This window comes from Oncorhynchus masou, chromosome 30 (assembly GCF_036934945.1).
Source record: "Oncorhynchus masou masou isolate Uvic2021 chromosome 30, UVic_Omas_1.1, whole genome shotgun sequence".
Lineage (NCBI taxonomy): Eukaryota > Metazoa > Chordata > Actinopteri > Salmoniformes > Salmonidae > Oncorhynchus > Oncorhynchus masou.
Genome location: NC_088241.1, coordinates 18,207,888 through 18,279,976, shown reverse-complemented (window position 1 = coordinate 18,279,976; position 72,089 = coordinate 18,207,888). Strand labels below are relative to the sequence as shown.

The 72,089-nt window shown below is 43.3% G+C and overlaps 3 protein-coding genes across 6 annotated transcripts; 2 read left to right on the top strand and 1 right to left on the bottom strand.

Moving 5' to 3' along the window:
- Nucleotides 1-13,676: 13,676 nt before the first annotated feature.
- LOC135522222 (uncharacterized) lies at nt 13,677-25,741 on the top strand. Of its 4 annotated transcripts, none has more exons than XM_064948288.1 (14): nt 13,677-13,809; nt 13,972-14,045; nt 14,273-14,549; nt 15,055-15,206; nt 15,380-15,433; nt 15,526-15,808; nt 15,915-16,084; nt 16,227-16,250; nt 16,555-16,620; nt 16,789-17,071; nt 18,357-18,508; nt 18,629-18,727; nt 24,911-25,193; nt 25,350-25,741. In XM_064948288.1, the coding sequence occupies exons 2-14, from the start codon at nt 13,976-13,978 to the stop codon at nt 25,489-25,491; spliced, it is 2,055 nt and encodes a 684-aa protein (XP_064804360.1). In that variant the 5' UTR covers nt 13,677-13,809; nt 13,972-13,975; the 3' UTR covers nt 25,492-25,741. The 4 variants fall into 4 exon arrangements, with proteins under 4 accessions (XP_064804360.1, XP_064804357.1, XP_064804358.1 ...); XM_064948285.1 differs by having other exon boundaries at nt 13,704-13,809; nt 13,976-14,045; XM_064948286.1 differs by having other exon boundaries at nt 13,706-13,809; nt 13,976-14,045; nt 15,383-15,433.
- Nucleotides 21,475-24,894, top strand: LOC135522223 (protein SPT2 homolog). Its single transcript, XM_064948289.1, has 2 exons — nt 21,475-21,908; nt 21,963-24,894. Exon 1 carries the CDS (start codon nt 21,495-21,497, stop codon nt 21,885-21,887), a length of 393 nt encoding a protein of 130 aa, XP_064804361.1. The 5' UTR covers nt 21,475-21,494; the 3' UTR covers nt 21,888-21,908; nt 21,963-24,894.
- Nucleotides 25,742-25,844: 103 nt separating the features above from the next.
- Nucleotides 25,845-39,718, bottom strand: LOC135522221 (protein C-mannosyl-transferase DPY19L1-like). Its single transcript, XM_064948284.1, has 22 exons — nt 39,160-39,718; nt 38,826-38,850; nt 38,590-38,677; nt 38,263-38,400; nt 38,046-38,166; nt 36,697-36,790; nt 36,497-36,554; nt 35,932-36,023; nt 34,133-34,232; nt 33,520-33,597; nt 32,196-32,282; nt 32,019-32,078; nt 31,694-31,774; nt 31,405-31,506; nt 30,962-31,033; nt 29,985-30,058; nt 29,809-29,833; nt 29,334-29,453; nt 28,404-28,578; nt 28,061-28,160; nt 27,843-27,968; nt 25,845-27,553 (listed from the first exon to the last, which is right to left on the bottom strand). Exons 1-22 carry the CDS (start codon nt 39,401-39,403, stop codon nt 27,382-27,384), a joined length of 2,232 nt encoding a protein of 743 aa, XP_064804356.1. The 5' UTR covers nt 39,404-39,718; the 3' UTR covers nt 25,845-27,381.
- Nucleotides 39,719-72,089: the final 32,371 nt, after the last annotated feature.

Genomic DNA, 72,089 nt, shown 5'->3' with positions numbered 1-72,089 from the left:
AAGATAAAGATGCTGTTGATTTTTTAAAGCTGACTAAAAAATAATGTATTGACTTTTATATAACAAAATGCGATGTTGTCCTGTCCGGATTGACCCTTCTCTGGGTCCGGACGCGGACTGCGGTCCGCCAGTTGAGTTTGACTGACCTAGGGCATCAGGCTTGTTGGAAGATTGCATGCAAAATAAGCATAGGACAACCACGCTCTCACCAACCTCTAAGAAACATATGGTTCTCAGAATGTTATGTGCTACCTTGGAATATAGATATGTACAGTGGCGACCCATCATTCAGGGCAGATGGGGATTTCCTGTTTTGCATCTTATTTGGCATTAATACCTGTCACATATCAGCCTGCGAACAATGTAAATATATATATATATCATTGACTTAATAAAGCTACATACAAACATGGTCTCTTTTTTGTTTTCTTGAGTAAGGAAGCTCCAAAATGCAGGTGTTTCTGCCTAGCTCAGTGCTTTCTGTGGTGGTGGGGCAAGCCAGCAGAAAGTACGGAGCATTGGCCGTGATTGATTAGGTGTTCTGTCACTCATGGGGACACTACATCACCGACAAGTCTAAGGGTAGAGCTAGACAATTCAAGACCCTTGGGTGCTGCCATAGAGTTACATTGGAAATGCCCATCCATGAAGGCTAAAGGTCATTGGCCACAGATAAAATTACATCAAATCACATTATATCTACAGTAGCTTTGATTGGACTGATCATGTCAACATCATACTTTCAAAATCTTAGCTAGCAGTCATCATCATGAATCAAGTCGACAATCTACTTGCAAATCCTTTTTAATCCTTGTCATATGAAGATAAATAATTAAGAGAAATTATAGATAAAGTGTATATTTGCTCATTAGCCATTGAACATAAACATTACACAAAAAGTTGGAAATCGCAAATTCAACAAGGAGTGATTTGTAAGCTATCAGTGGATAACTGCAAGCATTGAAAAGCAATCATTAGCCTGCTATTCAGTGGAGTAGCTGTGTGGTCCCAAGGGTCTCTTTTCCTAGTTTAAAATGATAAACATTCAACATTGCCTTGCTGTCAATGAAGCATGATTTTGTAACAATCCTCTTCCTGTAAATGACTGGACCAAAGCGCAGTGTGGTACGTTTCATGATATTTTATTAAATCAGAACACTTGAACAAAAATAACAAAGAGGAAAACGAACAGTTCTGTAAGGAAACTAAACTATACAGAAAACAACTACCCACAAAAACCCTGTGGGAAAAAGCTACCTAAGTATGGTTCCCAATCAGAGACAACAATAGACAGCTATCCCTGATTGAGAACCATACCCGGCCAAAACAAAGAAATACAAGAACATAGAAAAAGGAACATAGAATGCCCACCCAAATCAAAATAGAGACTTAAAAAGCTCTAAGGTCAGGGCGTGACAGATTTGTGCCGCGCTCAAAGCAACTATTGACTCGGAACTGAAAAATCGGACTTTAGTGAGTTCAAGACAACAGGGAACTCGGGAAAAATTAGCTACGACTGGGAAAATGTGTTTTGAACTTCCAACTCAGAATTGTAAATTTGGAACTCGGGCCTCTTTCTAGTGCTACATCTTGAAGATCACTGATGTCATCATGATTGAATTGTTTTCTTCTTCGAGTTCCCAGTTGTCTTGAAAGCAGCATAAGTCCAGAGAATGCCAGACTTTGATGACAAAGTTTGATGACAAAATTTACCTATGAAGGATCGCAGCACCACCTTCCTGTTCAAGTGAGCAGATCACAACAAGGTGAGTCCCAAAATGTCTTGTATGCTGCTGCATAAATTATGTAATATGCCAGGGAGATATAAATACTGTAGCTAAGAAAGTAATACTAAGTGTATGTTGTGTAGTAAGCTATTAGTAGCCCATGTGCCACACCCTAATCATTTGGTCTATTTTCACCTCTTAATTTTGCCTAATGTTCTGACTTGATGGTGCACATGTAGCCTATAACCTGCTTTTGAGAAACATAATCATTGAATATTGGTAGAGCTTTGTCTGCTTATATATACCCCCTTTATGTATCCTACAGTTCTGACTTGGTGTACAGGGAGAACACTGTAGGCCCATTTTCTGAATTGGTTGCTGTACATTTCAAACATGCTGAACAAATAGTTATATTGACTACATCAGTCCTAGTTTGCTCATTAATGTCTTAATCGAAATTACAGATTGCTAGACTAGGCTCCGCTGATAGCCAGGTGTAGCAGTGGTAAGGTGTTGGGACTGCTGGTAGGACTCTGCTGTATAGTGCAATTAATGTATTGTTTAGTGTTGTGTTATGTAGTGGCTTAGTTGGCATGCATACCACTTTTTTTATGCCCCACAAAGATTTACATGCTAAAATCGCCACTGGACACAGTACGTAGAAACAGGAGACATCTAGAAAACAAATAGACGAAGGTCAAGATTGAGGTACCCTGTTGGGAAGTATCGTGCCATTAGGGCTGTCATGAATATTGGACACCAGTGCTTAATTTGATCCAGATCTTGCTGGAACAGGATCCGGCACCTCTCAGTTTTGTACTATCTTGTTCCGGAACCCATTTGCCATGAGCAGGTAGCCTACCTCTTGTGGCATGACAATATTTTTTTTTTTGCTCTGTAAAAATCATAATAAAGGCAATCAGATTTAATTCAATGTTGACTCCTCTGTAATTGTTACGCCCCCTAAAAACCGTAATATGAAAATGTGCCTGATATTCTTAACATGTATTCATGCTGGGCCGGCACGGGTTTATGGTTTGTGCTACATTGTAGCCTATATAGACCGACGCCTGGCCATTGCTGTGGTGAGAGAGAAGCACTCCTGTATCTCTCACAGAAATAAAATGAGATTTACCTTCTATGATCTCTCTCTGTCTCTGTTCTGTTATAGACACGAGCCTGCAACTCTCATCTCTCCAGCATTGCACTTCATCATTTATTTCCGTATAGAATCATAGCCGCGGGAAGTGTGCTGGAGGTGCTGTAACACCCTGCTGTCTGTTCAGAAAGAAATTCAATAATTCCGAATACTACACCAGGAAAAAGCCTATCATTTAGCCATAGAGGATCAACAGCATTTCTTTTTTAAATAGCCTAGCTGTGGATTGTGTGTAGCCCAATCACAAGGCATGCCTAGTCGGGAACGAGCGGCAAATCTGTTACCTGAACAACATGCATCCAAAACAGGCCTTTAGCAAAATTTCAAATACAATCGTGGGGAAACACAGGTTGGAAAGCAAATTGATCCTGCTGAAAAGAAAATACTAATCTGTCTGTATGTTACCAAGTTGTGCTGGAAGTGGTGTTGGAGGGCCAGTAGGAGGCACTCCTTCTTCTGGTCTAAAAAATATCCCAATGCCCCAGGGCAGTGACTGGGGACACTGCCCTGTGTAGGGTGCCGTCTTTCAGATGGGACGTTAAACGGATGTCCTGACTCTCTGAGGTCATTAAATATCCCATGGCACTTATTGTAAGAGTAGGGGTGTTAACCCTGGTGTCCTGGATACATTCCCAATCTGGCCATCAAACCATCATGGTCAACTAATAATCCCCAGTTTACAATTGGCTTATTCATTCTCTCCTGTAACTATTCCCCAGGTCGTTGCTGCAAATGAGAACGTGTTCTCAGTCAACTTACCTGGTAAAATAACAGATAAATAAAAGTTATCGACTTCTAAGAAGGCCTATTGAGCGAACGGAATTGTTTTACAAAGTAAAGCAAGCGTGAGATTAACATGACAAGAGCTCATCAGCCATCGTAGGTGAGTGAGTCAGTGAAACTGGCAAACTTTTTTAGGACTATAATTTCCTCCTCAAATTGTACAATATGTGTTTCTCTGCACACCTAGGCCTAGGCTATTGATGGATTCAAGACAATGTAGTCTCAGTTTGTCAGTGTCAAAGTATCCTGTCATTTTGATCATTTGTGAGGTATTAAAAAAAGATTCTGCTTAAGACTCCATCTAAAATGATGTAGTTATGAGATCCGTTAATTAAAGGCAAACATTTTCCCGGACTCTAAGCTACAAAGCATGTTCTCCATGTTCTGCAAGCGCCTGCACACCACTGCTCTATGCCAGTAAGCAAAAGCAATGATAATGCATTCAATGCTTTATTTTTAATTTTTTAATTCATGCATTCTGGTACCTCATAGCCCCCCTCTGGCAGAGTTTACGGTCGTTATCTCCTCCTCTTGGTGACACTTCCACCTTCTCAATGGCCTGGAATTGTAGAGAATACACACTTTGACAGCACTGGACAAAGTGACAAGCAACAAGGTCATTTTCATTATTGGCTCTTATAGAACTTGTCTGTTCACTTATTCTCTGTTTCAAGCATCTGGATGTCTTGCCCACGTACATTTTGTCACAAACACTGCGTAGGATGTAAATCTCATTTTTCGTGTGGCATATGATCATGTTTTTAACATTGTATCTTCATCTAGACCCAGGGTGTAAGTACTCAAATGTTGTTGGGGGCACAATTGCCACAGTTGTAGTTTCCATATGTCAGGCGAGTAAAGAGGGTTTGTTTAGGACCAGTGTTAAGGATGGTTCAGACTAGTCTACTGTGAAGATTAGAGCTCCGTTTGCAGATTAATAAGGGGGGGGGGGGCTGGAATTCCTGCCTGAGCGCAGGGTCTGAAGTGAGTATATGCTAGTGTTTCATCACTATGTTTTCAATCATGAAGGCTTTGGAGAGGAAGGTCTGTCAGTCTGTCTGTCTGTCTCTTTGTCTGTCTGTGATTTTCTTTGTTCTTCTTTGTTGTCACTCTGTCTGTATTTGCTTCTCCTTGTGCTCCTCAGCATCCCTACTTCCTGTGGCTATGACCCTATCTCCCCCAGTAAAACTAAGCCCCTGCTAATAGGGCTATAGGCTACTCATGGTGATGGCTGATGCACTCCTCATGGCAATAGCCTATCTCAAGATAAGCCACTTCAAATAGGGATTTGTTGAGAAAAACACATTTCTATTGGTTCTACAAACAAATTTGGTCTTCTCTTTTCAGCAGTGGGCATTTGCTTTCCAAACTGTATGTTTTTCCCACGATTACATTTTGAGATCTGCAAAATGCAAACTGACAGCTGCAGCCAACCATAGAAATATAATACATAGATGTAAGTTCTCATTCAAGTCAGGACTGGCATATCTCTTTTAGTGTACCCATTAGTTTAACAGTCAAATTGCCAGGGTAAGAGGTTACACAACTCTTCTATGGATTATAGGTGCAGTACTAGTCAAAAGTTTGGACCCAACTACTCATTCAAGAGTTTTTCTTTATTTTTACAATTTTCTACATAGTCAAATATTAGTGAAGACATCAAAACCACGAAATAACATATGGAATCATGTAGTAACCAATTTTTTTTAAACAAATCAAGATACATTTTATATTCTTCAAAGTAGCCACCCTTTGCCTTGCTTTGCACACTCTTGGCATTCTCTCAACCAGCATCACCTGGAATGCTTTTCCAATAGTCTTGAAGGAGTTCCCACATATGCTGAGCACTTGTTGGCTGCTTTTCCTTCACTCTGCAGTCGAACTCATCCCAAACCATATCAATTGGGTTGAGGTTGGGAATTTGTGGAAGCCAGGTCATCTGATGCAGCACTCCATCACTCTCCTTCTTGGTCAAATTCCACAGCCTGGAGGTGTGTTGGGTCATTGTCCTGTTTAAAAACAAATGATAGTCCCACTAAGTGCAAACCAGATGGGATGGCATATCGCTGCAGAATGCTGTGGTAGCCATGTTGGTTAATTGTGCCTTGAATTCTAAATAAATCACAGATAGTGTCACCAGCAAAGCACCCCCAAACCATCACACCTCCTTCTCCATACTTCACAGTGGGAACCACACATACGGAGTCTCACAAAGACATAGCAAAAATCTCAAATTTGGACTCATTAGACCATGGACAGATTTCCACTGGTCTAATGTCCATTGCTTGTGTTTCTTGGTATAAAAAAGTTAGTAGTAGTTTCTTTGCAGCAATTCAACCACGAAGGCCTGATTCACACAGTCTCCTTTGAACAGTTGATGTTGAGATGTGTCTGTTACTTGAAGTCTGTGAAGCATGTATTCGGGCTGTAATTTCTGAGGCTGGTAACTCTAATGAACTTATCCTCTGCAGCAGAGGTAACTCTGGGTCTTCCTTTCCTGTGGCAGTCCTCATGAGAGCCAGTTTCATCATAGCTCTTGATGGATTTTGTGACTGCAGTTGAAAACTTTCAAAGTTCTTGAATTTTTCCAGATTGGCTGACCTTCATGCCTTAAAACCTCATAAGGATCTGACCCTTTCTTTTTAAATTTCTGTCTAAAATGACACACCCAAATGTAGCTCAGGACCTGAAGCAAGGATATGCATATTGTTGATACGTTTGTAGAAGTGTGAAATTAATGTAGGAAAATATCACATTTTAGATCTGGTAAAAGATAATACAAAACAAAAAAACATGCATTTTCAAAAAAATAAATAGTTCCATCATCTTTGAAATGCATGAGAAAGGCAATAAAATATAATACTGCAGTTGAGGCGCAATATAGATTTTGTCCACTAGATGGGGGTGTGTGTGCAAAGTTTCAGAGTGATCCAGTGGAGCATTGCAATACTGCACAGTATTTTGCATCAAGTCTGCCCTAATGTGCCGAATTGGTCAATTGATACATTTTCAAGTACATAACTATAGAGAGCATACAAAAATGATATGGTAATACAAAATTTAAGTTTAAACACTCTCGGGAATGTCATACATGATGGATCATTAGCGTATACACTAACTTTCACACATCTAGATGGCCGGGGGGGGGTGGGTGTGGAGACAGCAGGGGTTCAAACTGTAGAACCCAGTTCCTACATTTGAATATAAAATGGATTTTATCAAATAAAACTGTGCTACATTTTATCTCTGGGACCATCAGGATGACAAATCAGAGCAAGATTACTGAATGTAAATACAATATTTACCCTCAGAGGTGAATGTTTCAAACCAGTTGCCGTGATAATTTTTGTTGTTGTTGTTGTGCACTCTCCTCAAACAATAGCATGGTATTTTTTCACTGTAATAGCTACTGTAAATTGGACAGTGCAGTTAGATTAACAAGAATGTAAGATTTCTGCCCACATAAGACCTGTCTATGTCCTGGAAAGTTTGACGTTACTTACAACGTCATGCTAATCACATTAGCGCACGTTAGCTCAACTGAAAGGACACCGATCCCGTAGAGGTTTTAAAGTAATTCTGGACTGTCGTTTCTCTTTGCTTCTTTGAGCTGTTCTTACCATAATATGGACTTGGTCTTTTACCAAATAGGGCTGTCATCTGTATACCACCCTTACCTTGTCACAACACAGAAGAAGGAAAGACATTTATTGAAATGCATTCCAGGTGACTGAGGCCGATTGAGAGAATGCCAAGTGTGCAAAGCTGTCATCAAGGCAAAGGGTGGCTACTTTGAAGAATATAAAATATATTTTGATTTGTTTAACACTTTTTTGGTTACTACATGTTATTTCATAGTTTTGATGTCTTCACTGTTATTCTACAATGTAGAAAATAGTAAAACTAAAGAAAAACCCTGGAATGAGTAGGTGTGTCCAAACTTTTGACTGGTACTGCATGTGGCCAGAACATAACAACAAGCTGTAGTCTGTACTTAGTGAACATGCTGCCCAAACTGCGGCCTTCCCAGCTGTAGGCATATGGTAATTGCAAAAATAAAGGAAACACTTGAGTTAACAAGGGATACAAAGTATATGTTATGGTGTGGGGTGCATTTTCCTGGCATGGTTTAGGTCAGCGAGAAAGATGTGTAATTGAGTAATTGAGTAATGCATCGAGTAATTGTCTCTGGCCCCCTCCCAGTTAGGGGGAGTGATGAGCTCTACAGCAGAGTCTCACAACTCAATCGCTGGTTGAAAACTGTTTTCTGCCCCTCCCAAAAGATAGAATTTGTAGATAATTGGCCCTCTTTCTGGGACTCACCCACAAACAGGACCAAGCCTGGCCTGCGGAGGAGTGACGGACTCCATCCTAGCTGGAGGGGTGCTCTCATCTTATCTACCAATATAGACAGGGCTCTAACTTCTCTAGCTCCACAATGAAATAGGGTGCAGGCCAGGTAGCAGGCTGTTAGCCAGCCTGCCAGCTTAGTGGAGTCTGCCACTAGCACAGTCAGTGTAGTCAGCTCAGCTATCCCCATTGAGACCGTGTCTGTGCCTCGACCTAGGTTGGGCAAAACTAAACATGGCGGTGTTTGCCTTAGCAATCTCACTAGGATAAAGACCTCCATTCCTGCCATTATTGAAAGAGATCGTGATACCTCACATCTCAAAAGAGGGCTACTTAATGTTAGATCCCTTACTTCAAAGGCAGTTTTAGTCAATGAACTAATCACGGATCATAATCTTGATGTGATTGGCCTGACTGAAACATGGCTTAAGCCAGATGAATTTACTGTGTTAAATGAGGCCTCACCTCCTGGTTACACTAGTGACCATATCCCCCGTGCATCCCGCAAAGGCGGAGGTGTTGCTAACATTTATGAATTTCAATTTACAAAACAAAAAAATGATGTTTTCGTCTTTTGAGCTTCTAGTCATGAAATCTATGCAGCCTACTCAATCACTTTTTATAGCTGCTGTTTACAGGCCTCCTGGGCCATATACAGCTTTCCTCACTGAGTTCCCTGAATTCCTATCGGACCTTGTAGTCATAGCAGATAATATTCAAATTTTTGGTGATTTTAAAATTCACATGGAAAAGTCCACAGACCCACTCCAAAAGGCTTTCGGAGCCATCATCGACTCAGTGGCTTTAGTCCAACATGTCTCTGGACCTACTCACTGTCACAGTCATACTCTGGACCCAGTTTTGTCCCATAGAATAAATGTTGTGGATCTTAATGTTTTTCCTCATAATCCTGGACTACCGGACCACCATTTTATTACGTTTGCAATCGCAACAAATAATCTGCTCAGACTCCAACCAAGGAGCATCAAAAGTCGTGCTATAAATTCTCAGACAACCCAAAGATTCCTTGATGCCCTTCCAGACTCCCTCTGCCTACCCAAGGATGTCAGATGACAAAAATCAGTTAACCACCTAACCTTGCGCAATACCCTAGATGCAGTTGCACCCCTAAAAACTAAAAACATTTGTCATAAGAAACTAGCTCCCTGGTATACAGAAAATACCCGAGCTCTGAAGCAAGCTTCCAGAAAATTGGAACGGAAATGGCACCACACCAAACTGGAAAACATCCGTGCAGTATCGAAGAGCCCTCACTGCGGCTCGATCATCCTATTTTTCCAACTTAATTGAGGAAAATAAGTACAATCCGAAATGTATTTTTGAAACTTAGGTTAGGCTACTGCAATGCTCTACTTTCCGGCTACCCGGATAAAGCACTAAATAAACTTCAGTGAGTGCTAAGTACGGCTGCTAGATTCCTGACGAGAACCAAAAATTTGATCATATTACTCCGGTGCTACCCTCCCTACACTGGCTTCCTGTTAAGGCAAGGGCTGATTTCAAGGTTTTACTGCTAACCTCAGATGAAACCAAAATTGAACTTTTTGGCAACAATGCAAAATGTTATGTTTGGCGTAAAAGCAACACAGCTCATCACCCTGAACACACCATACCCACTGTCAAACATGGTGGTGGCAGCATCATGGTTTGGGCCTGCTTTTCTTCAGCAGGGACAGGGAAGATGGTTAAAATTGATGGGAAGATGGATGGAGCCAAATACAGGACCATTCTGGAAGAAAACCTGATGGAGTCTGCAAAAGACCTTGTGAATGGGACGGAGATTTGTCTTCCAACAAGACAATGATCCAAAACATAAAGCAAAATCTACAATGGAATGGTTCAAAAATAAACATATCCAGGTGTTAGAATGGCCAAGTCAAAGTCCAGACCTGAATCCAATCGAGAATCTGTGGAAAGAACTGAAAACTGCTGTTCACAAATGCTCTCCATCCAACCTCACTGAGCTTGAGCTGTTTTGCAAGGAGGAATGGGAAAAAATTTCAGTCTCTCGATGTGCAAAACTGATAGAGACATACCCCAAGCGACTTACAGCTGTAATCACAGCAAAAGGTGGCGCTACAAAGTATTAACTTCAGGGGGCTGAATAATTTTGCACGCCCAATTTTTCAGTTTTTGATTTGTTAAAAAAGTTTGAAATATCCAATAAATGTCGTTCCACTTCATGATTGTGTCCCACTTGTTGTTGATTCTTCACAAAAGAAATACAGTATTATATCTTTATGTTTGAAGCCTGAAATGTGGCAAAAGGTCGCAAAGTTCAAGGGGGCCGAATACTTTCGCAAGGCACTGTATATACAGTAGTTACAAAGGTGACCAAGGAAGTGTTCACACAGGTGAGAGACATGCTTAAGCATTTGACAGGGGCAGGGCCAACCTGTATTGGATGAACAAGAAGGGGGACAGACGCTGCGCCATCACTGGCATGGTGACGATCTGTGTGATCTGAGAGGAACACTTCACGGCAGACCACCCCTTCCTCTTCTTCATCAGACAATAAGACTAACTACATCTTCCTCCTCGGCAGGTTTTCCTCTCCTCAGTGGAATAGGGATGGTATTGTAGTAACAACTGAATACGCCAAATGAAAAATTATATTTAGTTTGGACTGTATCATTGTGAATGATGATGGTTCCCCCTTACACTCTGTTAAGATTTGAATTGAATAATGCAATTGACACAACCTTCCTTATCTGTTAAAGGATCCAAACAATGGTCAAAACATCTACAATCCTATTAGAAAATGTTATGGTGTGATTATTTATTTTACAATATTTCCATGTTGGTAGAAATATATCATAATTATAATCATCATAATATAATTTGTTTTAAAGCAAACACATTTAGAATATAAATCATCATAAATAAGAAATTGTTCAATCAAGAAACACTTACACAAATGTAACGGGAATCAACTGGACAACAATACAAAAATCATGACTTTAATAGTACGTATTTTGAAATACATAGAAATCATTGTACATCTCCTTATGTTGTAATCAATGCGTTATGTTGTCAGAGGCCCAGAGGGACTTGGCTCAGTCTGATGGACCAGGCTGTAACTGTTACAGGCACATTGGTTAAAGTTACAGAGGTTGTAGTTACAGGGGATGTAGTTGCAGTTACAGATACGGGCCCTGTGGTTACAGATATGGGCCCTGTGGTTACAGATACAGGTGCTTTGGTTACAGTTTCAGGGGACGTTGTTACAGGTAAAGGGGCTATAATTACAGTTAAAGGCGCTGTGATTAGTTAGAGGCTGTAGATAAAGGTACAGAGGCTGTAGATAAAGGCACAGAAAAGGCACAGAGGCTGTAGATAAAGGCACAGAGGCTGTAGATAAAGGCACAGAGGCTGTAGATAAAGGCACAGAGGCTGTGGATAAAGGCACAGAGGCTGTGGATAAAGGCACAGAGGCTGTGGATAAAGGCACAGAGGCTGTGGATAAAGGCACATAGGCTGTGGATAAAGGCACAGAGGCTGCAGGTGTTGTAGTTAGTTACAGGGATTGTAGTTACTGGTACAGGGGATGAAGTTACTGGTACAGGGGATGAAGTTACTGGTACAGGGGATGAAGTTACTGGTACATGGGAGTAGTTACCGGTACAGGGGATGTAGTTACTGGTACAGGGGATGTAGTTACTGGTACAGGGGATGTAGTTACTGGTACAGGGGATGAAGTTACTGGTACAGGGGATGTAGTTACTGGTACAGGGGATGTCGTTACATTATAGTTCATTCGCCAGCGAACTGGGGAGGAGATCTGTAGGAGGAGAACAGATCTACTGAACAGTAGCTATAAATAACTATTGTTCTGATCTTGTTGTTGGTAATGCATTGGAAACACATTCAGGAACCATGTTGTCTGGTTCTCCTTAGTTCTCGTTTGTCCTGGTTCTGATAGTGGAATGGAGGCAATGAGATATTACAGTACAGTAGCTCCGACTTTTCTGATAGCTACTTTATTGAGGAAAAATATACTTACTGTATGAATTATAATCTACATAATAATTACCATATACTGTTGCTGTAGGATGATTGTCCCACTGTAGCAAACTGTCTCAAATTAAGATCCTATAAATGTAAGACACAATCCGATCATATACTGTATTTCTTCAAACAATGACAGCTGAAATGAACACATCAAATGCATTGTTGGAAACACAAACATTACTCAGGTAATAGACACAGGTATCTTACCATTCAGAGTTTGATTGTTGCAGCCACTGGTGTTACAGCAGAGCTGGTTAGAGGCAGTGCAAATTAAGCCCTTGTCTTTTGACACTGGCTTCAGTGCGCAGAGGAGTTCCGCAGTTGGAGGTAGTGATGGATGTTGCATTGAGAGTACCTGTAGTGGACCAAACAGGTTAAACATTATCAGACAACACATACACAGGCCTGAGATATCTTCTACATATTTATTTTACTCAAAGCAAGACTGTTGTCAATGACTAATTAACAAGGCAACAATAGTTAAAACATGATGAGCATATGTAATACATATTTATATTAGACCGCATTTGGTCCACTGGACTGAGCAGAAGGATGTCTGTGTTCTCCTCAATGTCCAGCTCAGTTGAGTAGTTCTTCAGTGGGATGGTGTGGGCGGTGAACATGCCAAGCAGAGCACTAATCTTGGTCATCTACACACACGCATGCGTGCATGCGCACACACACACACACACACACACACACACACACACACACACACACACACACACACACACACACACACACACACACACACACACACACACACACACACACACACACACACACACACACACACACACACACACACACACACACACACACACACATTTGTTTTACCCTCCTTGTTGGACTGAATAATGTATTCCCATTCAAAATCCTATTTTCCCTAACCCCTAAACCTAAGTATGACCCTAACTCCTAAGCCTACCCCTAAACCTAACCCCTAACCCTAATTGTAACCCTAAACCTAAGCCTAAAATAGCATTTTTCCTTGTGGGGACCCGAGAAATGTCCCCACTTGTCCAACTTTTCCTCGTTTTACTATCCTTGTGATATCTGGTCACCACAAGGATTGTAAAACCAAAAACACACCTACACAGTTATTAAATCATATACTTGATTTTTGGTTTTGTTTTACTTCCACCAATATTTGAGATGAAATTAAGTTCCTCTTTTGAACCATATGATGGTGCTGTTGTATTGCAAACATTTCTTCCTCTTGTGATATGAAGTGGGTGAAGGACACTGCATACCGTGATTATAAAATGCTGCTATATTTATTCAGTGGTGTTCAGTGGCCTGCCTTTTTGCAAAATATACAATTAGTTTTATCTCACCATGTAGGACTGATTTAGAGGTGGTTTTGGACTGTACATGATGACTGGGCAATGGCCAGGTTGATGTCACCAGGTTGTTCCACTGAGCCTTTACAGCAATCAAGGCCGTCTTAGTGTGTCTGTGAAGCTTCATCATGTCTTATGAACATACTCATAAGCAGACTGTACAAGGAAATCAAAAAGTGCAGTTCACACAAAAAGTACAAGATGACTAAATGTGACATATCTGTGTCAGGGCTCTGTATATGTAATGCTCCATGGCACAGTCTTGTTCGCCACTTTTGAAAAGTAAACAGTTCTTTGTACATCGCAATCATAGTGACTCCGAGGTCAGTGGACCCTTCCTATGTTCAATCCATTTCTGCCCGTCCCTGAGGACCCAGAGTCCCCTCTAATGCAGAGCAAACGCATTACTTCCACGGTAAGTTCCCAAATGTACATGCTAACTTCATTTTGAGTAGCCTACTGCAAACTGTGTCAGTCACATGTTTTATCTGATCTGTGACATTTCAAAGAACTGTCTGGTGAACAGAATGAATCTGTTGATGTTCATCTGTGAACCTTTCCTATTTGTTTCTGTCAGCAAGATGAAAGACGTAATTATACTCTCCCTGCTGGGGATTCTGGGAATGGGAAGGTGCTCTGAAGATGAATTAGGTTGGTCAACGCTTTTACCTTGTTGGGTCCCATGGGAATCTATTTTCTATTGTTCTATATGGAAAGTTAACGCATGAAAATAGTGTCATTATTTCAAATGTGGATATTTAAAAACAGTATTTAAAAACGATTTTATAACATGTATGGAGATTATCAGATGGTAACATGATTTATGGTTAATCTCTGTTCTAAATAGCTATCCTCACTATTCTCCTTCTGGCCCACAGTGAATGTTGCTCTGAGGGGCAAAGCAGCCCAATCCTCCACATCCTATGGAGGCACTGCAAAAAGAGCCATTGATGGAATATGGAACCCAACTTACGAATATCACTCCTGCAGCCACACTTTGGGAGAGACCAGCCCCTGGTGGAGGGTGGACCTGCTGGAGACATACCAAGTCACCTCCGTCACCATCACCAACAGAGATACTTTTGCAGAGAGGATCAACGGGGCTGAGATCCGCATTGGAAATTCCCTGGAGAACAATGGCAACAGTAACCCCAGGTATGGCACTGTCCTTCATCCAACATTTGAGCTTTAGAGGAAAATAATGTTGTATGCCCAGGCTGATAGCCCAGGTGTCTGCTATGTCACAATTCTGTTATTCCTCACATCCGATCTCTTCACCTGCTTCTCAATAGTATTGAGGAGAAGGTTCAAGGTGCCTCCACTAGGACTTTCTTATCCAGTGGGTTTTGACAGTTGCGTAAAGTAGATTTAATAAAAATGCCTTTGACAATTTTTACTCTACTAGATTCCTATTTTATGTTTACTTTTCACTCCCATACATTTCCCTGGCAGCCAAAAGTACTCAGGCAGGACAACAAAATGGTCCAATTCACACACTTGTAAAGATAATTTTACTTCTATCTTTTTTACTGCAGTATATTTACTTTTACTCAAGGATAACTGTTCTGTAATTATTCCACAACTGGGTTTTAAAAAGGAGGCGAGGATAGAGGATACGAGGAATCCACCTCCTCCTAATACGTCTAACTGTTCCATCCAGGTGTGCGTTGATATCTTCCATCCCCGCAGGGGGCTCCACCACATTTCAATGCCACGGGATGCAGGGGCAATACGTCAATGTGTTCCTCAGAGGATACATGCAATATCTGACCCTGTGTGAAGTGGAGGTGAATGCTCATCCTGCTCCTATTGGTACGCATCAAAACCTGGAAGAAAATAACCTAACAGAGTGATCATACACATATAGAGATACATATTTTGATGGTGATCCATTTGTGTGGTCATTTTCCTTTTTGATTAGCTATAAATGGTTGATAAGACCTGTACGTTATAACTCTCATGTATGTTTCATTGTGTCTTATAAGAAGAAATGGGACCAACTCAAGCTTCAGAACTCAACTTAATTGTTCCTGTTACAGGTAAACCCAGATCTATACCACATAAGTATGTTATATAAATTAATGGATCTTTGTACTGCATTGGTAAGTGTAAACCTTCTATTTCCCTAAAGACAATGTTGCCTTAAAGAAGACGACTCGCCAATCCTCCCAGTACTCCTACATGGGGGGCTCTAACAATGCCGTGGATGGAAGACGCCTCTCCATGTACAAAGACAAATCATGCAGCCGCACCAAGTCCCAAGTCAACCCATGGTGGAGGGTGGACTTGCAGCGAGCTTACAATGTCACCTCCATCACAGTCACAAACATTGAAGACGTTGATCCAGAGATGATCGATGGTGCTGAAATCCACATTGGAAACTCGCTGCAGAATAATGGCAACAGCAATCCATTGTGAGGAGCCTCATGAGCAAATATAACACAGAGCGCATTTGGTGTTTAAGATTTGAGATCAAAAGCCTGTTTATACCATGTGTTTTTGTTCAATTTCCTTCTTTAGGTGCGCTGTGATCTCCTCATATCCCGCGTGGGAGGTCATGACCTTTCAGTGCAGTGGGATCGAGGGTCGCTATGTGAACGTTTTCTTGCCGGGCTGCAATAAACACCTGTCACTGTGTGAGGTGGAGGTGAATGTGGGCAGCCGTCCTGGTGAGGAGCAGACATTATATGGTCTTGTCATCAATTAACGGAAGGGGCAATATGTGATCACTTCATCTAAGTTTATAAGCTTGTTAGGGTGAGAAAATCATGACATTTGGTCAAACTTGACCTATTCCTCTAAATTACAACAATTCTCTTGGTCATTTTACAGATATGAATGAACATCTTTCCTCTGGTATGTACAGGGCTTTAGTTACTATATATCTGTGTTATTGTTGGACATCAAATCAAATCAAAATTTATCGGTCACATACACATGGTTAGCAGACGTTATTGCGAGTGTAGCGAAATGCTTGTGCTTCTAGTTCCGACCATGCAGTAATATCTAACAAGTAATCTAACAATTTCACAACAACTACCTTTTACACTTGCCTACATGGTAGCTATTAGATGACTTGAAGCCATGGCTAACTGTCTCTTAACAGTGTGGGTTCAAAGCCTGTGACTCAAACCTTTATGTACTGTCATGTTTCCTGTAGACAGGAAGGTGCAAGATATGAAGAGAGGGCAAGCCATTCTATGCCCAGACCATAAGACTCGATATGGTAACACAATATACATTTTTAATTTTTTTTGTTGTATTATAGAGAATGCAACACTGTTTGAGAAATGTTTTCATTGAGATCGCTGATTAGTACAGCTATGTACTGCATCTTGAACTGACAATGAACCATTTGTAAACCCATGATTTTAATCTTGTTTGTTCTGTGAAGAGAATGCAGCCACTGGTGGGATAGCCAGTCAGTCGTCACAGTGGGACATGTTTGGAGATGCCAACAATGCCATTGACCTGAGCTGGACCAACCGGTATCTGGAGGGGTCCTGCAGCCACACGAAAGCCGAGGTCGACCCCTGGTGGCGGGTGGACCTGAGCAAGACCCACAATGTCACCTACGTCACCATTACCAACAGAGGGGACTGCTGCTCAGACAGGATCAGTGGAGCAGAGATCCACGTTGGGGACTCACTGTTCAACAACGGCAATAGCAACCCACTGTGAGTTATCTTCGTAACACAACTTCTGGCTGGCTATACAACCCACTATGTGTCATCCCGGTAACACAACTCTCCCTTAAACAACCCAGCCATCTCCATAACTCATCAACTATGAGGATTTAATCAGACTTAAAGGGGCAGTTTACATACACTTAGGTTGGAGTCATTAAAACTTTTTTTTTAACCAATCCAAAAATTTCTTGTTAACAAACTATAGTTTTGGCAAGTCGTTTAGGACATCTACTTTGTGCATGACACAAGATATTTTTCCAACAATTGTTTACAGACAGATTATTTCACTTATAATTCACTGTATCACAATCCCAGTGGATCAGAAGTTTACATACACTAAATTGACTGTGCCTTTAAACAGCTTGGAAAATTCCAGAAAATGGTTTCATGGCTTTAGAAGCTTCTGATAGGCTAATTGACATAATTTGAGTCAATTGGAGGTGTACCTGTGGATTTATTTCAAGGCCTATCTTCAAACTCAGTGCCTCTTTGCTTGAAACCATGGGAAAATCAAAAGAAATCAGTGCGAGCAAGGAGGCCTACAAACCTGACTCAGTTACACCAGCTCTGTCAGGAGGAATGGGCCAAAATTCACCCAACTTATTGTGGGAAGCTTGTGGAAGGCTACCTGAAACATTTGACCCAAGTTAAACAATTTAAAGGCAATGCTACCAAATACTAATTGAGTGTATGCAAACTTCTGACCCACTGGGAATGTGATGAAAGAAATAAAAGCTGAAACAAATCCTTCTCTCTAGTATTATTTTGACATTTCACATTCTCAAATAAATTGGTGATCCTAACTGACCTAAGACAGGGAATTTTTACTAGGATTAAATGTCAGGAATTATGAAAAACTGAGTTTAAATGTATTTGACTAAGGTGTATGTAAACTTCTGACTTCAACTGTAGCTATGGATACAATGACTGACCAGCTATGATATCAAAATTATAGTTGGAACCATGTTTTGAGGCTATATAGTTTGTTTAAATTTACTATGCTTAAGAACATTGGATAAAACAAAATTATATTTTTGGTTCTGATGGGCTATGACAGTTGAACTAAACTCATGAGGCATTTATAAGATATGTTCTTCAAGAATCATTGGGTATATATCATTCATTTATACATCCCAAAATGGATGTAGCAACTGCAGATTGCCCCTTTAAGCTTTCAGGAAACTCGTCCCTGATCCCTTATTTTGAGCAAATACTGTTTGTCCTGTAATCATCTTGTAACACATAACAATGCTCAAGATTCCTATGCCTGTAGGTGTGCCAGGATTCCATACATCCCTGCTGGGCAAAGCAGGACATTTCCGTGCGGTGGGATATCGGGGCGCTATGTCAACATTCTCCTCCCAGGAAAAGAGAAGTACTTGACTTTGTGTGAGGTGGAAGTGCAAGCAAGCACCTTTCAGGCAGGTATGGGCTCCATCGTTCAGAATGTACACCTTCTCCAGCAGATGCCTTTTTTATTATCGTTTACCGATGTACATTTGTTTTTACTCCACTCCCCTTCTTCCTGTGTCCTCCTTTTTCCAGGCCTGCCTTCAACTGCCCCCGAGACAGCTGTTACAGCTCCAAACCTGGCCTGGTTGTGGGATCTTCTGATATCCCTCGGAAGGCCGGCTATTCGGAAAGGTCAGCTACTCCTACATCCAATCATACAGTATCCTCCAGGCTAAAATTAGGACCAGAAATCAGAAATCCTTAACCAGAGGCTTGGATTTGACACAATATTCCATATTCACCATGTCATTTTTCTGAGCATGGGCAGCGCCATTGAGGGCTGTCCCTATTTTAAAGTAGTCAATGTCTTCTTCTTCTACTTCTATGAGTGTATTGGCAGTATCAAAATAAACTGAAAAGGTACACACCACTACCTACTTTGCTGGAGTGTGTAAAGTTTGAACAGATAGATGTACTGCCACCTGCAGTTATGGAATGTTTGCTCAGGAGGATAATTCATTGGTTGAACCCTCCTACTGACCTACTGTGACCCTTCCTTAACCCATAGCAAGTCCTACCCAATTGATTACTTCAAAATGGTGAAAGTCCTCAATGGTGCTGCACATGCTAAAACAGGCTTTGGGACAAATGCTCCCTCTAACCAACTCAATGGGTCAATTACATTTCAACACAGTTGATTCACGGAAGGCCGAATCCTAACTTAAAATCATGTATTTACCTCAAGTTTCATGCATTAGGATTAGGCCTGAAATGAGTTGACATGTGTTCGTTTCAACTCTGCTGTTGCATTGATTTCCCTTACTTCTAGTCTTCTATTTCTCCACTGAAGAGACCTATAATCAAAACAATACAGACGAAGAGACATTTGATCATGAGAAAATATCATTTGAGACACAACGTCCAGTTGATACAGTGCCTGGTAAATTACCCACATAGTCTACAAAATGTTGTCACGAAGGCTGTGTTTACATAGGCAGCTAAATTCTGATATTTGTTTCACTAATATGTCTTTTGACCAATCAGATTAGCTCTGAAAAAGATCTGATGTGACTGGGACAAAAATATCAGAATAGGGCTGCCTGTGTAAATGCAGTCTCATACTTAGTGCCTTCAGAAAGCGTTCACACCCATTTGACTTTACACATTTTGTTGTGTTACAGCCTGAATTTAAGATGGATAAAAACAACAAAAAATGTCACTGGCACAATATCCCGTTGTCAAGGCTTTCGTTGTGGGAAGGAGGAGCGGATCAAAATGCAGCGTAGTTGTGATTCATTTTATTTTAATAAAGAACTATACACGATAAACTAACAAAATAACAAATGTGCGCAAACAGCCCTATCTGGTGCAAAACACAGAGACAGGAACAATCACCCACAAACACACAGTGAAACCCAGGCTACCTAAATATGGTTCCCAATCTGAGACAATGACTAACACCTGCCTCTGATTGAGAACCATATCACGCCAGACATAGAAATAGACAAACAAGACATCCAACATAGAATGCCCACTCAGATCACACCCTGACCAACCAAAACATAGAAACATACAAAGTAAACTATGGCCAGGGCGTGACAGTACCCCCCCCCCAAGGAGTCCGCAAAACCTGAACCTATCGGTGAGGGTCTGGGTGGGCCTCTGTCCGCGGTGGCGGCTCTGGTGCTGGACGTGGCCCCCACTTCACCGCAGTCTTCCCCCACTTTGTCCGCTTCCGTGACCTCCCAGCCACGGCAACCCTACTTAACACAGGACAGAGGGGCAGCTCGGGACAGAGGGGCAGCTCGGGACAGAGGGGCAGCTCGGGACAGAGGGGCTCTTCAGACTCCGGCAGCAGCGCCGGACAGGCGGGAGACTCCGGCAGCACAGGAGAGGAGGAAGGCTCTGGCAGATCCTGGCAGACTGGCGGATCTGGAAGAGTCTGGCAGACTGGCGGATCTGGAAGAGTCTGGCAGACTGGCGGATCTGGAAGAGTCTGGCAGACTGGCGGATCTGGAAGACTGGCGGATCTGGAAGACTGGCAGATCTGGAAGAGTCTGGCAGATCTGGAAGAGTCTGGCAGATCTGGCAGACTGGCGGATCTGGAAGAGTCTGGCAGACTGGCGGGTCTGGAAGACTGGCGGATCTGGAAGAGTCTGGCAGATCTGGAAAAGTCTGGCTGACTGGCTGATCTGGAAGAGTCTGGCTGACTGGCGGATCTGGAAGAGTCTGGCTGACTGGCGGATCTGGAAGAGTCTGGCTGACTGGCGGATCTGGAAGAGTCTGGCTGACTGGCGGATCTGGAAGAGTCTGGCTGACTGGCAGATCTGGAAGAGTCTGGCGGATCTGGAAGAGTCTGGCGGATCTGGCGGATCTGGAAGAGTCTGGCGGATCTGGAAGAGTCTGGCAGATCTGGCGGATCTGGAAGAGTCTGGCAGATCTGGCGGATCTGGAAGAGTCTGGCAGATCTGGCGGATCTGGAAGAGTCTGGCTGCTCCATGCCGACTGGCGACTCTGGCTGCTCCATGCCGACTGGCGACTCTGGCTGCTCCATGCCGACTGGCGACTCTGGCTGCTCCATGCCGACTGGCGACTCTGGCTGCTCCATGCCGACTCTGGCTGCTCCATGCCGACTCTGGCTGCTCCATGGCGACTCTGGCTGCTCCATGGCGACTCTGGCTGCTCCATGGCGACTCTGGCTGCTCCATGCCGACTGGCGACTCTGGCTGCTCCATGCCGACTGGCGACTCTGGCTGCTCCATGCCGACTCTGGCTGCTCCATGCCGACTCTGGCTGCTCCATGCCGACTCTGGCTGCTCCATGCCGACTCTGGCTGCTCCATGGCGACTCTGGCTGCTCCATGGCGACTCTGGCTGCTCCATGGCGACTCTGATGCCGACTGGCGACTCTGGCTGCTCCATGGCGACTCTGGCTGCTCCATGGCGACTCTGGCTGCTCCATGCCGACTGGCGACTCTGGCTGCTCCATGCCGACTGGCGACTCTGGCTGCTCCATGCCGACTGGCGACTCTGGCTGCTCCATGCCGACTGGCGACTCTGGCTGCTCCATGCCGACTGGCGACTCTGGCTGCTCCATGCCTCTGGCTGGCGACTCTGGCTGCTCCATGCCGACTGGCGACTCTGGCTGCTCCATGCCGACTGGCGACTCTGGCTGCTCCATGCCGACTGGCAGCTCCATGCAGACTGGCAGCTCCATGCAGACTGGCAGCTCCATGCAGACTGGCAGCTCCATGCAGACTGGCAGCTCCATGCAGACTGGCAGCTCCATGCAGACTGGCAGCTCCGGCTGCGCTAAACAGGCAGGAGACTCCGGCAACGCTGTAGAGGCGTAAGGCTCTGGCAGCGCTAAACAGGCGGGAGACTCCAGCAGCGCTGTAGAGGAGGAAGGCTCTGGCTACGCTGAACAGGCGGGAGACTCCGGCAGCGCTGGAGAGGCGAGGCGCACTGTAGGCCTGATGCGTGGTGCTGGCACTGGTGGTACTGGGCCGAGGACACGCACAGGAAGCCTGGTGCGGGGAGCTGCCACCGGAGGGCTGGGGTGTGGAGGTGGTACTGGGTAGACCGGACCGTGCAGGCACACTGGAGCTCTTGAGCACCGAGCCTGCCCAACCTTACCTGGTTGAATACTCCCGGTCGCTCTGCCAGTGCGGCAAGGTGGAATAGCCCGCACTGGGCTATGCAGGCGAACCGGGGACACCGAGCGTAAGGCTGGTGCCATGTAAGCCGGCCCAAGGAGACGCACTGGGGACCAGATGCGTAGAGCCGGCTTCATGGCATTTGGCTCGACGCTCAATCTAGCCCGGCCGATACGCAGAGCTGGAATAGAACGCACCAGACTATGCACCCGCACTGGAGACGCCGTGCGCACCACAGCATAACACAGTGTCTGCCCGGTCTCTCTAGCCCCCCGGTAACCACAGGAAGTTGGCGTAGGTCTTCTACCTAGCGTCGCCATACTCCCTGTGAGCCACCCCCAAGATTTTTTTTGGGCTGACTCCCGGGCTTCCTATCGGGCCGCCGTGCTTGCTTCACCAACTCCATTTTTCTATACCCCTCTTCGCACTGCTCCAGCGAATCCCAAGCGGGCTGCGGCACTCCTCCTGGGTCGGCTGCCCACCTGTCTATTTCCTCCCACGTAGTGTGGTCCAGAATCTGCTCCCATGTCCTTTCCTCTCTTTGTTGCTCCTGCTGCCGCTGTTGCATGTTACCACGCCGCTTGGTCCTGTTGTGGTGGGTGTTTCTGTCACGGCTTTCCTTGTGGGAAGGAGGAGCGGACCAAAATGCAGTGTAGTTGTGATTAATTTTATTTTAATAAAGAACTATACACGATAAACTAACAAAATAACAAATGTGCGCAAACAGCCCTATCTGGTGCAAAACACAGAGACAGGAACAATCACCCACAAACACACAGTGAAACCCAGGCTACCTAAATATGGTTCCCAATCATAGACAATGACTAACACCTGCCTCTGATTGAGAACCATATCAGGCCAGACATAGAAATAGACAAACAAGACATCCAACATAGAATGCCCCCTCAGATCACACCCTGACCAACGAAAACATAGAAACATACAAAGTAAACTATGGCCAGGGCGTGACACCCGTAACGTTTTTTTTAAACAAATGAGTAACAAACAAAAGCTGAAATGTCTTGAGTCAGTAAGTATTCAACTCCTTTGTTATGGCAAGCCTAAATAAGTTTAGGAGTAAACATTTGCTTAACAAGTTGCCCATTTGGGCATGGTGAAGTTATTAATTATACTTTGGATGGTGTATCAATACACCCACTCACTACAAACTCAGTTGCCGGAAAGGAAGGAAGGATTTCTCCAAGAAACCAATGGAGACTTTAAAACAGGTACAGAGATTAACGGCTGTGAAAGGAGAGAACTGAGGATGGATCAACAACATTCTAGTTATTCCACAATACTAACCTAACTGACAGAGTGAAAAGAAGGAATCCTGTACAGAATACAAATATAATAGAAAATGCATTGTGTTTGCAACAAAAGCACTAAAGTAATACTTCAAACAATATGGCAAAGCAATTCACTTTTTGTTCTGAATAAAAAAGTCTTATGTTTGGGACAAATCCAATACAACACATTACTGAGAACCACTCTCCATATTATCAAGCATCGTTGTGCCTTCATCATGTTATGGGTATGCTTGTAATGGTTAAGAACTGGGGAGTGTGTTACGACTTCCGCCGAAGTCGGCCCTTCTCCTTGCTCGGGTGGTGTTCGGCGGTCGACGTCACTGGCTTTCTAGTCACCACCGATCCATGTTTCAGTTTCGTTTTGTTTTGTCTGTATTACACACACCTGGTGTTCCCATATCATGTTCCTTATTTAACCCTCTGGCATACATTTCTGTTCTGTCTGTGATTGTTGGTGTCTTAAGTGGTTGTTGTATGTGCTAGTGTGTATGTATGTTCTTATTTGGAATTTTTGCTTGACTTTTTGAGTAAACTCCGTTCCGCAACATCTCTGCACCCAATCACTGACAGTTTTTCTGAATAAAAAATACATTGAATGGACCTAATTCTAGAAAACCTGGCCCTGTCTGCTTTCCACCAGACACGGGTGGCTTTAGAATCTCAAATATATTTTGAATTGTTTAACACTTTTTTGGTTACTACACGACTCCATATGTGTTATTTCATAGTTTTGATGTCTTCACTATTATTCTACAATGTACAAAATAGTACAAATAAAGAAAAACCCTTGAATGAGTAGGTGTGTCCAAACTTTTGACTGGTGCTGTATATATTATTATTATTATTTTGACATAAAACACCGTAAAAATACCAGCAAATCAGCTCCAAGTGATTTTAGTTTTGGAAATCTGTTCCAAAGTATTCCCTATATTTGTGACCGTATACAAATGTTTGCATGGTTTGAAAAGATAATATTTTAATAAAACATGTATTTATACTTCCTGTGGTCAATTTGCAGTTATTCAAATTATTTGCAATAATGTTCCGGCCCCCTGATTTTTTTTTTTTAAATAAATCACCCCACGGGTGGATCTAATTTGATAATCCCTGTCTTAGACTTACCGAGAAAGACTGACTGCTGTAATCGCTGCCAAAGGTGCTTCTACAAAGTATTGACTCAGAGGTTTGAATACTTAGGTTAATGAAATATTTCTGTGTCATTTCAAATACATTTGTTAAAATAAAAACATTTTGTTCACTTTGTCATTATTGTGTAGATTATCATGTTTTAAATTTTGTTTGATCCATTTTGAATTCAGGCTATAACACATCAAAATGTGGAATATATCAAGGGGTAAGACTAAATTCTGAAGGCACTGTTTCCCCCCCTAATTCTTGTGTCCCCCTCAGAGAATCTAGTCTCCGGTGGAATAGAGGTCCATTCCTCCCAGTATGTCAGCCACGGTGCTGCCAGCAATGCCACCGACAGGAAGCGTAACCCACTGTACCATGTTGGCTCCTGCAGCCACACGGAGGCAGAAACCAACCCCTGGTGGAGAGTGGACCTTTTGGACACATACCAAGTCACCTTTGTCACCATCACCAACAGAGGGGACTGCTGTCTCCACAAGATCAACGGGGCTGAGATCCGCATTGGAAACTCCCTGGAGAACAACGGCACGACCAATCCACTGTGAGAAGATATGATTCATGAAGCCTTGGCTTAGATGATCCACAGCAGTCACGTTTTAGAGATGTTGTGGTGAATTCACATCAATGATTGCAGGTTTCATGATCAGAAAAAACCTCTGGCTGTATGCTCTAACTTACTGGTATGTGTGCGTTTCAGGTGTGCTGTGATCTCCGAGATGAGAGAAGGGCAGCCAATGGATATTCCATGTAACATGGAGGGACACTATGTCACTATCGTTCTCCCAGGCAGAGAGAAGTACCTGGCACTGTGCGAGGTAGAGGTGTATGGGGGAAAGTGATGACCCTAACCAATTTGAAATTACTCCTTTTACAGGAAAGTTCCAAATAAGGCCAACATAGTTACCATCTAACTACAGAATCACTTAATATTTTGAGAAGTGTGGAGAAAGTCACTCACTATTTCTCATCATACCCAGTGGAATCTCAAATAGTTTTCTTTGAAGGCGGACGCCGTATTATAGCCAAATTATAAACAGTCACATTTGTATTCAGGTGTGTATTCTATTAATAAAGGCTTGTTACTGTGAATCCAGAAACCATTTAATGAATTTAATATCCAATTCTCTCAAATGATCAACCAGCAAAAACTCACATTGGTTTCACTGTTAATCAAAAACAAGAGAAAGAAAGATGCTGATAAACATTTTATTTTCAAAATACAGATGAAATCAACAAGCATTAGACAAAGCTAGGCCTGTCACAAGAAATGTTGATGTCAAAATATTTCAAATTGTGTGGTCACCACTCCACCACTAAAAACAGGCATTTTGCTTTCAAGATCACTTCAGTACCTTACTGTATATATAAAATAAACTTAGCATAAAACACTTGCTGTGCTATTCATGAACAGTCACAGAAATAGCAGAATACATTGAAATAAACTTCTTGCATTTAATTGAAAACGTTGCTTGAAACTATTACAATTGATGAATGTTGTATAATATGTAGAAACCGTAAAGTCTGAGTAACGAACAGCTTATTGCTAAAATGCCTCACCTGTATTGGTGAGATGATTTGTACCCAACAATACTGTAGCTTTTACACTGGGGTTGTTTTAAGTAACTTCAAAGCCACACTGGTAAAAAGGCAGAATGAGTCACAGGGATAATGAGAACGACACTCCAGTTAAGTGGAGCTCTGGAGCACTCTCCTGTTTGACCCTTGACCTCAGAGTGGCAAAGGGACTTTCACAGTCACGACTCAGAGCTGCATGAACAAAAGGGGAAAGTGGTTTTAAGTGAGTAGAGCACACCAGTGCAAAGTGGAGTCCAGAGTGGCGTAGTCTTTCACAGCTATAGCCCCAAAATAAAATGGGGAAGTAACCGCAAGCGCATTACAATTCAAATCATTCAAAAAAATTTTTTTTTTTTTTTTTTGAATTCAATTACGTTGCTGTTGTGACATGTGCAAAGGCCACTGAGGTGCAAAAAAAAGGCTACAAATTAATGACGTAACTTCCTGTGGTGGAGTACAAAGCAATGACGCTAAATTGGCATGACTTTAACAACTCCAAAAAGATGCCTAAAAGTGTTTTCTGTATGTCAATACAGGGTCCTAAACCACTGATATATGGTGGTAGGTCATTACGCTAATGCTTAAAATAATGCACTGCTACAAGTTGCAATGGGTTGTTGGGAAAAATCTGTTTGCAGATTATCATATTCCGCTTCTCTTAAAAAGGACATTTCAGGTGTGCTACATTAAGCTGACACTTGCAGCTGTAACACTAGTAGTTATACTAACTACACTTTGCTTTGGCAAATAACAAAATTATTACACACATCAGTGAATCAAAAAAATTACACTAAATAATGACAATTCTTAATATGCAAAAAAGGGCATAAAAGTACAAAAACTAAATATGCCTGACATCCAAAATGTACTAATACACACAAAAATAAAATGCATTTCTATCTTTAAGAACAACTTTTAGTATAAGCTCGCATAAAATTAAATGAAGTGCTTACACAACACAAGTGGGGACTCTTATCTAGCCCATCACGTCAGTCCACTGCTCTAACAGAGCCTCAAAAAGGGAGACGTAAACGCAGCTGTGGCAGTGGTACCTCCAAAGGAGACAGACCAAAAGGAAAGGGAACTATATAAAAACACGCACCAGGTCGGTGGAAATACTAGAAGGTAGCACCAAAAACAGGCTGACCCTGCTGTTATCTGAGCTCTTTAGTTGCTTTGGGAACTTTTAGAACTTTGTAAACGTTGTTGTGAAAAACAGTGGCAAAGTGGGGCCTGGAGTCCCTGGACATGAGCGTACAGAGGGGCACTTTCCCAGCGTTCTGAGGGTCCTCCACATCCCAGATCTCAGGCATGCTGCAGCCAGGCCTGGAGAGCACAGAGAAAGCCAGGAAGGGAGAAAGAGAAAGGGGCAGAGAAAGAGAAAATATTTCAGCAAAGAAACAAACTGAACCAAAACATTGTGATTAACGGACTGCGAAACAGATTGTTCAAATGGTCACTTGGCAGCAGAATTGGGTTCAGTTCAATTCAGTCATTTCTGAGTGAGTTGGAAAAATGCCCTGTACTGACTGGAATGACTTGTTGACAATGTCACAAGAACATATGACAGTGTAAACAGCAGTTGGTTACTGACGGGAAGGCCACCCAGGGTTACCTGGAGCGCCGGGTGCACCACGAGTCCTCCAGGACAAAGTAGTCCACCTCCATCTGCATCAGGTTCCTCTTCACCACCTCGGCAGACTTACGGCTATACATGGCATACACCAGCTTGGTCCTCTCCCTGAGTGGAACAGACCACAACGTTTAGACAACGCTGAATTGGTGTTAGCCTAGCACATAGCAAGTACAGTAGTATCAATGTTCTGTCCACACCTCAGTCCAGCGTCCTCGTAATGTGGGTGGTTGACGATGGGCCGGCCAGCTGACAGCTTCACACTGGCCATGGTGGGCATGGCTCCAGCAAACACAGAGTCTGCACCACACACAAAACAAAACAGTACATCTAAGAGAAGAGTCCACAGAGGCATGGGTCATGATCACTGATCTGAAAGGGACTGGATACCTGAAAGTGAGGTTACCAGCCAATTGCTTTCACCAATCCAACCTAGTCAGATCAGTCAATTCCATAACGAAGGATGCCATTTAGAATAATTTGTTTATATGTTTGTTTATCTCGAGCCTCTGGTTTCAGAGGTAGGATGAAGATGTTACTTACTGGGCGGTGTGTTGTCTCTGATCCAGTCCAGCAGCTGCTCCTGGGGTAGGTTGCTGAATTCTCCCATGATGCCCCACTGGGCCTGCAGGTTGGCCGCACCCTGCATGGCCATGATGGACAGGATGCCAAACACCATCACTTGGAGCTTGAACTTCTCCCCCATCCAGCCAAACAACTAACACACAGACAGACAACACATGAGCATCAATGAGAACATTGGTCTGTAGTGCATCTGTGATGGAGGTCTCTAGTGGTAGTGGTGTTGTGATCCATCTTTGGTACGTTATGTACTCTGCGGTATCTGTGTGGTGTCAGTGTTAATTGTGTTGTGGTGTGTTGAATCTCACGAGTTGCGATGAGTCGTGTCTTGTCGTGTTGAGTGGCGTCGTGTCGTGTTGAGTGGCTTCGTGTCGAGTGGCGTCGTGTCGTGTCGAGTGGCTTCGTGTCGAGTGGCGTCGTGTCACGTCGAGTGGCTTCGTGTCGAGTGGCGTCGTGTCACGTCGAGTGGCTTCGTGTCGAGTGGCGTCACGTCGAGTGGCTTCGTGTCGAGTGGCGTCGTGTCACGTCGAGTGGCTTCGTGTGGCGTCACGTCGAGTGGCGTCGAGTGTCACGTCGAGTGGCTTCGTCACGTCGAGTGGCTTCGTGTCGACGTGTCACGTCGAGTGGCTTCGTGTCGACGTGTCACGTCGAGTGGCTTCGTGTCGAGTGGCGTCGTGTCACGTCGAGTGGCTTCGTGTCGAGTGGCGTCGTGTCACGTCGAGTGGCTTCGTGTCGAGTGGCGTCGTGTCACGTCGCGTCACGTCGAGTGGCGTCGCGTCACGTCGAGAGTGGCGTCGCGTCGAGTGGCGTCGCGTCGCGTCGAGTGGCGTCGTGTCATGTCGTATCATGTTGAGTGGCGTCGTGTCATGTTGAGTGGCGTCGGGGACTGACCTGTTTGGAGCAGATCAAGGAGGCCATGATGCACATGTGGGGTGTGAGGAAGAGCTTGAGACGCATGATGAGCATCGCCAGCACTACAAACGCTATCAACTGTAGGCTATGGTACACCAGCTGACACCATGACAGAGAAAGAGAGATAAATAGAGAGAGAGAAAGAGGCCAGGTAGAGAATGAGGGTTGAAGGGCACAGGGAGAGAACAAGATTGGGGGAGGGATGGATGGAGGAAGTGAGAGAAAACAATGGTTAGAGCTAGAACTGGTGATAAAGCGAGCAATTTAAATGGCAGGAAAAAATTGCCTCTGTATGCAGGTTATGAAAATCACTTAGACGATCATTACTATTGTAGCTGAAGCAGATGAACATTACCACATTTAAGGGAAAAAAAGAAGGCTTAAATCATATGGCGTGAGGAGACTCACGGTGTATACAGCAGTAACATTCAGGGAAATCAGGATGCTTGCTTACCTCTCCTTTTGCCAACATTTCTGGCCTGTGAAAAATGTGAAAAAAAAAGTTATGAGTTGTCAAAATGTCAAGTTGTGTTGCCTTTATAAGAATGAATGGGCGAAATGCACATGGAAGTTTGCCTTGACTTGTGCTGTTAAGAGGGTGAGTTTTACAACAGAGGGAAATATACTCACTGTTCATCGTCGTCATCAGGTTTGACAGAATACTTCTCTCCTTCCCTCAGGAACCTCACAACATCCTGGATGGTCTGTAGAGTAGAAGGGACAAACAGTGTCACAAAAAAAAAAAAAAGACAAACCTTAGAAGGGATATAACATTGACCAGGATGATTCCGCCTTCTATTATATGCTAACAGTGAGCATATTCACAGCAAATAATTAACCATTATCATTTCTACCAGTATCACTATTTAGAAGCCCTCCATTTATTCACTAGCAAAGCAAGTCAAGCAGAATCAAAATGGCACGTTATTTTTTATTACCCCTTTATCTCCCCAATTTCTTTATCTAAATTGGTAGTTAGTCTTGTAGTCTCGGGAGAAGTGAAGGTCGAGAGCCACGTGTCCTCTGAAACACAACCCTGTCAAGCTGCACTGCTTCACATAACCCAGAAGCCAGCCACACCAATGTGTTGGAGGAAATTCCGTACAACTGGCGACCATGTCAGCGTGCATGCATCCGGCCCGCAACAAGGAGTCGCTAGAGCGAGATGGGACAAGGACATCCGGCTGGCCAAACCCTCCCCTAACCGGATGTCGCTAGGACAATAGTGCGTCGCCTCATGGGACTCCGGGTTGCCGCCGGCTGCGACATAGCCCGGGATCAAACCCGGATCTGAAGTGACGCCTCAAGCACTGTAGTCCCTTTGACCGCTGTGCAACTCGGGAGACCCGCACTTGTCTTATTAATTCTGCATTTGACACACAATTAGATCAAACTGACACATTTGGACACGCTCGAGGAGATTCTTGAATATTTTTGGAACATAATTATCTTGCCATTTCTCAAGCCTGCCTCAGATATGACAAATTGAGCTCAACAGGCATGTCAAAAGCAGAACGGGAGAAATGACATTTCAAGGATGCCTGCCTTGTTCACTAACAGTGGATTGTGTGGAGTGCCTGGTGTATGAAACACAAATGAAGTCTTACCCGTCCTGCTATGACAGCAACCACCAGCATGTTGATGGGAAGCAGCAGTGTCTTGATGTAGCGCAGTGGGGTCTGAGAAGAGCAATGTTATACACGTCAGATGGACTGGAGAAAAACATTTATTTCTGACACATACCACACACGACCTTTACAAAATGAGCTGCCAAATGGGACGGCAGGTAGCCTAGTGGTTAGAGCGTTGGACTAGTAACCGAAAGGTTTCAAGATTGAATCCCCGAGCTGACAAGGTAAAAAAAAAGATGTCAGTCTGTCCCTGAACAAGGCAGTTAACCCACTGTTCCTAGACCGTCATTGAAAATAAGAATGTTCTTAACGGACCTTCCTAGTTAAATAAATGTAAAATAAAATAAATACTATGAAAGGATGCCTTCTAACACTAGTGCCATGTTGCTATGCCAAATACAGCAAAGTGTCTTTCATACCTCAATTTCCATGAAGTCAAACTCAGCAGCACAGGTATACATCATGGTGTCAAAGTCCTTGTAGCTGGTAAACTTGGACTTTATTAAGCTACTGATGTGAGCCTGGGAGAGAAATTGTTGTAAAAGTAGATGCAACTTCAAATACTGTTAGCATATTCCTATTTACTTTAATTACTATCATACTTTTGAGTGATGGCTTGTTTCAAAATACACAGTGATTCTGCCAGAAAAGGCACCAAAATATAAGGCATTTTGTTTCAAATGCACAGGGCTATTTTCAAAGACTTACATCATCAGAGGCTCCAAAGACAGCTGACAGCATGAACTTGAGAATGACCGTGGAGACAACACATACCAGGCCCAGCATGACCTGAGAGCAAACAGACAAGTCAACCAGGAGACAGACAGACGCAGTCTTCTTTTACTAACATTGTGGGGACACACAATTGATTCCCATTCAAAATCATATTTTCCCTAATTCTAACCCCTCTACCAATATACTTTTTGTCCTCGTGGGGACCGGCAAAATGTCCCCAGTTTGATTGTTTACTGTACTTGTGGGGACTTCTGGTCCCCACAAGTATAGTATACATGTCCACACACACACCTCTTACCCATGTGATGAGGCCAGGTTTGAAGGCTTCTGCAAATTTGTCCCGCAGGGCAATTATTCCCTGCAACCAGGAAGGAACTGATTTCAACACCATACCATTTTCAACATCACACCATGCTTAACATAAAAAACATCCTCTACACATTGAAAGGATGAGGAGAGTGCTAGTCCAGCTCACCCAAATGGAGACCAGCGAGGAGGCGTAGAATGATGTCAGCAGCATGGAGTTTCCAAACATCAGAACAAAGCACACGGCAAGTGTTATCTGGAGATCGAGTGGGGTGGAAAGAAGTTTAGTGACATAGTCTGAGTCGATATTCACATAATAAGGAATTCCCCTTGACCACGCCTACAAATTGTGGAAAACAAACATTCTTTCCCATTGACCTCAAGTGTAAGAGTGTAAACTTCATCATAGATTTGTTAAACAGAAAAAGAAAGGCAGAAAACCTGCTGTGTTGTTCAATGTACATGTAACCAGGTCAAAAATCCCGGCGGTTCACAATGCATCCACATAGGGAAATAGAGCATGCGAGAAGAGCCCTATGGCTTCAGGCTATTCGGTGCAGGACAGTGGGAAATATGGCGACCCAGTGTCCAAGTAACCATGTGCCTTATATACACTAGAATATTTAAATGATTTTACATCATTAGCTACAGTATGTGTGTGGGCTTAAAAATGCTGTAAGTCGTCGAGGACACAAGCCTGTGTGTGTCCCAGTTTTCTTCACGCTGCCACTTCTTGCCAGGCGGATAAATTATTCACAGCCATATGTCCCTGCATACCACTGCTGGCTTGCTTCAGAAGCTAAGCAGGATTGGTCCTGGTCAGTTCCTGGATGGGAGACCAGATGCTGCTGGAAGGGCCAGTAGGAGGCACTCTTTCCTCTGGTCTAAAAAAATATCCCAATGCCTGAGGGCAGTGACTGGGGACACTGCCCTGTGTAGGGTGCCATCTTTCGGATGGGACGTTAAACGGGTGTCCTGACTCTCTGAGGTCATTAAAGATCCTATGGCACTTATCGTAAGAGTAGGGGTGTTAACCCCGGTGTCCTGGCTAAATTCCCAATCTGGCCCTTAAACCATCACGGTCACCTAAATAATCCCCAGTTTACAATTGGCTCATTCATCCCCCTCCTCTCCCCTGTAACTATTCCCCAGGTTGTTGCTGCAAATGAGAACGTGTTCTCAGTCAACTTACATGGTAAAATAACGGATAAATAAATAAAAAATGTCCTTTCTTCTCTCCTCCTTCGACGACACAAATTTCCAGCATCATCTTAATACAAAGGGCCTCTTCTCTTATCTCCCCAGCTCCTTACGCTATCCACACTAACAGCCTGTGTTAGAGGATTAGGAGAACTGGAACTGTGATGGAGAGGAGTAATGTAGCTACGGTCCAAAACGCACACACAAACACACTCCTTGGCAGAACGCACAGCCCTGTTTTACAATGCACGCCCACAAGTACAGGTTAGTTAGGAACCAGAAAATACATTTACCATGTGTGTCACTAGGAGGGACTGCATTTTGGTGGGGCTGATGTATCCCAGGATGTACGAGGCAAAGAGCGAGGCCACCTGAAACAAGTAGTCAAGTGTAAATACAAGCAATAAGTAGTGTATACAACAACCTTGAAATGATTGCAATAAAGGGTGCATGCTTATTTTCGAGCACAAGACATTGATGCTATAAGTACTTAGATTACAGTTTGTGGTAAAATCCCCATATATAATGCTCTAATTAGCTAGCAGAGGGACACTTGCTATAATAATCTAGCCAGACTGATAGCAAAGCTGTTGCTTAGCAAAGATGCCAGCAGATCCTGTTTGTGTGAGACTAACCTTCAACGCTTTGGTCTGCCTCCCCACCTCCTCCAGTCTTTTTCTCCATCTGTCTCACACCCTCCCTCCGTTTTCACTGTCTGTTGCTCTTTTTTTGTTATCCTCTTCTCCATCTCTTACAATGTCCCTTTACCAGTTTACTCTTCTCCCTTTCTCACAGCCTCCCTTCTTCACTCTATCCCCATCTCTTCCTCACTCTGTCTTCCTCTTCTCCACTCCTCTCACAGCCTCCACCCTTCTCTATATTTATCTCTCCCTCTTTTTCTCTTACCTGGGTAAGCAGCACAAACTGGGCAAACTGCCAGGGCAGCATGAAGCACAAATTGGAGATGGCCAACGCCCACATGGCCTTTCTGCTGGGGTTGCGTGTCCTTTGGAGAGATAGATGTGGAAAAGGGCAGGAGGCAAGAGGTAAGGACATCCATCGACACAGGCCTACACTAACACTCACATTCTATTTAGAGGCAGCCTGAATGGATCAGCCTCCAAGCCCTCCACTCACACTGACAGCTTTAGAGAACAAGTTAAAGGGGTCGAATAGCAGAGACTTTGACTCCAAGTGAATTAGACTGAATACAAAATGTGATCAATGCGGGAATGGAACCAACAACTTTGGTATTGCCAACATCAAGCTTTACAAAAAAGATATCTGGACCACAATGAATTGAGATCATAACAATTGCAGAGCTCTCATTATAATCTACATCAGTGGTTCTCCAATGGTTTTGCCTCGGGATCCAAATTGAACTAGGTTGTCTCAGTCGCGAATCAATATTCGCATTGCGATAAAGAATCGGCAAAATCCAATATTGAAAAAAAAAAAAGGAATGGTATATTGATAGTTAATGTAGCAATTATATGACAAGGGAACAACATTCACAGCCACCTCTTTAATTGTCAATAATTACACTTAGCACATATTCTTGATGAGGAATGTTAATAAAGTCACCTCACTGGCTTGATATCACAAAAATCAACCAAGATAGTGCTGCTAATAGCTCTATATTGAAATATTGTGAATTAAGAAAAGGTGTTCAGGGATTAAATTATAAAAACGTGTAAGTGCATTATAATTTCTACCCACTATCTACCTGGTTTAAGTTCAGACTGGAGTATTTTTTAATACAAAAATAAATACAATTTACTCAGACAGCCGCAAACTATCAAAAACCTTCTACAACCAAAGGTTGTTGGAGACGGCCAGCACTAGATGTCGACCGATTAATCAGCATGGCCGATTAATTAGGGCCAATTTCAAGTTTTCATAACAATAGGTAATCTGCATTTTTGGACGCCGATTATGGCTGATTACATTGTATTCCATGAGAAAACTGCGTGGCAGGCTGACCACCTGTTACGTGAGTGTAGCAAGGAGCCAAGGTAAGTTGCTAGCTAGCATTAAACTTATCTTATTTTTTATTATTCACATAATCACTAGTTAACTAAACATGGTCGATGATATTACTAGGTTAACCGTTATTTTATCATCGAATCACAGCCTACTTGGCAAAAACGGGGATGAGTTAACAAATGTGCATTCACGAAAAAAGCACAAGCGTTGCACGAATCTACCTAACCATAAACAATGCCTTTCTTAAAATCAATCTTGCGTTCATTGCACGCTGAGTCAGGGTATATGCAACAGTTTGGGCCGCCTGGCTCGTTGCGAACTAATTTGCCAGAATTTTACATAATTATGACACAACATTGAAAGTTGTGCAATGTAACAGCAATATTTAGACTTAGGTTTTCCACCAGTTCGATAAAATACGGAACGGTTCCGTATTTCATTGAAAGAATAAACTTCTTGATTTCGAAATGATAGTTTCCGGATTTGACCATATTAATGACCAAAGGCTCGTATTTCTGTGTTCATTATATTATAGTCTATGATTTGATATTTGATAGAGCAGTCTGATTGAGTGGTGGTAGATGGCAGCAGGCTCGTAAGCACCAGTTGAGAATCGCTGCTTTACATTACATATCACTAGCACATAAAGAGGCAGCCAGAGCGTATTGAAAAGAGAAGGAGAGAAAGGAAGGCGAAAGGAAATAGGGATGGTGAGTTACCGGAGAATGTGGGTGAGGAGTAACATCTGCAGGACCAGGAAGGGATAGGAGAAGCTCTCCCTCAGGGGCGGAGTCCACATGACCCGGGTGCTCTGCGACACAGAAACACACACATACAAACAAACAAACGATCCTACTTTATTTTGCGACAACACATTGCTGCGTAGGAGGGGATTTTTTCTGTACCGCTACACAATCAATGACAACTGCGAAAAACTATTTGTACATAAAAATGCATCCAGTAATCTCATCCAGTACATTTAGTCTTCATCCTACACCCACACTGCACCAATGCTCCTATAATAATGATTTGGATACATTCACACTTCTGCATTGAAACCAGCAGACTGAGAAGGTAAAGGAGACAAGTGGGTGGCGACTGGGGAGAGGAGAGTATGATTGAAATGTCAGTATCGATTGGTGTGACTATTACAATAGAGCAACTACTCAGCGTGTCTGATACTGGCTGAGACGGAGATCCTTTTGATGGCTGCCTGCATTGTATCCATCCCCCATCTCCACCCTCATCAGTCTACCTCCACGGTTCTGTACGGTACACACTCACCTCTCCATGGTTGAAGAAGAAACACAGCACCGTGACCATACCCCCAAGCCGACTGCCACTAGAGAGGGGAAGGGAGGGGGATAATTCAGCCTTTCTTATTTTAACAGTCTTTATTAGAACATTAAAGTGACTAAATGACTTTAAAGTCTTAATCTGAGCCCAACTGTTGCAGAATCAAAGGCGGGTAAAGGTTAAGTTACCTGAGGTAGGTCCCGTAGATGAAGAACAGACTCATCATCAGACCATTGAGGAGGAACACAAAGGTCACGTAGAAGTATGCAGGGTCACCCATACCTGACACACACAGACAGAGAAACTATTAGGATTGAGACTGGCAATGGCAAGGACCTCGAATAGCCAAAGACCATAACATAACACTGATTCATGACCAGAGATTCTATTCAAATACTATATGCTATTCTATGGACAGAAAGAAATGAAAGTGAGAATATAGTTTGCTTGTTGTATTACTGTACCAAACAAATTAACTTACTTTCAGAAAATGTTAAGTCGACTGATGGAATGGCTCAAAATAAGATGCTTGAAAGCATGATGTAATATTGATTGATACCTGACATGGCTCGCTCTTAGTGAAAGACATAGGCTAATGGAAACATTGAAGCCTTCAGTGAGTCGCCTTCTTAATGCTTTCCTGAAGTGGGAGGCTTTCTTTCATTTCACTACCATAGAACTGCTGAGGATAAAGGGCTATTCCGAGTCTGCTCTAAATTGCTGCGCACTCAGCTTGTGGAAACAGGAACAAAAGGCAGGCGGCACTTACTTGTACAGCAGCACCTTCAAACTACATAGAGTGTGCTTTCACATAATTCACACCTTTAATTATAAATAAGTGTAACTTATTTGCCTCCAGTCTTGACTATATAACACTGAGAAGTACTACGCATATAACATGCTATGAAGTGCTAATGACAAGTTAAGAGAACAGTTCAACAAGTAGAAAAGGGGAACAACCTCCCCCTTACAAAACACTTTCCCCTTATTCATAGATTTCATTGAAGTTGGCCCAGATACATGTGAAATGTGTTATGTGAAATTTTTAAAAAACGAAGCTTTCCCTTTGCGCAGCAGCTCAATTAAAATGCAATGAAAGCAAGAAATAGCCTCACAGATTGCAATTATTCATAACCTAAGCAACTGCATGGCATTCCTTTGGGAGACACAGATCTCTATTTTCCTGAAATGAACTGGTATTCAGTCAAACTTACACATTTGGAAATCCACAATTCAGAAAAATAACATTGATCCAGTGCAGTGGAATATATATATATATATATATATGTTGAAATTAAAATCAAACAGATTGGCTGTTCTCTCTCTATAGAGTGGAACACTGGTGTTATGCCAACTTTCAATTTCATATGCAGCAATAATGAGGTTTTTACAACTAATATTTCAGATGAACCACTGCAGCTTGGTGGCACAGAAATAACGCTCATTTTCTTTATGATTTCCCATAGAGCTGGTATGATTGCATCCGGCCTAGAGAGTTGTGTGTGTGTGTTCAGGTCAAACAAGACAGCATTGGTACCTTCACAGCCGTCCACTGCAGCCATACCCTCTCCTCTATTGATGGACCAACACATCTTGGTGGGGAGTCCAAAGAATTCCATTATATCTGTGTAGATTCTGTACCAGCTGGCCAGGACCACCTAGAGAGCAGTGGAGGAAGGATTTCAGCATGAAGACCCTCAACAAAGTCTGTTGTCCAATCAAATGCCAAGGATGTTCATTTCCACAAATGTTACCTCTGGATAGAGATTGAACCTCTTCAGTGTGTTTATAACCAGTGGGTACTCTGTAAGCCGATCGTTCATGACCAGATAAAGGCCGTTGAGAAAGGTTGGGGCCTCAATGATGGTCTTGAAGTAGGAGTAGTATAAGCCCTAGAACAGGATCATATAACAATTTGATTAAATTCTCACACAAAAGCCCTTATCAGGTATTGGCTCATGGCCTGCCACAGAAACAAGGCTCTAAGATTTTGCAAGACACAGTATCACACAAACATAGAATAGGTCATCATTATTTCATTTGTTTCTTCTTCTGTCATCTTTCAACAACACAAGACTTACCATTTCTGTCCGAAATGCCATTTCCTTTTCCAGCCCTGACAGATGTGAGAAGTGCCTGTCATTTTCAAAGAGGCGTGAGAGATGGTACCTACAGAAACAACAAATAGGCTTTAGGATATCTAGCTAACGTTAGTTATCTACAATCAATGTACACAGGAAACATTCAAGACTTGGAAGTGCATGTCAATGACCTGAAATGTTGTTAGACTGAGGTTAACGTTAGTTACTTAACTTACCAATGTAGATACCCAGCCAGAGCAGCTATGAAGAAAAAACAGAACCGTTAATGATATTAAGAAAGTTGTGGGGTTTAATCAATGTTCTAATATTAGTTAGCCAGCTAGTTAATAATATAATTACCGTTAGCTAATTTAACGTTACTGTAGTTAGCTATCATCATTTGTTAGCCACCAATGACCGTGGCACAGCCTAGCAACCTCAGTAACGTTAGCTGTCGTCGTATGCTGTTTGAGCTAGCGCTAGCTAACGTAAGCGACCTAGCTACGTTAGCAACATCGTTACAGTACTGTTAGCTAGCTAAGTACTGTATATGTGTTGTGTGACACTTACCAAGAACTAGAGTAATTCCGAGTTTCACAAAAGCTGACGGAGTAAGGCCAAGCTTACTTCTGATGAATGAAACCCCAGGAAATAGTCCATTCTTATTATGAAGCAAGCTGTTGAAAGGGGTGCCCTTTCCTGCTCGTCTACTTTTCCCGGTGCCAGGCGATACAAACGGACTCCTGTCTCTGTCGTCGACGCTGGGCTGCGGAGGTTGATCCTTCACGTTTTGTTTTCTAGTTTTTACGACCATGTTTTCATAATCGTAAATCTCCGGCTGTGAAATACGTTTTGTAGAAGTAACTGGATGGGTACCTTCTATCCACACATTTTGCTAGCTACCTGAGTGATGATGTGTTCACTGCACAAATCTTTGAAATGTTCGCCCCCAACTGGAGTTAATACAGACTGCATGCGTTAGTAGCCATGGTAACACACATACATGTGTGTCAGTTGGTAGCTAGAACGCTTCAGTTCAAAATGTTGTTTTTCTAACGTAAATATAATCCTAATGCGACAGTGGCACAGCAGAATCCCCCGTCTGTCTCTGTCTCTCTCGCTGTCTGTCTCTCTCTGTCAATTTCAATTAAATGTAAGGGCTTTACTGGCGTGGGAAACATATGTTAACATTTCCAAAGTCTTTGAGGATCTGTGTAATTTCCCTCAAATCTGTGTAATCTCTATTATGGTCATACATTTGGCAGGAGGTTAGGAAGTGCTGCTTAGTTTCCACCTCATTTTGTGGGCAGTGGGCACATATCCTGTCTTCTCTTGAGAGCCAGGTCTGCCTGCGGTGGCCTTTCTCAGTAGCAAGGCTATACTCACAGAGTCTGTACCTTGTCAAGGCTTTCCTTAAATTTGGGTCAGTCACAGTAGTCAGGTATTCTGCCACTGTGTACTCTCTGTTTAGGGCCAAATAGCATTCTAGTTTGCACAGTTTTTTTTGTTAATTCTTTCCAATGTGTCAAGAAACTATCTTTTTGTTTTCTCATGATTTTGTTGAGTCTAATTGTGTTGCTGTTCTGGGGCTCTGTGGGGGTCTGTTTGTGTTTGTGAACAGAGCCCCAGTTGTTTTCCCTGTAAATTATGAATGTAAAGCATAGGTTTACATTTGCATTACTCATGCTGCTACATTTTCCAGAAATTGACAAACTACAGTAATGGCATCCCTTCACCAGCAGACAATGCTTGCTGGTTTACACTTGTCTTGGTTTTAACCACTAGGTGTCCCTACAGTTTCAGGTATGAATTGAGAACGGTCAGGTTTGCCACTAAACCAGCCAAAATTTCATTCCATTTACGACACATGCACTGTCTGACCTGATAATGTATACCTAATGGCCTCTGTATCTCACAAAAGTAGCTGACTACAAAACTATATACACTACTACTTTATGAGAGTTTATTGGACACATGTAGTATTAAATAATTTGTGCTACTTTTGTGTTACCTTTTTGTTATCGCTCTTTCTAGTTTTTTTATTTGAATAAATCTGATGTAGTGATCACAATGTTTCAATTATGGTTAATTAAATGTATTTATTTCATTATAAGTCTTCAGTTTAATCTTGGACTGATCAAGATGCCTTCCTATAGATACAAAATATTATTGTTTGAAGGTTATCAGATAAAATAACTGACCAATAATGTGCAGAACTATATTTGCTGTCATACCAGAGATGCCACCTTTATGCCAGGTGACCAGATTAACTGAGTATCTTTAGAGCCTCTCTGCGGCCGCGGCAACCCTCGAGGACAGAGACATGGTTACCAAAGCTGCAGTGGAGTGGAGTAAGGGTGGCTGGTCACACAGACAGGAACATCAGGAAAGATGATCTGATCTCATCTGTTTGGCTTGGAAAGGGACAGAGAGCACTAGAGGGAAAAGCTGCCTTCTGGTGATGACATCATGACAGCTTCTCACCATCTCCACAAACAAACACGTCGGCTTGGTGCGCTCTTTCTCGGCGGGGGCGGTAGGTGGCGGGTGAGTGGGACGAGAGGATGAGGGGCAGGAGGGAAGCGCTCTGTTTATTTTCCCTGGTGTTCTCCATCGTGTTGGCCCTGGGACCCAGGAGCCTCCTGCTTTCTCTGGGAAACACGGCTGAGGAAGAGCGAGGACCCCGACCGGCCAACACACAGAGGCCTGCCTGGTACAGGTGCAGAATGAGGGAATGTTGTTCTGATGCTGACAGGCTATCAGGGTGCTGAGCCTCAGAGTATTCTAATGTCCTTCAATTGGAAGCAACCCTCAGTATGTTGTCCTACATTCTTAGAAAAAAAGGGGTTTTAGAACTCTCTAGCAATGTATCAAAAAGTTGAAACAAGAGTACATGGACTATGTGGACCTCAATGGCCTAAAATGTACCTTTTAGGGTTTAGCCTTATTAGCCCATGGAATAAACTCTGGATAACAATATCAGCACAATAACATTGAATACACATAGGCTAATAGATATATTTAGATAAGAGATAACGTCCCGAGCCCATTCCAACACCCTATCACTGACCTCCACATACAAGTGATAGGATGCTTATTGTTACTCCACCTTGGAACAGTTTTCCTTGGAGCACCTCAGTTTCTTACACCACCAGTCTGCCCCAGTCCTCTCCCTTGCCTGGCCAAAGCCACGCCTTCACAGACGCATGTATATATTATCTGATACCCTAACTAAGGCCCCTACATGCCAAGCTTTCAACATTGTACCCCAATCCCTCCTCCCTCCTCCGCCTCCCCTATCCCAATGCCAAGCTCAGGGTGGCATTTCTTGGGCCCCTGACTGATTCATGGGTGCCAGACTGAGCCTAAATACAATAACAGGGGCAGAGTGCCCATCAGGACTGTCAGAAACATGGGGGTGGGGGGACTGGGGTGAGGGGACGAGTCATTGAAAACTGCTCTGCTGTTAGCTCAGCTTGCGGCCACACTGAGGGAATTTGTTTTTTTACCAAATAAAGCGCTGCAACAGTGCCGCTGGCCTGGGCTGGCTGGAAGGAGGGTGAGTGGGGGTAGAGACGGACAGGGAGCAGGCGTTTTGCTGGTGCGGGCAGGACAGCTCGGTGCAGTGTAGTGTGGCTGATGACACCCCCTATTGACTGCCCCGGGGTAATTGAAGCCAGCCGCCACGGCCCGGCCGCCCCATGCCGAGGCTAAATGGCATGCTGGGAAGAGGAAGGGCGTTTGGGCCTCCGTTTCTCGGAATTGTTGGCCATCTTGGTTTTACAAATAATTGTCCCATTGGAGTCTTTTATGAGATTCTCAGATGAATTTTGAAGTTTCATGCTAACATGTAATATTTTTTTGCTATTTCCCTTCTCCACAACAGTCCGGCTTCCTAGATTAAATGATAGCAGGGCTGGTTTTGGTTGGTCCAGTAGGTAAGCACACAGTCGGCAGTCTGAAGTGTGAATCAGGGACCAGTGTTTATGTACTGAGCTTTCAGAGCACTGAAGCTCTCCCAAGTCTCCACTACACAAACATCTACCATATGGAGCAGCCAGAGAACTGAGGGAAGCATCTGGGCCAGGGCAGCCCATGGGTGCCAAAGTAACCACGGGACAGTGGGAAGAGATCTGTGATCACAAGCAGTGTGTGCGTGTGTCAGTCTGTGGCATCTCAACATTTTTTAGCTTTTAGAGGTTTCTATAGTGACATCTTGACAGTCCAATTATTAAATATAATACACAACATATTATAGGATTACACATGTCATTTCAGCAGTGAAAGTTTGCAACCTGTTTACTTAGTCACTAGTTGCAGTACTAAACCATAAAATGTATTGCATGCTGTGCGTGTGGTGAGACAGAATTTCAGAGGAAATTCAACTGGCTCCCTGTTTCCGTGACATGTTTATTACTGACAAGAAACACATGCTGTCAATGATCACTTATTCTTTGGGTATCAGTTATCTCAACATTACGCCTCATTAGTATTCTCTGGAAACCAATTCAATTAGGCCTCTCCAGGGGCCTGGGGCCGCAACACAGCATCAATCTGAATGAGAGGGAGAGCGGCTGTCAAATCAGTGCAAGGGTGTGTGATGTGTGTGTGTGTGTGCAGAGGTAGGGGTGTCGTGGGGATTTGTCGTCACAGAACTCTGTCACTCACCGAAAGGGGAGAGGGGGGGGGGATGAATGGGTGGTCTGAAGGGCAGAGAGAGGTCCAGGGTTTGTCAATGATCCCCTGAAGAAAAGTGATTTCTTATTGCTCGGCTTTTGTGATATTGACCACTTTGTTGGCCACTTTAGAAAGCTTCAACTACTGCCGTCTATTTCAGCCTTTCCAACGTTCCAGTCCTTGATCTCTGTCTTTTACGGCATGTGAACAAAACCTGACTTTAGAGTGCAGAAAGCAAACAATCCAGGTTTGATACCAATCGGTTACAGGAGCTCAGCAGGTCCTGTGGTTGTCATGGCAGCTTGTGGCATGGTAACAGGCACACCTGTTCAGGCTGACTACGGGGCCCTTGCCCTCGTCTTAATCCTGGTAATACCACTGGCAGATTACTGGCAAGCCTCAACCTCCATGTTTCATTTTCCTCTTTTCCTGGGACAAAGCACTAGCCTGCCTTACCTGCATGGTTGCTGATGGAGAGATACAGTGCCTTGTGAAAGTATTCGGCCCCTTGAACTTTGCGACCTTTTGCCACATTTCAGGCTTCAAACATAAAGATATAAAACTGTATTTTTTTGTGAAGAATCAACAACAAGTGGGACACAATCATGAAGTGGAACAACATTTATTGGATATTTCAAACCTTTTTAACAAATCAAAAACTGAAAAATTGGGCATGCAAAATTATTCAGCCCCCTTAATTTAATACTTTGTAGCGCCACCTTTTGCTGCGATTACAGCTGTAAGTCGCTTGCGGTATGTCTCTATCAGTTTTGCACATCGAGAGACTGAAATTTTTTCCCATTCCTCCTTGCAAAACAGCTCGAGCTCAGTGAGGTTGGATGGAGAGCATTTGTGAACAGCAGTTTTCAGTTCTTTCCACATATTCTCGATTGGATTCAGGTCTGGACTTTGACTTGGCCATTCTAACACCTGGATATGTTTATTTTTGAACCATTCCATTGTAGATTTTGCTTTATGTTTTGGATCATTGTCTTGTTGGAAGACAAATCTCCGTCCCAGTCTCAGGTCTTTTGCAGACTCCATCAGGTTTTCTTCCAGAATGGTCCTGTATTTGGCTCCATCCATCTTCCCATCAATTTTAACCATCTTCCCTGTCCCTGCTGAAGAAAAGCAGGCCCAAACCATGATGCTGCCACCACCATGTTTGACAGTGGGGATGGTGTGTTCAGGGTGATGAGCTGTGTTGCTTTTACGCCAAACATAACGTTTTGCATTGTTGCCAAAAAGTTCAATTTTGGTTTCATCTGACCAGAGTACCTTCTTCCACATGTTTGGTGTGTTTCCCAGGTGACTTGTGGCAAACTTTAAACGACACTTTTTATGGATATCTTTAAGAAATGGCTTTCTTCTTGCCACTCTTCCATAAAGGCCAGATTTGTGCAATATACGACTGATTGTTGTCCTATGGACAGAGTCTCCCACCTCAGCTGTAGATATCTGCAGTTCACCCAGAGTGATCATGGGCCTCTTGGCTGCATCTCTGATCAGTCTTCTCCTTGTATGAGCTGAAAGTTTAGAGGGACGGCCAGGTCTTGGTAGATTTGCAGTGGTCTGATACTCCTTCCATTTCAATATTATCGCTTGCACAGTGCTCCTTGGGATGTTTAAAGCTTGGGAAATCTTTTTGTATCCAAATCCGGCTTTAAACTTCTTCACAACAGTATCTCGGACCTGCCTGGTGTGTTCCTTGTTCTTCATGATGCTCTCTGCGCTTTTAACGGACCTCTGAGACTATCACAGTGCAGGTGCATTTATACGGAGACTTGGTTACACACAGGTGGATTGTATTTATCATCATTAGTCATTTAGGTCAACATTGGATCATTCAGAGATCCTCACTGAACTTCTGGAGAGAGTTTGCTGCACTGAAAGTAAAGGGGCTGAATAATTTTGCACGCCCAATTTTTCAGTTTTTGATTAGTTAAAAAAGTTTGAAATATCCAATAAATGTCGTTCCGCTTCATGATTGTGTCCCACTTGTTGTTGATTCTTCACAAAAAAATACAGTTTTATATCTTTATGTCTGAAGCCTGAAATGTGGCAAAAGGTCGCAAAGTTCAAGGGGGTCGAATACTTTCGCAAGGCACTGTAACAGAGTGATAATAAAGGACATACTGTATATCAGCCTAAAAGAAGAGGTATCAGCCTTTAGCCCTGAAGAACATTTAGGTCACTGTGCTCTCATGAAGCAAGTGAGGCCACATGGGAGGTCTATGAGACAGTCATTGTGAAGACCTATGTCATTGTGAAGTTCTATGTTACTCCATCTACAACTACAACATTTTACGACAAGATAGAACTGCCGAAAGGGGCTGAGGTGAAATCCACTGCAGAGATAGCCTGCAGAGTTCTGTCATACTATCCAGGTCTGTGCCCAACAAATTAGAGCATCTACTTTTAAAAATGCACCTTTCCAGAAACAAGTCTCTCTCCGTTGCCGCTTGTTATAGACCCCCTTCAGCCCCCAGCTGTGCCTTGGTCTCCATATGTGAATTGATCGCCCCCCATCTATCTTCAAAGTTCGTACTGTTTGGTGACCTAAACTGGGACATCCTACAATCTAAAATAGATGCCCTCAATCTCACACAAATTATCAAGGAACCTACCAGGTACAACCCTAAATCCAAAACCATGGACACCCTCTTAGATATCATCCTGACCAAATTGCCCCCTAAACACACCTCTGCTGTCTTCAACCAGGATCTCAGCAATCACTGCCTCATTGCCTGTGTGCGTAAACGACCACTCCTCATCACTGTCAAACGCTCTCTAAAACACTTCAGCGAGCAGGCCTTTCTAATCGACCTGGCCCAGGTATCCTGGAAGGATATTGACCTCATCCCATCAGTAGAGGATGCCTGGTTGCTCTTAAAAAGTGTTTTCGTCGCCATCTTAAATAAGCATGCCCCATTCAAAAAATGTAGAACTAAGAACAGATATTGCCCTTGGTTCACCCCAGACTTGACAGCCCTTGACCAGCACAAAAACATCCTGTGGTGTTCTGCATTAGCATCGAATAGACCCCGCGATGTGCAACTTTTCAGGGAAGTCAGGAACCAATATACTCAGTCAGTTAAGAAAGCTAAGGCTAGCATTTTCAAACAGAAATTTGCATCCTGTAGCACTAATTCCAAAGGTTTTGGGACACTGTAAAGTCCATGGAGAATAAGAGCACCTCCTCCCAGCTTCCCATTACAACTGAGGCTAGGAAACAGTCACCACCGATAAATCTATGATAATCGATAATTTCAATAAGCATTGTTCTATGGCTGGCCATGCTTTCCACCTGGCATCCCCTACCCAGGCCAACAGCTCAGCATCCCCTGCAGCAACATTCCCAAGCCCCCCGCTTCTCCTTCACCCAAATCCAGACAGCTGATGTTCTGAAAGAGCGGCAAAATATGGATCCCTACAAATAAGCTGGGCTAGACAATCTGGACCCTCTCTTTCTGAAATTATCTGCCGAAATTGATGCAACCCCTATTACTAGCCTGTTCAACCTCTCTTACGTATCGTCTGAGATCCCCAAAGATTGGAAAGCTGCCGCAGTCATCTCCCTATTCAAATGGGGAGACTCTCTTGACCCAAACTGTTACAGACCTACATCCATCCTGCCCTGCCTTTCTAAAATCTTTGAAAGCCAACTTAACAAACAGATCACCGACCATTTCGAATCCCACCATACCGTCTCCACTATGCAATCTGGTTTCCGAGCTGGTCATGGGTGTACCTCATCCACGCTCAAGGTCCTAATTGATATCATAACCGCCATCGATAAAAGACAGTACTGTGCAGCCATCTTCATCGACATGGCCAAAACTTTTGACTCTGTCAATCATAGCATTCTTATCGGCAGACTCAATAGCCATGGCTTCTCAAATGACTGCCTCACCTGGTTCACCAACTACTTCTCAGATGAGTTCAGTGTGTCAAATCGGAGAGCCTGTTGTCTGGAACTCTGGCAGTCTCTATGGGGGTGCTACATGGCCAACTCTTTTCTCTGAAAATATCAATGATGTCACTCTTGCTGCTGGTGATTCTCTGATCCACCTCTACGCAGACGACACCATTCTGTATACATCTGGCCCTTCTTTGGACACTGTGCTAACAAACCTCCAAACGAGCTTCAATTCCATACAACACTCCTTCCGTGGCCTCAAACTGCTTTTAAATGCTAGTAAAACTAAGTTCATGCTCTTCAACCGATTGCTGCCCGCACCCTCCCACCCGACTAGCATCACTACTCTGGACGGTTCTGACTTAGAATATCTGGACAACTACAAATACCTAGGTGTCTGGTTAGACTGTAAACTCTCATTCCAGACTCACATTAAGCATCTCCAATCCCCCCAATAATCTAGAATCAGCTTCCTATTTCGCAACAAAGCCTCCTTCATTCATCTTGCCAAACATAACCTTGTAAAACGGACTATCCTACCGATCCTTGACTTCAGTGATGTCATTTACAAAATAGCCTCCAACACTCTACTCAGCAAACTGGATGTAGTCTAACACAGTGCCATCTGTTTTTTCACCAAAGCCCCATCTACTACCCACCACTGCGACCTGTATGCTCTCATTGGCTGGCCCTCACTACATATTCGTCACCAAACCCACTGGCTCCAGGTCATCTATAAGTCTTTGTTAGGTAAAGCCCCGCCTTATCTCAGGTCACTGGTCACCATAGCAACACCCACCCGTAGCACACGCTCCAGCAGGTATATTTCACTGGTCTTCCCCAAAGCCAACACTTCCTTTGGCCGCCTTTCCTTCTAGTTCTCTGCTGCCAATGACTGGAACAATTTTCAAAAATCACTGAAGCTAGAGTCTTATCTCCCTCTCTAACTTTAAGCATCAGCTGTCAGAGCAGCTTATTGATCACTGTACCTGTACACAGCCAATCTGTAAATAGCACACCCAACTACCTCATCCACATATTGTTATTTATCCTCTTGCTCTTTTGCACCTCAGTATCTCTATTTGCACATCATCATCTGCACATCTATCACTCCAGTGTTAATGCTAAATTGTAATTATTTCACCTCTATGGCCTATTTATTTCCTTACATCCCTACTCTTATACATTTACATTTACATTTAAGTCATTTAGCAGACGCTCTTATCCAGAGCGACTTACAAATTGGTGAATTCACCTTCTGACATCCAGTGGAACAGCGTCACCAAACCCACTGGCTCCAGGTCATCTATAAGTCTTTGTTAGGTAAAGCCCCGCCTTATCTCAGGTCACTGGTCACCATAGCAACACCCACCCGTAGCACACGCTCCAGCAGGTATATTTCACTGGTCTTCCCCAAAGCCAACACTTCCTTTGGCCGCCTTTCCTTCTAGTTCTCTGCTGCCAATGACTGGAACAATTTTCAAAAATCACTGAAGCTAGAGTCTTATCTCCCTCTCTAACTTTAAGCATCAGCTGTCAGAGCAGCTTATTGATCACTGTACCTGTACACAGCCAATCTGTAAATAGCACACCCAACTACCTCATCCACATATTGTTATTTATCCTCTTGCTCTTTTGCACCTCAGTATCTCTATTTGCACATCATCATCTGCACATCTATCACTCCAGTGTTAATGCTAAATTGTAATTATTTCACCTCTATGGCCTATTTATTTCCTTACATCCCTACTCTTATACATTTACATTTACATTTAAGTCATTTAGCAGACGCTCTTATCCAGAGCGACTTACAAATTGGTGAATTCACCTTCTGACATCCAGTGGAACAGCCACTTTACAATACATTTGCACACACTGTACATGTATTTTTCTATTGTGTTATTGACTGTACGCTTGTTTATGTGTAACTCTGTGTTGTTGTTTTTGTCGCACCGCTTTGCTTTATCTTGGCCAGGTCGCAGTGTTAAATGAGAACTTGTTCTCAACTGGTCTACCTGGTTAAATAAAGGTGAAATACAATAAAAAGTCAATACAAATGTGACGGTCTACAAAACAAGGTTGTTAAACTGGGAGGATGACATGTGAGATGTCTTTCCTGTTTGCCTCTTTCCTGATATCACGGAAAGGACATGAGAGACATGTACATTTTTGGTTGGTAATTATTTTACAGTGGAGCATATATACATACAATAAACCATATTTGTCTATATAAGGGGTATTCAACCGGGGGTCCGCGGTTGAAAAACCACCAGCAGACAGGCTACCAGTGCAGCAAGTGCCTCTGGCTTTTTTGACTTAGACATACATTTTTTGCCAACACATGGCCAACACATTTTTGCAAACAGTTGCTCTTAGTGACAATGTTTTTGGAGTTACCTTTCAAAAGCTAATAGGCTGATCAGCGTTTACACTTCCTCTTCCAATTATAATGTGGGGAGTTAATGAAAAACAATATACCAAATCATTTTAAAATGCTGATTTCTTCACCTTGCCATTATCATTCACCTGATAATAAGACAAGACATAAAACTATTTTTTTTGGGCCAACGCATGATGAGTCGCCGGTTTGCCTAGGAGGGGGTCCCTGGGAAAGAAAAAGGTTGAAGCCCCAGGTCTGATCAACAAACAGACAGAGAGATAATTCAAATGGGGAAGAACAAAATGTATAGGGAAGACCAAGAACCACATATATTGAATCCTGGAGAGAGAAGGAGAGAAAGAAAGATGGAAAGAAAGAGAAAGGACATGATTGGCTTAAGCCTGTGCAGAAAGATTGTTTCCTTTGGCCCTGCGGTGCAATTTCCTGCCCTGTGATCATCTCTTCCATATGATTAGGCCGATGTGCAGAGCATGCAGTCATATGATGGGCTTACGCCACTGGGCCGGGCCTTAGCAGGGCGTGGAGTGAAATGAAGCGGAGCAGAGCAGGGCAGCCTACAGGATTAGCTTTTGAGCGCCCAGAAGAAAAAGCACATAACTTATGTTCTACATATTAACACTGGCCCTGAGCCCCCCAGTGCTAGCATAGCTCTGTTATAAACAGATGATGACGCTTCTGTTTGATGCAATTGTAGACCTACAGAATCCATCCAGCTCATTGAGATAGGAGATAGTAGTTACACATGTATCACTTATACTATGTGGGTATACACACACACACACACACACACACACACACACACACACACACACACACACACACACACACACACACACACACACACACACACACACACACACACACACACAAACACACTTAACTGGCATTGAGTAGGGACTGTAATGTAATTAGCCCAATACACTATGCTCTCTTTTAGACTCTACACAGTACCAAGGGGCCCCTGCCTACCCTCTGCATCCCCCTCTCTCCCCACTGACCCAGCTGGGCCCTGCTAGCTAATGGAGACACAATCAGCCAGTACTCTATCTGTCCGTCAAATAGAGACATTGTCAAAAATGAGTATGGCTTTGTTGGCAGCTATATTATGTGAGAGGGTTGAGCGTATGCACATTCAATAGCTTCTAGCAGGTGCTGGATATCGAAGCATATATCCATATGTTCATCAATTTTATTTTGCAACGTTGTGGTGTCGAAAGAGTATGGATTCCAGGATAAGTCAAAGATTTAACCTGCGCACATACACTTGCACACACTGCACTGTCTCTGTCTCCCTCGGTCTCCCTTTGTCTCTCTCAAACACCTAATCCAACCCTACCCTCTTCTCCCCGGGCTGTGTCCTCTCTCTCTCTCTCATTCCCAGAAATATTTCCACTAAGCCTCTTACTCATAAAGACGTACCTGATCGACTATTGGGAAAGCAATCTGGAAAGCCAATTAGTTTAATTAAGGTGAAGAGTCCTAGCCGATCGCTGAGACCCTATGGAGTGTGACTTCTTCAGAGCAGCTTACACACTCAAGGAGGTTTCTCTGTCACTTGTCAACACCCTAATGTTTTAGTCTTTCCTGCCTGTGCGCATATAAAAAGATGATGAGTTTTCTGCATGGCTTCATGCCGCCGCATAAGGGCCTGTTCTCCAGGGGCGATGTAGATCTTAGATGTAAGATCTAGGGCGCAGGCTAGGGGACGAGGAGGGGGAATTTTACTGTTCTTCCACAGGTGATGCATGCAAGACATTTTCACGCAGACTTGGATATGAAAGAGTTTTTCAGTCAAAGTTGTGTTCATTTCTGCTATGTTTTTTTACGCAAAATATACTTTCCGTGCATTACATTCAAGTTTGTTTACAAGACAGGTCTACTATGGAGTTTGTGTTTTGTCAAGCAAGTGTCTATCCTACAGGTTATTCTATGCATGTTTGCTGTGACTCACAGTATGCCTGTTTACCAGTGTATTCCCTGAGAACCAGTGTGCGTGCATGAGTGTGAGTGTGAAAGAGAGAGCGTTTCTATTAACACTCCCAGGTACAGAGGCAAGGTCTAATAGCCTCTTTCAGCACGTTGGCGGGCTGGCTGTGTGCTGCATCTTTCAGCGGCATCCAGGCTCCCTGCTAACAGGCTGCTCAGAGCAGCCGTTCAATTAGCAGTTTATTATTACAGAGGCCCAGCACAAGGTGCTGATAGCCACATGCCAATACCGCTACTGACACTTTGGAGTGTGTGTGATGGTGTATGTGTGTGTGTGTGCATATAAGTGCATGTGTGTTTGTTCCTGTGTGGGTGTGCGTGCATATGTGTGTGTGTGCTGGGCGAAAGTGAAGAGTGACACCTTTCACTCATATCAGAGGTGGAGGTATTTAGGTAAACATGTTTCTATGCAGTACAGTTCCTACACTGTTAGTATGTCAGTCTGTGTTCCTGATAGAGGTACCAGTGTGTCACACAGTGGAGTGGAGCACGTAGCATGTAGTATCATATTGAGTGTCTAAAGTGTAAAACTATCTATCCTATCTATCCTATCTTTAAAGTTGAAAGGATGGTGAACTAGTAATGGTATTCATTTCGGTGCTCTTGCTTACATCAACACTTGTATTGGCGTTACAATCTGTTAGTTCTATAACTAGCACATGGAGATACTGTCAGGCTGCAGGTGTTTGGGATATTCTCTGATTAGAGGGCTACATACAGTAGAGTAGAAATAACCAGAGATATCACTGTCTCTGACGGTCTGTGTCAGAGTGGGAGAGAGGGAAGACAGTATTGGCTAAATCTTGCTTTCTCTCACACACATACGCGCGCACACACACACACACACACACACACACACACACACACACACACACACACACACACACACACACGCACACACACACACATATACACATTCACACACACACACTCACACTCCTACTCCCCTCCCTGTGTGGCTATCCAGACCCGGCTCGCCTATCTGCCGATGCGCATGTAGAGATATTGTTTGCATTCTGTTTGCCATTTACATTTTCTCTGCTTGACATAATTGAGGAATGGATGCTCTTATGAAAATTAAACTTGCGGTCCTCCTGGGTTACTGTAACCCTGTTAAAATGTCATGAGATTCTTTATGCCTCTTCTTGTGATTTTTTATTAAATAGAATATCAGTATGACTAATTCCCCAGGCCTAAATGCAGACTGGGACATAGCATTATTGATAGGCTAGTGCATAAGTGGTCTCCCTTCCCCTGCCTCTAATGGTCTAATAATGCATTATACCAGTATCAGTGGGTCTGTGGCTTGCAGTGCTTATTGTCGTTATTGAAAACACCTGGGCCTACCATTCATCAAGGTTAAATCAAGAAGGCCCATCCGTTCATTAGGCTGTCAGTACACATCTTTATGTAGTTCCGCCGTCCGAAGCCGGTTAGCAGTCCCACGGTAAGGCACGAGCCCCAAGCAGCCGGGGCGCACGAGCAGCAGTCAGCCCTCCAAATGAGACTTTCCCCAGTTCGACCCTCGCCTGACGGTTAGCGTTGTCATTTTGGATGGATGATGAAGCGGAACGGATTATGTTTGCTTGCCATTCCCGGAACCAATGCAATTTTACGATAGCTATTCACTGCGCATATTTGTCATACTGATGATTGTTTTGAGTGTAAGCAGAGAGAGAGAGAGCGAGACTGACAAACTTATTTTAGACAGGCTTTCAGAATTGTGTCGGTAGTTTTTCTGTACTTGAAATGGAAGCTAGATTAATCATTAGTGTCATAAATTCTCAGTTTGTTTTTCTAAAATAAAGGGAAAAAAGTATATTTATTTATTTAAATGTCATAGATTTAAAAAAAATCTTAATTAATTTATAAATCATTTGGTTTGTTATTGCACAATTAATTGTTAGCCTTCCAAAAATACAAGACCTAAGCCTACAAGTGCCTGACACAGTACAATAAATAAAAATGCCTTACACCATAAAGAGAATAAATATATTTCTGCTTCCATCTAACACAAATGTAAATTCTGTAGTTAGCGGTGACACTGACAATTAATTCAGAGTTAATTAGTGCAAATCATGTAGACTTAAACTGAGGAGAAAAACAGTCAATACAAACATTCCTAAAGGAGCGAGGCCTTTCCTACATTTATCAAAAGGAAAACCAATCAACTCTTTCCCTAGTTAGTTCCGAGTTTAATCTGGAAAGTGTGTTTCAAATCGACATTTTGCAGAGTCGACTGTTTACAAAAGATATTGGGTAGTTGGAAAATGGACATCTAAAGTGCAAAATATAATTACATGAAACAAACCTTGTAGGGGTCCTTTACAGGAAGCTTGATGATTAATAAAACAAACATTTTCAGAGCAGCTGTTCCTCACTTCATCACCTGTCCCCATAGAATTAGGAATTAGAATACTATATTATGTACTATTTTTTATTTATCATTATTATAATAGTCATTTAATAGGATTTTTATATCTGTCCCCTGCACTACTAAAATCACAAAGGGCTACCTCTAACAGCAGCTATTTTGTCACCTCATCTTAATTCATTTTAGTCATATCCATCACATAAGGGTCTGTACAACAGCATAAACATAAAATGGAGTCAGGAGTACAAAACACTACACAGTTTGTTTCATACCTGCCATAATGAACACACCTTCCTTCTCTCCTCAAATAAATAAACCACAAGGTGTCGTGTCACATCAATTGACACTTTAACTCCATCACTGACAGTGGGATTGCAATAAAATGCAATGAGAAAACCGTCATTACATTTATTTTGACACTATGAGTGTCTAGCAACGTAGTACACAAGTATATCCACCAATTCCACGAGCAGTAAAAAAATAACACACTGAAACTGTCACTGTCTCTGCAACCCTGTAAAAGCACTGTAGAAAAATATAAATAAACAGACAACACCTAAACACTCGGCCGTCAATTTCACCACTGTAATAATGACACTGAGAGACAGGGAGTCAAGAGGAGATATGCAAGCGAACACAGACAAAGGGGCTGTGTTTTCAGCTTTCACACACACACACATGCACACACACACCACTGATACACTAGAAGGAGATAGCCACATGTGATTGGGAGGGCGGTGGCGTTGATGAATTGATGCGCTGGGCTGGGATGTGCTTCCCTTGCCAGCCTGGGACACACAGCTTGAATTCATGGGAACTGGTAGTTACACGGAACCATATTTCTCTCAAAGCCCAAGGCGGGAGAGAGCTAGGACTGCACACGTCTGTCACTGGGCTGGGCCGGTCCCTGCGCCCTCAGACCAAAGACAAACAAACACATGCAGCTGGACCAGAGACTTCATCTACTCACTCTCTCACTCTCTCACGTACACACACACGCACACACTCATACTCAAAACATGGACAGTACACACTGTATAGCACACATACTGTCCACACACACACACTTCTATCTAGCACATGTACAAAGTCATACTCTCTCTCACACACACATCTCTGTCTCCCCGTTCGCTACGTCTACATTCCCCTCTGGTTATCCAAACCTATAGGCATTGTTGCACAGACCTTTATACTGTTTCACCACGTATGTGCAACACAGCAGAACATCTTATTGTCTACCTCTGTACAGCAGTTGCAACATTGGACTTTGAACTCTAGAGGGCGACCATAGGATACGCAGAGTAGGATGGCAGGGAAAACTCAAAGGTTGTAAGAGCAAGAAAAACCTCTTGTCATGTAGACCTCAAAAGGTCTGAACATATTTCTAAAGAGGTCTTATGTCAAGATGAGTGGATGTCCCACACTATCGACGGCAATGGACATGGATTTGTCTTGACAGTCGAACACTTTAGAGGTCTGAAAATGTCTAAAAGTCATTGCTATTGGAACTTTAGCACACAGTCATCTCCGTATGGCTTATGGCTATACATGTACGTGCCAATTATCAGATATATAAGAAACACTCACATGTTGTTGTTAGTGCTTCTTTAATGGATACTAATGTATCTGCTTCCTTTACACTGTTTCAATTATTTGAGTGACATGTATTGAAATTGAATTCAGAGACATTAAACCTTGGGATTTTCCAAGTATCTGCCAACATATTAGTGAGTGTTTAACAACAGATAACTTAAATTAAGAGCTATTTAAGTGAACTTATTTGGCAACTAGACCCACATTATTCTTAAATACAATAGCCAGCTCTCCTGGCACGGAGAGAGCAAAAGTCAACCGTTCTCCACAGCGTTCATCGTCATCATCCCAGCAGCCTGAGAAGTTCTGAAGGAGTAAAATGATTTGATTATGTTGAGGCTAATGACAAGAGGCATACTTAAATCCATCTCCACGTTTTTCTTGATTCTGCCTCTGATTCAGCGGCCTGTCAGCAGCTTGTTAAAGTTTTACTGCGGTATTTCAGAGCTCTGCTATGAGCTCCCATCAGCCCAGTACACAGTGAGAGAGAGGCCCTGTGGAGAACTGACAACCAACTGTTTTACTGTAAAACAGTTATACTGTGCACAAACCCTTTGTCTTAAGGCCTGTTATACACTATCAATGTAATGGCATAATATATATTAATAATAATAATACATTTAATTTGTAAAGTACTTTTCTCACACCCAAGGCACTGAAGGTGACAGATAGTGTCAGCTTAGGACACTTTAAATTGTCATTACACAAATCACTATTTAGAATAGATAGGTTTATAACCATAGCCAACCAGCTCTCTACTGTAAATGATGCCGTGTTAAACGATAGTTGTATAGTGGATTGACATCAGCTGTCATGACCACCACAACAACCTCTCTTTCCCTCTTTCTTCCTCTCCGGGCTGGATGGCTGCTTGGCTGTTTCCGAAGGCCAGACCATATTTGTTTTCATTCGGCCTGTTGTCTGGGACAACGCTCACTGGTTGATTGTATCCCTTGGCATCTCTAGTTTGTCCATGTCAGGGCAGTACCTGAGGGCGAACCCCATAGCACTGGTTTGATTGCATCCGGCCGGGAGGGAGAGAGAGAGAGAGGACTAACTTTACTAACATTTTCGGGTTCCAAAAATCCCCAAAAGGCAATTTTACGCTTAGGGGTTAAGTTTAGGGTTAGAATTAGGGATGGTGTTAGTTTTATAGTAAGGGATAACTAGGGTTAATTTTTGCTCTGAAATGCGCTGTCAACTATGGGACCTTATATAGACAGGTGTATGCCTTTCCAAATCATGTCCAATCAATTGAATTTACCACAGGTGGACTCCAATCAAGTTGTAGAAACATCTCAAGGATGATCAATGGAAACAGGATGCACCGGAGCTCAATTTAGAGTTTCATTGCAAAGGGTCTGAAAACTTATGTAAATAAGGTATTTCTTTTTTAAATTGTTTTAAATTTGCAACAATTTCTAAAAACCTGTTTTCACTTTGTCATGATGGGGTATAGTGTGTAGATTTATGAGGGGGGAAAAAATGATTTAATTCATTTTAGAATAAAGTAACAAAATGTGGAAAAAGTCAAGGGGTCTGAATACTTTCCAAATGCCCTGTAAGCTTATTATGCTTATGGAACATTCCCGGAGGGGTTTTCAGCTCATGAAACATGAGACCAACACTTTAACATGTTACATTCATATTTTTGTTCATTGTAACTATAGATAATATATATATATATATTATACTGATATACTGATGTGCAGTTATAAATTTTCAGAGCAATAAATCAATAGTCCCATATGTTCATATGGCAAAGTATGGTGTCTCATGGGCTGACAGCCTGTTTTGTGATGAGACTGAAAAATAACAATAACATGTACACAAAGCTGATCAAATTCACTCTTATAATTGACATACTGAAAGGGCTCTACAAAAAAAGTAGCACTACTGAAATAAGTGACCCGCCTTGTCTGACTGTCAGTACAACAAAGAGCCGAGCATAGAGAGGAGTCCAGTTAGCCAGCTGGTGCTACAGATGAGATCGCTAACACTCCAAAACAGCCTCAGTGCATGACAATAACACACCGATCCAGTCAACCAAATTACTGTAAAGCAAAGCACAAAGACAATCTCATTACCTTTGCTGGACACACTGAAGCACAAAGTGAGATGAAATGTTAACTGGAAATCTGAATATAAAGAACCATTTGAAACAGAGACCACTGGGAAAACTGACATTATCTGACCTCTGCGCTGCATCGGAACAGTTTATACAACAGGACACTGTTGTACATTGCATGATGTACTAAGATGTAACAAATATGCAAAACAAAACAGAAACAGGTCATTTATTGACGAGGGTTTCATACATTAACCATTGTTGTCTGTGATGAGCTTCTTATGATGCCAGAGCAACGACAGAGTTGACATGTGATAAAATACAGCGTGTGGTTTGAGAAGGGGAGTATATTGGAGTGTGTGTGTGTGCGGGTGTGTGTGGCTGTTACTCTCTCTCTCGCCGTTATCGTCACTTCCTTGTCCATTGCCGATCACTGGCAAGGGGAGATGGCAAAAGAGATGATGTAAAAGAGAAAGAGAGGGAGAAGGGACGTTTCACCGCTTGCAGAGAAAGTCCATCGGTGAGGAGCCCCTAATCACATTACCCAAGAAAACTTTTACTTATGGCTAATGGAATTCGTTTAAAATTGAACCGCTTGAGCATAAGTAGATTTGCATTGATCCAGATATGTATAGAGCCAAAGTCAGTCTATCTATTCTGTGAGGGAATTAAAAGCGGGTAAGCCTATAGAGCCAGACTGTATGATCCTATGTTCAAAGATCAATACTGGCTGGACGACTCTGAGCTTTTTCCAGTGTGTGTGTGTGTGTGTGTGTGTGTGTGTGTGTGTGTGTGTGTGTGTGTGTGTGTGTGTGTGTGTGTGTGTGTGTGTGTGTGTGTGTGTGTGTGTGTGTGTGTGTGTGTGTGTGTGTGTGTGTGTGTGTGTGTGTGTGTGTGTGTGTGTGTGTGTGTGTGTGTGTGTGTGTGTGTGTGTGCGCAAGCATGCACACATGCAAGCTCGAGGTTGTGTATATATGTGTGTTTGTCCAGAGTGTATATTTTGCCAGCAAATTCTTCAGTGTGGGAATTGGCCATCCCTGGGTTTTACCTGCATGTTGGGTGGCGGGCCTGGCCCTTGCGAGGGATCTTTGGAGTTTCGCTGGCCTGTTAACACCACACAAATAAGCCTGGCTGCCCCACGTTTATTTAGTCTGACACTATTGACATCCATCGTCTGAGCAGCCTTCTGACAGCTTGACCTTGGGAAGAGCAGACGCTCTTGGAACTACTGCCACCAATCCAACCCAACACTTCCCTGTTTACAGCAGGAAGCAGAAACTAAAGACTCACCAAGATATATATTGGAACTCAATGGAACTCAGGCATTCCCATCAAGTAAGCATGTTTGATGAACATTGGGTAATGTTCTCTTGAGGTTCTCCTTAGATTATGTTGTAGTAAATGTTGCAGAATTATTTTTTATTAAGAATGGTTTAAAGCAGGCAAGAATGTTGCGCAAAATGTTGGTAGAGTTGCACAACAAAATATTACTCAATATCAGGGTGTGAGCAATTATGTGCAGAGAACATTTGAAGTCATTTGGAGAAAATGTTTTTCCAGCATTTGTAGGATGCAGCAAATTATTTCCTGGGTAGTTTATTTCACCCTATTTGACTATTTGCCTAAATAGTTTATTGGATAATTAATGACTGACGTGAAATAAAGGACTAACAGGAGATATTATTAATGTGGTTACGAAACCAGGTTGAAGGATTCGGCTTGACTGAACAGACCCAACAGATCATTCATATTCCCTTCTCCCTCTGCTGCAAACAGCACATTGCTCCAAACATGGTGACAAAGTGCTAAATGACCTCACACACCAGCAGCACTGCCACAAACTCAGAAGTGACCTCATTGATGAGCTACACTTCCTGTCTCACACACGCACACAAACGCCAGTGTGGGAGAGGTCAGTTCGACCCCCATCATCATCATCATCATCATCACACTGGGTAAAACCAGCAATGGCAGAGTAGTACAATGACATTGGCCATGAGCAGCATGAGGGCCAATCTGATGACTAAAAACTCCAAATATGAGATTAGTCTCCCGACTCCTCTCTCCTAAGTGCCACTCGGCACAAATGGGGCCCTAAGAAGATAATAACCTTACAATTGCTTTTATAGGGATTGATTTATTCGATTACAAGCCCCATGAGTGAAATATAGCTCTACCTTTACCGCGGCTGGACATGAAGAGCTAAGCCATTTTCGCAACCTTTCGGAATTGAGCGAGAACACCAGGAATGTCAGGGGATGAGTGTGTGTGCGGGAAGAGGAGGCATCTGGCAGAAAACATGGCAGATGAAGACAATGATATCGGAGACGTAAGGTCCAATGGAGCACACACACACTGCGTATGCAAGCTAGCTCTGATGAATACCGCGAGGCAGAGACGTACGCAAAAAACAACAACAAAAAGTGATATCTCACATGTTCAGTGGGCAAAAGCTTTCTTTCTTTGAATTGTAAATGGTTAGTGAAATTGTTAGCAAGTAGTAGCTGGTACAGCACACATGGATATTACAATCTGGATTAAATGGCAGCGCAACAATGCGTTTCTGATAATAAGCAAAGTCTTCATTGGTACGTTCATTGATGAAATAGGTCTATAATCAGTGATGTGTTTTCCACTATTGATAGTACCCAGTACCCTACTCATGTCTCTCTCTCTCTCAATTAGCCCTATATAGCCTACTCTACCCTCCAGCACAGGGGTGCCCAAACTTTTGGGTTTGGTGGGCCAAAATATAATCTGAGTGGTGTGCTCCGGGGCGAACAAATAGACATTATCTATGTAGAAATAGAAAAGGTAAACAATAGATTTTTAGGGTGTTTAAACAAAAGCTTTTTAGTAAGCAATTTAAAATCAACACTTTAAACAATAGTCAAATTGTAGCCATATATTTACACCTAACAACACATTCTGATTACCAGAATAAAAAATAAAAAGAACCGTTATGGCACAGGAACTTCCTTTTGGGGGACCCTAAGCCAGATTTGGTGGTAAATGAGTGACTGTCAGTGACTGAAATAACAAGTGGAAAACTGCTTATGCACTTCCAGATTTCGAAATTGCACCTTGTGTTTTCTACTATTCTAACTCTCAACAGTAAATTGCACCTTGTGTGTTCTACTATTCTAACTCTCAACAGTAAATTGCACCTTGTGTATTCTACTATTCTAACTCTCAACAGTAAATTGCACCTTGTGTATTCTACTATTCTAACTCTCAACAGTAAATTGCACCTTGTGTATTCTACTATTCTAACTCTCAACAGTAAATTGCACCTTGTGTATTCTACTATTCTAACTCTCAACAGTAAATTGACCCTGACTAAGTAAACATTTTTTAATTAAGAGTGGGCCAAGTTTGGCCCGCGAGCCCCAGTTTGGGCAGCCCTGCTCTAGCCTCTAGTCTCACTGCAGTGCCCCCTGAATACATCCAACTATTTACTCTCTTGACCCACCAACAGTGTTCGTCTTGCTATCCCCATCCACCAATGGGGACCATATTACCTACTAGGAAAACAGTTACTCTCGTCTAACCACTCCTTCTCTGTTCTTTGGCAATATCAAGTCCCATGATGAGAGAGCTGTTGAAAGTCCCAACTCACCCACCAACCCTCCCACCTCACCACTCTTGCCCCCTCCCCAGCCCACTAACTCTCTGAGATAATCCTGTTTGTCCTCGTTTACCAGGATTGAAGTGGAGAGGCTTCTCTCGATTCCTCCTCCCTCCCCATTTAAAAACATTACTGGACAATATATATGTGCCCTTATCCAGGACAACTTCTATTGCTTACAAATTACAGGCTCTGTAACCCACTTATGCAGTGAGGCTTTATGGTTCTTCTGGAAATCTGCAGGGTTTCAGGGGACAGCATTTCAGCCAAGGGCAAACCACAGCCCAGCCACCATCGGGCCTCTAAGAGAGACTTAACTGAGTAGGGCCAGTAGATACGCCTTTTATTGTATCTATGGATATAAATGTCACATGACCAAGGTCTGGCTTTTTTCCTGACCATGTGACCTGACCAGGAACATTTCTAGGCCCCCAAAAAATTCTGCTCAGGTCACATGGTTCAGAAAAACTCATACAGTGGCTTAATATGTTGCTATATTCTTAAGCACAGGTGGATCTCTAACGTGCGTTGATATGATATCGATGATATATGATGATAGTGTAACCATTTAGATTGTTCGGAAAGTGAATGGAACGTCAAGCATAGGAAAGTTAAGACCAGACAGAGGCAGCATGCAGGAGCGATGGAAAACGTGTCTTTATTCTCTAGACCACCCACCATCTCAATCAGTTCACGTGACAGTCGCATTTACAGACACAGGTCAGGCATTACCAATCAATGATGGACATCGAATTCTCATCCTTATCTTATACTGTGAGAGATCCGCCTCTTACACTCTTGCATCAATATTGTCTGATCATGGATCATTTTGTGTCAGCTCCCTGAGAGAGCTCTCTATGAAGTCAGAATGCTCATCACAATTATCGATCAATCAGCCACAAGCCAAAACCTTGTCCCACAACAGGGGGACGTGCCTGGAGATAATGTCCCATAGGTTCTGTCACTATGCCTTGCGGCAGTGCTAGGGGACCACGGATTGGCCTAATGGAGCGCCTAATTGAACCACATTGGGAGTTAACACCTCCCCATTCTACAGGCCAGTGGGGAGGGGATGAGCATGGGGGGGTACATGTTCCAATCTTAATATGACTAACCCCATGCACCCATAATCCCTTTAGCCTCTCATCAATGGCTGTCATGATAGAAATGTGGGGTTTTGCATAGACCAGAGCGCAGATGTATAGGTAATGTATGGAAATATGTCAGGACTGGTGTGAGCGCAGATGTAGATACCTTAGCAACCCTATAACATAGTCATATACATGTTAAATAATCGACTGCTCTTTCTCATTAGAATCACCAATAGGACAACAGCCACTAAACAAATAAACAGCTGACTGGATCATTCCTGTTACTACCAGAGAGCATGACCACACATGGTGATTGACTGTCTCTGCAGCCCTCTCCAGGAACACAGCATCCACCAATAGCTACTAACTCACCCTGCTGCTGTCTTACTGCACAATACCTGGATGCCCCACTGTTTGGACAGAAAACACTCCAGCAGTAAAGACTAGTAGTAGGAGGCTTGGCCTCAGTAGTGGAGGACCATACTGGGTGTCCTAAACAGTCTATATTTAGCTGACTTGGGCCCGTCTGGCTGGAGGAGGACGTAGTGGGAATGTTTCAGAAGAATGCCCCAAACCACACCCCCACCATGGCCGTCCTGTACCACACAGGAAGGACCCTCGGAAATTAGCCTGTCAGGAAGCCACTAGGGTGTGTGTGTGTGTGTTCGAGCGTGTGTGCAGTTGGGTGTGTGTGTGTGTATCTGCGTGCCTGTGTGGTTATATTCCACCTCTACCGCATCCTTTCAGGCCATGGTTCACATGGTTATTAATATGAGGGGTTAAAGGGGCATTGGGGTCACAGTGAATTATGACGCTACAGTAAGTACCTAGCACAGGAGGTTGGTGGCACCTTAATTGGGTGCCACCAACGGAAACATGGCTCTCTCGGGATATGTTGTCGGATTTGGTTCTGCCACCGGGCTTCTCCATGCATCACGCTGACAGTGATAAACACCTCTCTGGGAAAAGGAAGGGCGGGGGTGTATGCTTTATGATTAACAACATACAGGAACTCAAGTCCTTCTGCTCACCCGATCTAGAATTCCTTAATACCAAGAGAATTCTCGTCAGTTATATTCACAGCTGTGTACATTCCCCCTCAAGCAGACACCAAGATTGCCATCAAGGAACTTCACTGGACAATATGCAAACTGGAAACCATACATCCTGAGGCTACATTTATTGTAGCAGGCGATTTTAACAAAGTAAATTTGAGAACAAGTCTACCTAAATTCTTCCAGCATATTGATTGCGCTATGCGCAATACCCTCGACCACTGCTACTCTAACTTCCACGATGCATACAAAGCCCTCCCCCGCCCTCACTTTGGCAAATCCGACCACGACGCCATCTTGCTCCTTCCGTCTTATAGGCTGAAACTCAAACAGGATGTACCAGTGACGAGAACCATTCAACGCTGGTCCAACCAATCGGAATCCACGCTTCAAGATTGTTTTGATCACGCGGACTGGAATATGTTCTGGTCAGCCTCAGAGAACAACATCGACCTATACGCTGACTCGGTGAGTGCGTTTATAAAGAAGTGCATTGGAGATGTTGTACCCACTGTGACTATTAAAACCTATGCTAACCAGAAACCGTGGATGGATGGCGGCCTTTGCTCAAAACTGAAAGCGCAATCCATGGCATATAACCATGGAAAGAGGTCTGGGAATATGTCTGAATATAAACAGTGTAGCTATTCCCTCCGCAAGGCAATCAAACAAGAGAAATGTCAGTACAAGGACAAGGTGGAGTCGCAATTCAACGACGTATGTGGCAGGGTCTAAATGAAATCATGAACTACAAAAAGAAATCCAGCCATGATACGGACACCAACATCACGCTTCCAGACAAACTAAACACCTTCTTTGCCCACTTTGAGGATAATACAGTGCCACCGGTTTGGCCAGCTAACAAGAACTGCACCCCCCCTCTCTCCTTCTCCGTGGCTGACGTGAATAAAACATTTAAATGTGTCAACCCTCACAAGGCTGCTGGCCCAGACGGCATCCCTTGCCACGTCCTCAAAGCATGCGCAGACCTGCTGGCTGGTGTGTTTACGGACATATTCAATTGCTCCCTGCCAAGTCTGTTGTCCCCACATGATTCAAGATGGCTACCATTGTTCCTGTACCCAAGAAGGAAATGATTAACCCCCCCCCATTGACTACAGCTCAGCATTCAACACCATAGTACCCTCCAAGCTCATCATCAAGCTGGAGACCCTGGGTCTCAACCCCACCCTGGGAAATTGGGTCCTGAACTTTCTGACGGACCGCCCCAGGTGGTGAAGGTAGGAAATAACATCTCCACTTCACTGAGCCTCAGCACTGGGGTCCCACAAGGCTGCGTGCTCAGCCCCCTTCTGTACTCCCTGTTCACCCACGACTGTGTGGCCATTCACGCCTCCAACTCAATCAAGTTTGCACACGACACAACAGCAGTGGGCTAGATTACCAACAACAATGAGACAGCTTAAAGAGGAGAAGGTGAGGGCACTCGGAGTGTAGTGTCAGGAAAACTACCTCTCACTCAACGTCCACAAAACAAAGGAGATGATTGTGGACTTCAGGAAACAGCAGAGGGAACGCCTCCCTATCCACATCGAAGCGACAGCAGTGGAGAAGATGGAAAGTTTTAAATTCCTTGGCATACACATCACAGACAGACTGAAATGGTCCACTCACACAGACAGTGATGAAGAAGGCGCAACAGCGCCCCTTCAACCTCAGGAGGCTGAGTAAATTTGGCTTGTCACCCAAAACTCTGACAACTTTTATAGATGCACAATCGAGAGCATCCTGTCGGGCTGTATCACAGCCTGGTACGGCAACTGCACCGCCCTCAACCGCAAGGCTCTCCACAGGGTGGTGGGGTCTGCACAACGTATCTCCGGGGGCAAACTTCCTGCCCTCCATGACACCTACAGCACCCGATGTCACAGAAAGGCCAAAAAGATCATCAAGGACATCAACCACCTGAGCCACTGCCTGTTCACACTGCTACCATCCCGAAGGCGAGTCCAGTACAGGTGCATCAAAGCTGGGACCAAGAGACTGAAAAACAGCTTCTATCTCAAGGCCATCAGACTGCTAAACAGTAGTCACTAACTCAGAGAGGCTGCTGCCTACATTGAGACAGACCCAAGCACTGGCCACTTTAATGGATCCCTAGTCACTTTATACAATACACTCTAAATAATGCCACTTTAATAATGTTTGCATATCTACATTACTCATGTCACATGTATATACTGTATTTTATACCATCTATTGCACCTTCACCATCGCTCATCCATATACTTACATGTACATATTCTCATTCACCCCTTTAGATATTTGTATTAGGTCGTTGTTGGGGAATTGTTAGATTACTTGTCAGATATTACTGTTAGATATTATTGTTAGATATTACTGCACTGACCGAACTAGAAGCACAAGCATCTTGCTACACTCGCATTAACATCTGCTAACCATGGGTATGTGACAAATAAAATTTAATTTGATTTGACCTCTATCCGAACTATCAGAACCACCCATGCATTAGTCACCCTAAAGGTAAGGCCCACCTCTTTAATGACCCCTACACCAAAACCTCCCCTTTAAGTCAGCCTCTCCACTTAGACCCCAGCGCCTGCGTCCCTTTAAGCGTGCTGAGCTTTCCTCGCTTCCCCAATTAGGGCTCTAATTTGGCTAATGTAGCATTAATGGAGAAAGAGGCTGCTGAAGCCCAGAGCTCAGCACAATGCTGCCCCAATAGGACACACACAGACAGATTAGATTTCACTAACAATAACATCAGGATATCCCTCTCAAGGGATCAACGTCCAACCCCCTACACACATACATCCGTATACACACACACACACACACACACACACACACACACACACACACACACACACACACACACACACACACACACACACACACACACACACACACACACACACACACACACACACACATATACTTAAGCAATAAGGCCCGGTTGGTGTAGTATATGCCCAAGGCTTTTTATGCCCGACGCAGCACAGAGTGCCTTGATATAGCCCTTAGCCGTGGTATATTGGCCATATACCACAAACCCCCGAGGTGCCTAATTGCTATTATAAACTGGTTATCAATGTAATTAGAGCAGTAAAAAACAGTTTTGTCATACCCATGGTATACAGTCTGATATACCACGGCTTTCAGCCAATCAGCATTCACGGCCTGAACCACCTGCTGTCAGTATGGATAACATAGTATGAAAGTGGTGCTGGGAGTTATTAAGGTAACCAGGTGTGACACATGAATGGGAAACAAAGTATAACCAAACCAACAATAAATGCTCCAAGGACCTTAGGATTATTAGCTGATGTTTTCGTCAGAAAATCTACCACTTGCTTTCTTTGAGGACCACCTCCATCCTTTCACACACACACAAAGCAAACACTGGTCCATATGCACACATACATACAAATACATACACACTTACACAACAAGCTCATAGAAAATATGTGGCAGGCATGGGAACATAGTCCTGCTGAGTAGAGGATCAACATGGCATCACCTCCCCTCTCCTTATCACATATGCACAGGCAAACACACACATACCATTTCTTCTTCTTTCATTTATTTTTAATTTTTCTGCTGGCTCAATATGGTTGTAGACCATTACTGTACATTATAGTAATGTTGTGATTAGGTTGCAGTAGTGTTGTGATTGAGTTTCCAAGACATGACAACACTGGCGACAGCCATATCTGGGTTTGTGTGCCCTTTCAAGTTAAACGTTGCCACTTCACTCTCCTGCACATACCCCCCTGCGAGAGAGGAGGAGAGGAGAAAAGAGAGAGAGAGGGGGGGGGGGCAACAGACAAGTTGAATGAAGAAAAAACAAGTGGAAACCCAGAGAAATGCAGCAGTCAGTCTAATCTCCAGTCTGGCTCCACAAACAGTTGGGCCCTGGTCTGGCAGCGCCAAAACGAGCAGCCACGTTCCAGCTCCACGGTGGGGCGGCCAAGGCTCAAGTCTGACACTGTGCCGTGCCGTCCACACAGAACAACCCCATATTACAGCTGGCCCCATCTGATGATGTCATTAGCAGCTCTCCTGGAGGACTGGAGTGTGTGAGAGAGCGCAGAGAGAGAGAGAGAGAGAGAGAGAGAGAGAGAGAGAGAGAGAGAGAGAGAATTAATAAAGAGTAATGAAACACTTTGTATGCTAGGAAGTCTTCTTTAAATGTTATTTTGTGAAGGAGAATTGTAGAGAATGGCAGTTTTAAACCCAGACTGGTAAGACTATTTTGTAAATTATATGTAAATCTGTGGACATTGTGTATGATTGAATGTATGGCACAGAGCGCCATGTCACTTGTTTTGCCCTGCAGCCATTTGCCTACCAATAGAGCTCCCCAGCTTGTAGTCCTAAAACCCGGAAATGTGTTACCTCTGGTTCATTCATCCATTCCTATGAGAAATATTAGTGGGGAAAGAATAGGCTTCTGGGATAAACTCCAAAAATACACAGGTTTCATAGCTCTGTGAGATTATACCAGGCAATTAACATGACCTTTAGGAATTATGATGCCTTTATGTGCTTTTTTAAATGATATAAATGCTTAAAAATTCACAAAAGTGACGTTAGCTGATGAAGATTATCTCATAGAACAAAACATATACGATTTCCTAATCTTGTGTTTACCACATACCTTATTTTTGGCGTTTATCCAAAAACCCTACAAAAACTCCATTCATTTTTTTCAAAGGCTTTGTCCAGCGAACCATGGCGGAGTTAGTGACTACAAAAAGTTGCCATAAATATTGCTCTCTATAGAAGACCATAATGTTATCAATCAATAATGACAAACCTCCTGGCATTGACAACTTAGATGGAAAGCTACTAAGGATGGTAGCTGACTGTATATCCACTCCTATCTGTCATATTTTTATTCTGAGCCTAGAGGAAAGTCTTTGTCCTCAGGCCTGGAGGGAAGCCAAAGTAATTCCGCTACTCAAGAGTGGTAAAGCAGCCTTTACTGGTTCTAACAGCAGACCTATCAGGTTACTGCCAGCTCTAAGCAAACTGTTGGAAAAAATTGTGTTTGACCAAATACAATGCTGTTTCTCTGTAAACAAATTAACAACAGACTTTCAGCATGATTATAGAGAAGGGCACTCAACAAGTACTGCACTGACACGAATGACTGATGATTGGTTAAAAGAAATTGATAATAAGAAGATTGTGAGAGTTGTACTGTTAGATTTCAGTGCAGCCTTTGATATTATTGACCATAACCTGTTGTTGAAAAAACATAATTTATTATGGTCTGTCGTAATAAAGAGATGCTCTGCTTTTTTGACACCACACTCCAAAAAGCAAGTCCCTCAGGCTCTAGTTTTGTCTAATATTGATTATTGTCCAGTCGTGTGGTCCAGTGGTGCAAGGAAAGACCTAGTTAAGCTGCAGCTGGCCCAGAACAGAGTGACACGTTTTGCTCTTAATTGTAATCAGAGGGATGATATAAATACTATTCATGCCAGTCTCTCTTGGCTAAGAGTTGAGGAGAGACTGACTGCATCACTTCTTATTTTTATAAGAAACCCTGAGCTGTTCTTGTCTGTTGATGTTCTGTATTATGTCATTCTGTATTGTTTCATGTTTGGTGTGGACCCCAGGAAGAGTAGCTGCTGCTTTTGCAACAGCTAATGGGGATCCTAATAAAATGCCAAATACAAATACATGTATTTGTTGCTTGTTGTGGCTTCTTCATGTAGTTTCAGTTGTCAAATAAAATAAAATATCCCTGACATTGAGTAATGTTGGAGTAAATTCTGGTTCATGATTTTTAGACACAATGATTAAATTCCGGGTTGTGATACTCCTCACAAAATAAATAATAGGCCTTGGGTAATCGTTGGTGGTATGCTCTTGCAACTGTCTATTACTTTGAGTCCTTTTTCAGATATTCTAGATTATCTGAGGCTGACAGGATGTCAATCACGCACACTTCCTGTCTGGCAGTAGAGAGAATGTATTGTTGACAACTTTCTCAAACTTCAGGTCTAGTCCAGATGGATGAGAAACTGATCATTTAAGTACAAAAGCTCCGAAGTGGGAACTGCCAACAGCTCACGACATGCTATTGACACAGAGCACTTTCCTTTCCTAAGGAAAACAGCAATGGCAAACACAACAACCGCTTACTTTTAAAATCCCCTAACAACAACATACGTAACTTCTCACACTTTTGCTAATTTACGCCACGGGAAGGAGAATGTTGTTTGTTAGACGACTGCTTTCCTCTTGTCACTTTTGCCGAATTAACATACAGTACATGTAGACATAACTTCTATTAATGGAATCCACCAGCCATCTTCTTCCACCCGCCATCTTCTTCCACCCGCCATCTTCTTCCACCCGCCATCTGCTGTTACTCTGGTTCATCAGCTAGCTACGAGCCTGGGTGGAACTCAGACTAAGGAACAGAGTTTATTCCATTCCTGAAATGTTTGAAATATCAACTTGTCTGGCGAACAACTGTCATCATGCCTCAGACAAGTCTACATCACCACTGCACTCAACACCAACACCAACCATTAATACCTTCCCAGAACGCACCTGTAGAAAACCTCCGATTTCCAACTTGCCAAATTACCTTTGATCGCTCCCAAAATGCCTTGGTGATCCCAACCTATCAATGGAGAGAACGTGTCTGCCGGGTGTTAACAGATCAGGTAGTTATGAATAGAGTTGCTGTAGTGGAGTTGCTGTAGTGGGGTTGCTGTAGTGGGGTTGCTGCCTTGCGGTGCACCGCTCACTTCAAAGACATCCAAACAAAGCCCAAATATGGGCGCCACTGAAGACATTAACACATCACTTTAGCTTTTGTTTGAGTGGATTTAAACAGAGAAGAAAATGAGGTAAGTACCTGAGTTGATGGTGTAACTACAGTTTTAGCCCCAGGGGGAGACAGAGTGGAGGCTCATCCACAGTGAAAGCCACACAGGAGGAGTTAAGCCTGGCTGAAGAGAGCCTGTCATATTCTCCAGGCTGCACCTGTGGGGACTGGCCTGGCACTCTCCAAGCCTGCTGGGTACTGAGGGGGAGATTTGGAGGGATTTGGGTGAGAATGGGAGCCCACTTAGCACCTTTAAACAGTAGAGACCTGAATGAAGAGGTTGGCGTCAGTGAGCCCTGGAAAGGAAAGGACTGATGTTACAGCCAGATAGATCAAGATTGACTTCGAAATTGGACGTCTGTCCACTTCCTAAGTTCATGAGAAAATTTCTTCAAAACCGGCCACTAGGGGAAACTGTGAGTGCTATTACCATCAAGTAGGCTCCATCAAGTAGGCTTGGGTTTTACTAGGGTGTTGTGGACAGGGGTGGGTGATGGGTCTAATCCATTGACTCCTGATCCAAAAGTTGCATGTTCAATCCCAGTGGTAGACACTCGCTAAGTCCGATCACAAACCTTAACCCTTAACTTAACCATTCAGAATGAATGCCTAAAGTTAAAGTTTTAACCCTATCCAAAACCTCAACCCTTAACCTCGAAATTTGACCTTTGGAGAAAAGTGCAAAAATGTCTATTTCTGCAGTGAGACTGAGAGCTTGTTGGATGTTAATGTCCGTGTCAAATACATGTTTAAAGGACTAGAATGCACACAAACAGCTGTGCAGAAGAACAGGACATACACAAATACAAACACCTGTGGGTGAGAACACCCAGCACTCCCTTACCTAACCTAATATAACACAACACTCAAGAAACAGGGCAGCCATCCAGTGTGTGTGTGTGTGTGTGTGTGTGTGTGTGTGTGTGTGTGTGTGTGTGTGTGTGTGTGTGTGTGTGTGTGTGTGTGTGAATTAGACGTGAGGATCTAATCAACTTTAGCCCCTGTCTGTGCGATAGTCATCAGCTCATCAGAGAGAGAGGGAGGTGTGTAATGCGATCGGGGGGCTTTCCCCTGTTCGTTACAGACCACTGTGGCTAATTAGCATTAGCATAGAGGTTATCAACCTCTTTCATCTGATTAAAACACACAGGGAGAAAACGCTAATGGGACAGGTGTGCAAACTCACACACAATCTCACACACTCACACGCACACTCTCTCAAGTTGAGGATGGTTTACATTGTGCACTACATTGCATAGAAGAATAATCTGCTACTTGTTTATCTGTTGTCTGGTATCAACATAATGTCATCTCTACATGACTGTAAGTCATTTGTACAGAGTTTATGTCTGCAAAATTCTGTGCAAATTGACATTGAATTATAACTAAGAGCAGCGTGATTCCATGGTAACAGAGGGATGATCCTTAGAGATGGTCTGGCAGATACTGAAAAGACTCCATAAACACTACACAACATACATACACACACACACACACACACACCACACAAACACACACACTCACACACAGACACTAAAGCTGTATCCACATAGGCCCAAGCACTGCTTGTCACAATTAGTTCTTTCCAAAGTCCGCAGAGTACCTATGTGGACAGCACACAGGTAACCTGGGCAGCACACAGGTAACCTTTGGCAGCACACAGGTAACCCTGTCAGCTGAGTCTGGCAATCAGGGAGTAGTTATGGGATGGTGTCAGCGGTGGAGCCAAGGCACATTCCAAAACCAAGCCACGGATCCCTTTACCTTCTCATTCTGCTTGACAACCCATCTACTTCATAGGAGAAGATACGTCACATGTAATCATTCCCATAAACACACACAAGCACACACACACAAACATGCACATAAACACACA

Excerpts from the sequence above, each read along its gene's own strand:
- LOC135522222 (XM_064948285.1), top strand. The coding sequence starts at position 13,735 with ATGTTCAATCCATTTCTGCCCGTCCCTGAGGACCCAGAGTCCCCTCTA. Across the intron at positions 17,072-18,356 it reads AACGGCAATAGCAACCCACT|GTGTGCCAGGATTCCATACA; the intron begins GTGAGTTATCTT and ends CTATGCCTGTAG. Across the intron at positions 18,509-18,628 it reads AGCAAGCACCTTTCAGGCAG|GCCTGCCTTCAACTGCCCCC; the intron begins GTATGGGCTCCA and ends TCCTTTTTCCAG.
- LOC135522221 (XM_064948284.1), bottom strand. The coding sequence starts at position 39,403 with ATGGTCGTAAAAACTAGAAAACAAAACGTGAAGGATCAACCTCCGCAG. Across the intron at positions 38,851-39,159 it reads CGGAATTACTCTAGTTCTTG|CTGCTCTGGCTGGGTATCTA; the intron begins GTAAGTGTCACA and ends TTTTCTTCATAG. Across the intron at positions 36,555-36,696 it reads ATCTACGGGACCTACCTCAG|TGGCAGTCGGCTTGGGGGTA; the intron begins GTAACTTAACCT and ends TCCCCTCTCTAG.
- LOC135522223 (XM_064948289.1), top strand. The coding sequence starts at position 21,495 with ATGCCGACTGGCGACTCTGGCTGCTCCATGCCGACTGGCGACTCTGGC.